General features: G+C 38.3%; 2 protein-coding genes across 9 annotated transcripts; both read right to left on the bottom strand.

Annotated features, from left to right (window-relative positions):
* Positions 1 to 654: 654 nt before the first annotated feature.
* On the bottom strand, positions 655 to 22916 carry GTF2B (general transcription factor IIB). 3 transcript variants are annotated; one of them, XM_005520999.3, is made up of 7 exons: positions 22798 to 22916; positions 20255 to 20361; positions 9994 to 10127; positions 3623 to 3769; positions 3357 to 3486; positions 2494 to 2775; positions 655 to 892 (listed from the first exon to the last, which is right to left on the bottom strand). In XM_005520999.3, the coding sequence occupies exons 1-7, from the start codon at positions 22812 to 22814 to the stop codon at positions 759 to 761; spliced, it is 951 nt and encodes a 316-aa protein (XP_005521056.1). In that variant the 5' UTR covers positions 22815 to 22916; the 3' UTR covers positions 655 to 758. The 3 variants fall into 3 exon arrangements, with proteins under 3 accessions (XP_005521056.1, XP_014106288.1, XP_014106289.1); XM_014250813.2 differs by lacking the exon at positions 22798 to 22916 and adding an exon at positions 21906 to 22504; XM_014250814.2 differs by lacking the exon at positions 22798 to 22916 and adding an exon at positions 21768 to 21873.
* Positions 22917 to 25689: 2773 nt separating this feature from the next.
* Positions 25690 to 50975, bottom strand: KYAT3 (kynurenine aminotransferase 3). 6 transcript variants are annotated; one of them, XM_014250808.2, is made up of 15 exons: positions 50859 to 50901; positions 48444 to 48488; positions 46390 to 46490; positions 42845 to 42903; positions 41518 to 41662; positions 38513 to 38662; positions 37217 to 37303; positions 35739 to 35861; positions 35527 to 35647; positions 31748 to 31824; positions 30873 to 30962; positions 30090 to 30276; positions 29021 to 29094; positions 28502 to 28588; positions 25690 to 27192 (listed from the first exon to the last, which is right to left on the bottom strand). In XM_014250808.2, exons 3-15 carry the CDS (start codon positions 46486 to 46488, stop codon positions 27130 to 27132), a joined length of 1362 nt encoding a protein of 453 aa, XP_014106283.2. In that variant the 5' UTR covers positions 46489 to 46490; positions 48444 to 48488; positions 50859 to 50901; the 3' UTR covers positions 25690 to 27129. The 6 variants fall into 6 exon arrangements, with proteins under 6 accessions (XP_014106283.2, XP_014106284.2, XP_014106286.2 ...); XM_014250809.2 differs by lacking the exon at positions 48444 to 48488 and having other exon boundaries at positions 50859 to 50975; XM_014250811.2 differs by lacking the exons at positions 46390 to 46490; positions 48444 to 48488 and having other exon boundaries at positions 50859 to 50942.
* Positions 50976 to 61248: the final 10273 nt, after the last annotated feature.

Genomic DNA, 61248 nt, shown 5'->3' with positions numbered 1-61248 from the left:
AGTGAGTCCTCATGCTTCTCAGTAGCTGCTTTGTCATTATGTCATATTCACAGAAAGGAAGCAGAGACATCACTAAGAATCAGGGAGACTGTGCCAAGGATAGAATTAATCCTTTTACAACCAGTTTGGAAATATTCTGCAGTAGTTGTGCAAAACTTGGAATGGCTTTTCAGCAACTGCTTACATTCTGGGTGCAAGCTCCCACACTACAGCTCCCTACAACTACTAGAGCACTCCAGAGACCAGAAATTGCCCAGAAAGTGAGCATTTCAGCAGCCTTGTGACCAAACCCACAAGGATGAAGCTCACTCCACCATTTCACAGACTGCATTCCAGTTCTCAGCATGTACAACAGTACATGCATGTCACATTGCAGTCATACCCACAAGATGTGTTTTTGGAAAACAGTTTATTTGGGAATTACACAATATTTTAAATTCTCCAAAATACATCTTACTAGATCCCTACAAAAGAAATCTAAGTAGGTACAACAATATCAAATTAAATTTGTTGCAACAGTTATTAAATACTTCCACTAATATATACATACAAAATGCCACACAATGAGCTTGTTTACCCTTGGAATGTGTGCTGCTTTCCAGCAGTTATGCTCCATCTCCATATCCTCCAGTTCCACAACACGAAGACCCAATATTAACACTTTGTACATCCTTTATTATAGGCAAAAATAAAGAGTTTGTTTTTGTTGGGGTTTTTTCAGGGGGGAGGCGGTTAACAGAAATTAACCCTCTGCAATCTCACAGCTGTGGTAGTTTGTCTACTGGGGTATCAAACTTGAAGTCTGCTGGGAAAAGATCTGGAGCTCGAGGATAGATCAGCCTGTATGACTGTCTAATTGTAACATCAGCCACACCAGCAATATCACCAATTTCTACAACAAAAGAGCAGAGAAGTGATTAGTTTTTACTTTTGCCATTTGTGTTCAAGAAACCAGCAAGCATAATTTATCAAGAGTCTGGACACCTGCTTCACTTGCAACTCTCCCAAAAGCCCAGTAGAAATAGTTTTAACTGTGGTGACTAGTATTTTGGATACCTAAGTCTGTCTTCTTACATTTCACAGTTCAACTCAACCTATAAATTGTGGAATAACAAATTTCAAATTGGCAGAGGGCTAAGAGTGTAAAAGTGATTGGAAACATCTACTGGATGTCATCTACTGCAATGACCAGCAGTATTTTAACAAACCATCATCCACTTCTGGATCTTCATTTTTATGCTTCGATTAAATATAAGAAAAAACAAGCAAAAAACTGAGTCACAGACAAAACAAATACCTTCAGTTAGACATGAAATACATTTACCTTAAAATGCATCAAGAAATAAGGCAGAGGCACAGAACACTGTCTAACAAGCTGAGGGAACACTTGTTTGAGATGCACAGAAATTTAAATTTATTCAAGAGTTAGTCAAGTTAGGAGTTTAAACCTTGAATTGTATGAAAGCCTCCAGCATTGTCCAAAAACACCGGAGCAGTGTGGAGCCATAGTGCCCATGGCACGCAGCTGTATTTTTACATTCACTCTTAAGAGATGCAATCCAGCAGCTCACAACCAGCAAGGATGAAAGTACTGACCTTCCTAGGCTTCAGATCACTTACAGGCCCAGGAAAGTGCCAACAGGATGGAAGATCCATCATAAGCAGTTACATATGCAGGACATAAGCATATACAGTTACATATGCAGAACAAAACACCACAACCTGACAGGTAAAAGCTATTCTTTATCCAAAGGGAACACTCCATTAAGAAATTGCTACATTTTCAACATTTCTGATCCGGACTGGACAACTCGGTGGAGCACTTGGATCCATTTCTCACATCAGGTTCTACCCCCTGCAGAATTAGCAAACTTCCTTTCTGCAGGCACTGTTGCCCTGTAGGCCTCATTCCCTTGAGCCCCAGAGACTGATCTATGCTGCTCTGTGGCTCAAGAGCCCTGAACTCCTTACTGCCTCCCCATGGGCTACCCTACCACCAGGGAACCTGCCCCAGCTGATCCACAACAAACCTTGCCATCCCAAACTTTCCATCTTTACCACAGGCTCACAGTAAGTCAAGGACTATGTACTAATGCAGGTGGATTCCCTGGCTGCAGAAATTATTCAAGATTCAATGTAATCCAAAGCCCAAGTTCTCCCTGCAACTAGCCCCAAGTTTGTGTTTGGAGAAAATATTAGCATAGGTGAACTTTAATAATTATGCTCATTTGAATGTGCTGGTCCATTGCATTCAAGAATCCAACTCCTAATACCAGAAGAAAATGAATTCAGTTTACACTGAGTGTAGTCAATTACTCCATGTTCATTCTGGGGACTGGGAGATCCATCCTGATTTGGTCCTTGCTTTATGCAGCTAGAATGGAGCTTATCACTGTTTGCAGACCTCATCCGCGTTTTACAGTAACACTGAATTTTCTTTCAAAACTAAAGAAATGGCAAACTAAAAACAAACCAAAAAAAGTCAAGTTTTACCTTTTTGTGTCCTTTTCTCTGAAGAAGCCTGTGATGCCATGTAAATAGCTGCAGCTGCTACAGAGATAGGGCTTCTCCCAGGAACCAAATCTAATTCCACAGCCTTACGAGCAATATGTGTTGCTGCCATTTGTACTTGTTTGGGAAGACCCAAATTAGAACAGAATCGTGACATGAAGTCTCCAGTTGTAATCAAATCAACACTGGTTTCCAGAGCTTTCAAAATCAGTTTAAAACACCGGCCTATTTCTTTCTTTGAAATCCTGGACACCGCACATATTTCTGAAAAAAAGAGTATAAATTAAATCTTGGGCTTCACACCATTTGCTCCCCACAAAATAATCAAACTTGATTCTCAGGATATTAAGACCCACAAAGAAGACCAATGTCCTGAAGGCCACCATAACTAAATAAGCTCTGACCACATGTGAAACTTCAGTCAGTGCACATTTATCATAAGGCACTAATTAATACAGCTCACTTAGTAAGGGGAATTTGGTACTCAATGCTAGAGAGCTGCATCTCTATTAGGGAAAAGTTGCACAAATTTACTACAGAACTGCTGGTTCAAATTCAGTTAAACTCAATTACAACAGTCTCCACCATCCTCTGATCAAAGCAATGCCTTTTAAGTTTCACCAACATTCAAAACAACTTTAAAATGCTAAAACCCCCATGCCCAAAAGCCTACTCCTCAAATACAACGAATTCCCACAGACCCTTCTACCCTCCCTTCAAGGGTGAGCTACAGCTGAGAACAACCGATTTGATAAAGTCCAGGAGTAAGAAAACCAGCCTCCTACAGTGACAGTAACTAACCTTTCCTTCATAGCAAAATTGAATCTGTATCACTGAAAACTTACCTTTAAATGTTCTTGGAACACCCTCTTGCCTACAGGCTATGTAGAGACAAGCAGAAGCAATAGCATCATTACTTCTCCCCTTCAGGCTCTTTTGCTCATACACTTGCTTGAATAAATTATTTGTTCGATCCTTCAACGCAAGAAGATGAAATTTAATTAACTCCAGGCCATTTAATTAGCAGCAATATCAAAAATTCATGTGCTCATTATATTATGCTAACTAAGTCAATGCCAGAACAATTTAAGGAAGGGAGACATGAACTTACAACTATATTTCTAGGGAGGTTGATTCTGTCTGCCATGTTCGTAATTTCTTTAAAAGCATTCATCATCGCACGATCAGAGCTGCTCATAGTTCTGCGATTTTGGTACTTTGAATTCCCAAATTCATCAAAACTTGCCGCACCTGTGCCCTGGAAAGAAAAATCTGTGTTGTCCATAATACAAGCAACTTCCTGCTCACTTCAAGAGCAAACATCTTTCAGCTTTATACATTCTAATTCAAGGCATCAGCTCCAACAGTTGTGCAAATAAACATCACTGAAAGTAACTCATTCAATCAAGCATTGTTCCACACAACAGGTTCTACACTTTGCATCAGTCTCAAATTGTGAATTCCTACCCAGAGACCACAGATTACACAGGGCTTTTTCTTCCCTCATGTAACAATAGTTACAGAGTCAAAAAGAGAAAGATAACATATAGCCAATGTGTAGATCTCAATAGTCCTGTCACCAGTGCTGAAGTCCAGGATGATATTCTATGCAACTCTTGTGTATCCTTTGGGCTACATCTGTGAGAGACAGGTGAGTCAGAAAAACAACTTTATGGTCAGCTGGAGACCAGTCGTTACAATGATAACCATCATGATAAAGGCATGGGCAAAGAGAACACACAAACCAATGAGCCAGTCAAACCCAACTCGATACCATGCCTGTTAGAGGCTGCCAGACTTAATCAGAAAATGGAAATATCCATGTACTTTGACTTTATGGGAAAATCATAGGCCTCTTAAAAGAAAAACTTCAGTTCTTTGGAGAATTAAGAGCCTCAAACTCAACCTGGCAACTTCAAAACAAGCTTCCAAGGTACAATTTTGTTTGTACCTTACAAATAGTGCAAATTGCGTATTTCTATTAAATATGCAGATTTGCCCAACCAACAGGGTCTAAAATGTTTAAAGTTTCCAATTTGTCAGCAGTCCAAAACAAGTCTTAACCAAATAATACCATGTCAGATTAGTGACAGCCAATGACAACAATGTGTCCTGTAAATTCAGAAGAGCAATGTCTGTAATTTATGTTGTCTATATATGTGTTCAGTGTCACAGTATGCAAGGGGCTCCAATTTCTTTCAAGTGGAAGCACTTCTTCACAATTCCATCATGTGTAGGAATCTGGGTTTCCTGAATCTGTAAGCATTTATTCCTTGCTGGTACCTTCAAACAATTTACATGGGATGGGGCATCCAACTTCAACTATAGACAGATGTGGTCATTTAAACAAGCCACTGCAGACAGCAACTACCACACTGTCATTTTGCCAAAACCAGTAAAAATAAAGCAGGTCTTGATCTGTGACTGGCTGATAACCTGGCCAAACACTTACACACAGAGTTCTCAAGCTGAATATCCAGCAATGGATTGAGATGTCCAGGTTGTACAAAATGGGGTAAAAACACAGTGAACAAAGGATAGGACATGCCCTGAAATCACCTTTTTCTTCTGAGCTGCACAGTTTCTTTGTTCCTGACCCATGTTCTTGGGAACTGCCCTTCTATTTTAACACAGGCTCTATAATCTCTCTGAGGTGCATTTCTGCATTTAATACATGTTCTCTGACTCACAGTAGTAACACTCGCTCTCTTGGCCATTCACTTACACCGTTCCCATGCCCAAGGCCTCAACGACACCCCACTTCCAGCAGCTCCAGTGAGTGGATCGCTCCCTGCTGAGACACCATCTGTGGTGCTCACACACCACAGTTGATTCACAGTGGCAATCGAGGACTTCAGCACAGAACCCTCCTCAGAAGTCTCCTTTCCTCCTTCAACAGGTCTCTATAACAGATTCCAGAACCATTCCTGGTTTTTTCCTACTTCAAACATCCTTTAATACAAAATAAGCACCCTGACATGATTCTGGCACCAACACAGCAGAGGGCTGCTCCAAAGAGAATCCTACCTCCTTGGCCAGATCAACACCTCCAACTATTCAAAGGTTCCCAGTAAGATGAAAAGGTAAACAAAGATCAAGAATAAAGCACAACAAACTTCAGGCCACAAAGAGCAATACTAGGATTCCATTCAAAAATTATGCCATAACTTCCCTTGGCCCAAAGTATACAGGAGTCTCAGGTCAAAAGGCTCCTTGCTGGCCATCAGTCGTACCTCTGCTCCCTGCAGTGCATTAATTTATACTTTTTTATGTGTTTATCATGGCCTCCTAGACCAGTGCTATGCACAAATGCTTACAGGAACTGCATGAGCTCAAACTCTTAACAAGACACCAGAAGTGTAAGCACAAACAGGAAGTCCCCAGGTCTTTTTCTAGTCAGGCTTTATATCAGAGACTATTCTACCAGGAAATATTGCTCTGTCCTGGAGCCAGCAAGAATTCCCCTTCACCACATGGATTTTCCCTGGTCCACTGGTTAAGGAGAACCAAAAAAATAAATAAATAAAAAATCCCACATCTATTAGGTGCTGTGGAGTAAAACTAGACAAGGATTTTATCCTGCTAATGTGAGCCCTCTTCAAGAGCCATGCCCAATATACAACTCACAACTATAAAAGGGGTGGAAAACACTCTTCCACCTCAACTGCTTACATAAACCACAGAAATTCTCCCTGTATTTGTTATTTAAATGCACCATCCACTTTCCTTCTGGAGCTTTGAGGGACAATGCTTTGTTGATTTCAGCCCTTGACAACCATATTAGGAGTCCCTTTCCCTTAATGGAAAAAGACAGAAGCCACACAGTTTTAACTTAAATGAAATCGACTTTATGAATTATGTGGTTTACTGTTGTGGTCTTTGAGTCAGGAGTTCTACCTGTCTGGCTTTCAAACAGAACAGAAACCTCATGGGTAGCTCCTGGAAACAGCCTTCAAGGTAGCTAAAGCGAAAAAATGCAGTCAAGTAAACAGTGACAGTCTCTGTAGGAGCTCAGTGGAGGTCAGATTTACAGTGCTGGCATTCAACAGCTTTGAACCCCAGAATTTCCCCACAGTAGCAGAAATTATAAGTATGACCAGTATCATCCACATCACTAATTTGTGGTTAACCACAGCACCAAGGCATGCCCCCAGATCCAGCAGTCTTCTTGCCCAGAACAACCAGCTCATATGGATCAGTCTGATGGATCTTTTCTCCTTTTTTCAATCATCAGCCCCTGACAGCTTCTCATTGCTTATCAATATAGCACTTCCAGATTTAGGCCATGAAGTTTAACAACAGCCAGCTTCCTTTCAAAGCCATCTGATCAAAGGATAGGAGTTCTATGCCAAGAGATTGCATTAGATCTTTGTTCAACCAATATAAATTCTCCTGGAGTTATAGTTACTACAAAAAAAGGAACTAGCAAAGGTGGCAAGACATTTTCCACAAGACAGGAAACAGATCTTACAGTTTGCTTTTAAACTCATATAAAAGAGTCCCCCGTATCAAAGCAAAACCAGAAAGCTGCTTGTTCAGTTATTTTTCTTTATTTTAAGTTGGAATTTTAGAAATAACTATAACAGTCTGGCTATCAAGTCACAATTAACATGACACTTCACCATGCCTCCAACTGATCTGTACTGTAATCAGATCAACTGCAGCACACGGTACCTAATTTCAGAGTTACAGTTCTGTTCCAGTATCCTGAAGATCTGCCTGTGGAATTCAAACCACTTACACCACTGCCAACTATGCTATTCACCCTCCTCTTCACAGGCAAATTAATCTCTTTTCCAATGCAGGCTGCTGCTGCTGCCTCAGACAGATGGGATCCTTAAGGATTAAAACCAATTAGGAATTAATCCCTTTGCACGGGCAGAGCAGCCTCTGCTGCTAACACACACAGACCACACACCCCCACAGGAAGGGGCCCCAGAGCAGCACCTCCTGCCTCCCCAGGGGAAAGAGAGACAAACCACTCTGTGAAGCAGAACTGACCCTCTTCCTCTACTGTTACAAAGCAATACTGTTGTAACTGTTTGAGACTCCATTTCCACCTACGTTTCCAGGAGTTTACAACAGATCTAACATGATGTGCCATGGGAATTATCAATGTCCTTCTCTTCTGGATTTCCCAAAACACAGGTTGTGTTTTAGGAGTTTTTCTGGTGGAGGTGTTTTTGGGAGGGTGGAGCAGGTCAGCTGTAAAGATTTTATTATCTGCAGTCCTACCTCAAGCAGAAAGAAATAGCTGTTAACTGGGAAAATAATAATCTTACCTTGCTTCATTCTCTGGAATTCACAAAGGCTGTTCTCTACTCTGTCAGATACTACTTACACTCTTCAGGACTACACCAATTTCACCTTTGCTCAACCACTGTGTGTATCTAGGTCAATCCACATCCCAGCCTTCTGCCAGCAGGGACTTCAGATGACTGCTTGAAAAATGTACTCCTTCCTTGAGTTAGTTATTTTTGCTGCAAAATTCATGCCCTTTCTGCACTGTCAGGAGACTTCTTCAGCATCTTCTGATAAAAGCCATTCACTTCCTTCCAAACAACTGAAAAAAAAGCAGCCCCTGATACAGAGCTCACATCAATGAATGGCATCCCAGAGCTCCTGCTTACTAGCAAGACAAACACAGGAACTCTTGTGCAGAAAACATCCTGGTTTGTCAAAGGGACTCCCAATTTCCCATAGAAAATAATGCACCTCTTCTGCAATTCCTCCCTGTGCAAATAAAGTATTCACAATTGGACTGACTGCACCCTCTACATTCCCCAACACAATCCTGGCAGTTCCAGTACTTTTTACTCAGTTCTCATAGATTAAATCATGTCACACAAACAGTCCCATATCTTGTCTTTGTGGAACAGCACTCTTTGCCACAGCAAGTTCAGTCATGCCTATTCTGGGATGTTCTGGTTCACAGCAAAACATTCATCAGTTGAATGTCCATCTCTGAAAGTTTTTAGTTTTCATGGTCAAACAAACTTTTCATAGAAGTTTCTGTGTCTTTAATTCTCTCACTAAGGCTGCTATCACTCTTTATTATAAATTAGGATAGGATCCAAACCTCCAAAGGGAAGGGGGTTAACAGCACAAGTCACTGATCACCTGGACACAAAATCTAACTTTAGCTGAAATGTCTTCTGTCTTTTCCAACACTCAAGTTCTAAAGGAGCTCAGATTGTTTTACTGACTGAATCAAACTGAGCTCCCAGAAACAAACCTTGTATTTACACAGCCCAGAGTGAGAAACAATGTGAACCTGGAGCAAACAGTCCATTTCTCCATCTGTCTATAAAGGTATACATCTTTATCACAGCTGACCAAATCAGCAACAGAAGTTCAAGCCCTCTGAACTACAATCTTTCTGATCCTATATAGGTGGCATTAGAATTCCAGTGACTTCTACAACACTGCTTCACAGAGCCACTTAGCAATGCCAGTGTTTTAATGGAGCAGTGCAGAAATTTGTTTGCCTGAATGTACTCCAAAAGCCACTTAAAATCCCAAAATGTGACAGGCAGAAATGTTTGGAGTTGTCCAAAACAACCATCTAACTGGACAGTTCTTCAAAGAGAAGGTTTCTTTCTCACTAATGGTGAAAATTAGCTGCCCATCAGTATTCACATGTCAGCTTCCTCGACTGGAAGAATTCTTGGATGAAAAGCATTCTGCATACTTCCCTATACATACATATTTAGGCACTTTATCCTAGCAACATCACTGGGACAAAAACATCTGAGAAAACACAAAGCAGCAAGATGTTTTTAATCAGCAACTTAAATGTTCATGAAACATTCAGGAAATGCACAAAAATTAATTTGGATCTTGCAGTAAAAAATAAAGAAAGTACAATTAAAACTTACCTGGGTCATTACTTCATTAAAGGGAAAGCATTTAATGCATTTGTGTGACTAGTCCTGCTTGCTTTCAGGAGAAACAGCAGGATATGATTGTGCCACAAAATTTCAATCCAAGTATAGACTGAATACTTTCCTTTGGGGCATTCACAACATGAAAGCATTCTTCATTTAGTGCTTTAACATTAAGTGGAAGAACATGTACATGAGATCTCCAGGTCTCCAATATGAATCTGATACAGATTTCACAAAAAAAAAAAATGGCAGCACTAGCTATTGAGATATCAACATTAATTTCGGAACCACCTCAAATACACTTGCTAAGTCAAAGTAAACTTCTTTTAAAATTGCAACATCAGCTTTCCTATTTATAGCAACATATCAAAGGGTAGCAAGTAACCCCATAGCGCTGCAAAGTTTTTGGTTTTTTTGCAATGTCGGCCCTTTCCTTCTATCCCCAGGAAAGGGCCACATTGTATACAGTGTTGAAACATGCAAGTTCAGGCAAAAATCTCTTTAAAAATACATATGTCGTATAGTTTCTCTATGGATGTATAATCTGGTACTTGACATAAAAACACTCAGTAAAATTCAGTATTTGCAGTGTTACCTTGCCAATCATTGTACTCAAGTCACCATCACTCAGCAAAGGATTCTGAGTATCCCCAACTCGAGATGGGTCTTTGGTTGCTTTGTCATTGCTGAACGTTCTCCACTCTGACCCCACGTCTATGACCCGGTCACCTGAGAACACAAAGCAACACAAAATCTGCATTAGCACAGTGCTTTAAAATATTGCATGAAACATCAAGCCAGGCATCTGAGCTCTGCACTGTAAGGAGGCTGCCTGCTGGCATTCCCAAACACAATAGAAACTGGCAGGACAATGAACCAGAATGTTCAGGATCTACTAGTTAAAGCAATGGAAAAAAAAAATGCAACTAGAGTTGCACAGAAAACATAACTAAAGAAATGCATCCAGAACACAGGAGCTGTCACCTGGATTACAGCTACCCATGAAGAACGTCACGGCATTTCCAATACACAAAAGGGATCAAGATCTCAATTTCAAGCTGAAGTCAGGACTGCCACCGGATTGTTTTTAATGAGTCAGTTGTTGTAACTTAACAAGTTCTATCACATGTGTACATAATGCACATATGAATTATCTATCATGCACAATTCCATTAAGCTATAATAAATGACTTCTCTTGCATCATTTCCAGGTCTTTTGTACTCTCAATTTTGTATCTTATAACCCACCATAATGACATTTTGCAGTTTGGTTTTAGTTCTTGAAGACAGTTCTGACCCTGCCCAATTTCAGGATGCTTGACAGTATCAGCATAAAATATATATATTTAACTACTTCTTACACAACCAGCCCTTTTATAACTGGAAGATTTTCAGTATAGATTCAGAATAAACAGGAAAAGCACCACATTTTCTGAATGAAACAACTTTCCTTGCAGTCCTCGCAATCTCACATTCACCTAAACCTTTCCTACAGCAACTTACCAGTTTGAGAAATAATTCTCACCAACATTTGATGCAGGTAAAAGCCCTACAGTAAACACAATAGAAACTTAGGGGGGGAAGGAAAAAAGAAACACAAAAGAAAACACAAACACCAGCCCCAAAGCCAGTGCAGCTCATTGTATTCACAGATCTGATAAAAGCTGCATCTCAAAGGTGCTGCCTCCAGAGCAATACTACAGAACTTTTAAGAACACATGTACAAAAGAACACAAGGATCACAAGTACAAAAGGATCACTTTTCTTAGTGTTCTGTAGTAAAGCAGAATACAGCTCTGTGTAGGATGCCAGAAGAAACTTCAGAATAATTGGTACCCTTCTTAGCTAAACCTAAGGAAAAATTCATCATCTTTATCAATGTTTAAGTTTGTTGTGAGAGAAATGTCTGCAAAAAAAAGTAGCATTGACTGCATAATTATCGGTATGGAAGTCTTAGAATGAAATCCCAGAGGCTGGTCTAACCTGGTGAAAACATAGGCAGAAAAAAGCACTCTGCAAACAATATAGCAATACAAGATCCGAAGCTGGAGAAAAATGCAGAAGGTGTGAACAGAGTAATGCAACTGCAGAATTCCCTGGGGGATACAAGGGGAATCTATCATGACAGAATAACTCTATTTTTAACATAAAATTATACAAGGAAAATGCTTGAAATTGAAAGTTGTGAATGAACTAAAAGAAACTGCTACAACAAAAAAGAATAACTTCAGGTTAAAGGTGTTCTCATCAATATCTGTCAGACCTGCTCAACTATGGCTCCACCTTTATTCACTGCTCTAATAAAAACCGAGGGGGAAGAAGAAAAAAAAAAACAACCATGAAAAGCTACAGGGTTATGCACAGAATTGATCTGTGCTGCCTTTTACTCTTTCTGCTACAAAGGTCAACCCCCACACCCTGGCAAGCTTAAATTTGCAGACAGTGTGCTCCTCTGACTCCCGGACTCTGTAAATATTTGATTCAGTAATGCTCCTTCTATGGCCTAGCAGCCACTTTACTTTTAGACAAACCCCCAATACTGTTTACAGCATCTAAAAAAAGCAAAATGTACTTAAAATTCTGGCATGGTATAAATAGAACACTGAGTACAGAGCAATGATGTAATATTTTTCCACATAAGTGGGAATGACCTAAATGACTCACTCAGGGATCTGCCTCTTGTGAGTTATGAACCATTCCCACTCTAACAAAAAAGTTCTATATCACTGCCTGCTTTGACAAACACATCACAAACAGAAGATCGAGACTACTATTTCAGAGTGAGAAAAGATTAAGTAGAACAAATCACTGAATAGAAAGCATTTGTGTAATTAAGATGCAGTATGCAAATATCTTCATTTTGCCAAGAAATCTGCTACTGAAGAAAAGAAGTTTCTCTATACTTTCAGTGTCATTGAAAATATACAGAAGTCCTAGGCAGCACATTCCATCTTTCAAAAGGCTTCTATAAAAGTGTGACACAAGCTGGAAGTACCAATGAAAATGGAACAAATAAGCCCACAGGTTTCCACAGATGGAAAATGTATTCAGTTACAAGCATGGCTAGTTGGATTATCTCATTCAACAAGAAACAAAAACCAAATGTGGCATTTATTATCTTTAATTCTTCAGTACATAAAAACCACTTTGGAACTGTGATATTAGCACTGATGCAATTAAGCCCCACCCTAAGTGGTTAAAGCAAAACTTTAAAATACTAAACTTAGTCTTACAAAAAGCAGTGTAAGAAAGCCTTGAAAATCAGTCACGAGTTAAGATTTCAAGCTCTAAATTTGCTAGGTCATACCCTACAGACTGGCTCTCCTAAACAAGATGGAATATGGGTCCAACAGCCAAACATGAGAGTAAAAAAGCTCCCAATAAGTACAGTTGTCTCTGCTTTCTCATATTATTATATTGGTTTGGCAACCCTATAAAACTGCAACAAGAATGGGAGTGGCCATGTATTCCTTGGCTACTTCCTTTTGATGCTGTCCTTTGGAAAAAAAGGGCTTCACTAGATAGTTACATGAGATACTCCTTTATTTAATTTTCCTCTAACAGATGAGTTCATCTCCTCAGCTTCCTCCTCTGAAGTACATACAAAAACAACAGTTTTCAGGACCAAATCCTTGTGAAAAATATCTCCAGGTTGATATCCCAAAGCATCTTTCTGAACAGATCAATTATTTTCCATTGCTCAGATTCTTTTCATTAACTACTCTTCCAGTATTCAGGTTCTCTTTAAAATACAGTCTAACAGACTAACTCACAGGCTCCAGTGCAAACACAGTGCCAACTTCCCTGATTGAGGTAACTCATCGTCTGAAAAGCTCATTCAGTAAAATGCAGAAGTGCTGCTCAGAAAGAATAACCTCAGGCCAAGGTTACTTTTCTTCACAATTAACACATGCAAAGAACATGTGCTACAGAAATGCAGGAGCAAACTCTGACCAGACTCAAAAATTAAAATGGAATTTTTAAGTTTTTACAACTTTGTTTGAAACATCTATACATCAAAATTTATGTATGTTTATTCCTCCCCTAAAAATAGTGATTTCTCAGACAAAAATATTTTCAAACAAGTCCTGAGCTTTCAGTTACATATTTGCAGAGAAATAATACCAGCTATTTCAATGTTGCACTTCACTTGCAGTAACTCATAAAACATATGTCTTTTCTTCTCCTTCTGCATTTTGCATTATCTCTTATAAGACAAGACAACTTAAAACTTTGGAGATGTCCAATCAAAACAAGAAATATGATGATATTAATGAGCAATGTAATCTTCCATATCCAGTCTCGAAACAGTTCTGAGAAGGCATGTTCATAAATTCTTTTCAGAGAAGCTCTAATGTTACCTGTATATTGCATTAAGTTCTACATATTACTAATATTTTAACATAAATACAGTATTAAAAGCTCATTTGCACTCTGAAGTCACAAAATACCTACTGATAGAGAATGTTTCATTCTCACAGTTAGTTAAGGAATCTGCTGCCATCTAGTGAGCACATATATTATACTTTTAATTAAAAGCATTTTACAATGCCAAATTTAAATATATATATATATTTGTAGAGATACATATATATAGGATTACACAACTTTCAGTCAGCTCCTTATTAAGCAGAGTAATGAGGTGCTGTGACAAACTACAGTGAAAAAACTAAGAAGCAGATTACAAGCTGCGAAGAATCATGAAGCTATGAAACTGCACAGAACCTGCAGGCTGAACTGAGTCAGATTAAGCTCCAGCTCTCAGCCTCGCCTAACCCCTAAATCACTTTTGCAACCTTCTGCTGGACTTGCTCCAGCAAGTCTCTCTCTTCTCAGTATGAAAAAGCCCAGAGCTAGACAGAGTACTCCAGGTAACTACTCCACATTCTATTTATTAGCTTACATACTGTCCCATAGAGTAGCACACAACTTTTTTTCCAATTTTTCAGCTCTAGAACTTCTATTAAGTTGTATTAAATGTTACCAAAGAATAAACTCATGGGGTGGGGAAAAAAGAAATTAACAATTTTACAGTCACCACTTTTTCTACAAAATTTCCAGTCTTTATTAAGACATTAGTACTCTTTGTAAAAGTTATCTTGTTTTCAATGAATTGTCACCACCACAATATATCAGCAGCAACACCAGTCTATTCACAAGACAGTTAAAATAACTGAAGCAGGCTTTCAGATGCTAAACAAAATATAAAAACTCCAGAAGCAAACGAACAAAAAAGCCACAGATTATTTTAACTAGTTGCCAGACATCAACAGCATCACACCAGTACCAAAGAGCAACTATGGATTGAAACAGACAGTACAGCACTGCAGGCAAATGACTGCTACAAGAACAAAGGCTTAGCAGCTCCTGCATATCAAAATGATGACAAATCTAAAAGGACTTACAGGCTTCCTAAGCCATCAGCTTGCATAATAATGTTGGAGGAAGCAAATGAGAGTAGAAATGTTAAATGATCAGGTGGACAAGTCTGGTCAGCTGAAGTTACACCTCCCAGGACTTGAGGCCTGTTAAAAGATTAACAGCTCAAATACTCGTGAAGGATGCTCCAAACTACAGAATCTCAATTTAAAATGTTGTGCCTGATCTACCCTACATCACAAAATTTGAGACTCTTTTTCCAGAACAGGAATTCAGATTGTTTCTAGCCCTTATCTGCCTAATCACCTTGTCAGCCTGGTAAGGAAGAAAGTTAAGAACCACTCCCTAAATAGGATGATTCAAAATATTACTGTTACTTACTAGAAAATATGGTACTTCCACCTAATGGAAGCATTAGTCGCCCTCAAATGCTTAGGTCACCAGCCAAAAACCCACTAACTAGAAAGCCTCCTCCACCCTCCAGGAAATTTGATGCCAAGAGCAGTGCTTATTACAAAGCATGACAAAAGATGCTAACTTAACATTTAAAATCTGTTTCCACTCTCACAAGCATTATTGCCAAACACTTAGAAACAGCGCCCTTTGCTCTTAAAGCTGAAAAGGTTTAGAATTAAAACAGACTATTTGAAATGCTGGCTGAGAAAGTATATGGCCTTTCTTTGTATTACAAATTTCCTGTATAAAGTATCCATGAATGTTTATGCAAGACTCAATTATACAGAATGTCTTTAAGCATCAGTACCTTTTATAATTAGCTTTCCTCTGAATGCAAGAAGTCCTTTTGCAAGGACCAACTTCTGTCAGACACTTTTTAGTAGTCTAGACACCAAGCATGTAAAGGCTGCTAAGACACATCCATGTCTGAAGATTTTTTGCCTATTTTTAAGCAATACTTTGAATTAAGAATTCATATTTTAAAGATTGGTGATACTTGCAAAAATGAGTAAACTTGAACATACATCCAAATATTAGAAGATTTTTCCCTATGGATGTAACTGCCCTCTACTGGATCCAAGTCAGAAGTACTTAAGCACCTTCCCCACTTACTGGGTACTACAAGCACCTAAAAAAAATGGTTTCTTTGGTTTTCACGAAAAACAAGCAGCTATACAAAAGCAAGGAACTTATCCTTAATGACAGACACCCTGAGTAAAGTACTGGCCAGTTGAGAGGCAATTGTGAAACTCCTTCCTAGTTGTTTATTATACTGCCAAGAAAAAAAACAAAACTGTAGTCTAGTAAAATCTTACCTATTCTTCATGGACCACACTTGAATTTACAATGCACCATTTCAATATCAAACTTGTCAGAAGCATCAGCCAAACAAATCCTCAAAAAAGACAAATTTTTCTAACAGCCTTAGTGCTGACCACAGGCTGTTGCATATTTTTCCCTAAAATTCTTCAACTTAACACCCAGGTATAGAGAGAACAGGACCTAAATGTCTGAATGTTGGTCATAATCTGATTCAAAGCTTTAGCAAGTTGATACATGTCCAACAATCCTCATCAGCTGGAGACAGACTTCTGCTTTTTTATCAAAGAAGGCTGCCCAAAACAGATCCATACAAAAGCACTCTTCCTCTCAGCCACACCTGCCTACTGAAGTAGACAGAGCTAACCAGTTAGAGAAAATCACTTACTACACACTGAAAATAAATTCCTCACTGCTTAACTCCTGCACACTAAAGTAACATTTAACAAAGCTATCTATACAGAAGTTTGAGGAATGTCTTAGAAAGGTATTCCTAACCTGAGATATTCCTTATACCTGAGATACTACACAGCAGTACATGCCACTGAACTTATTCTCCTCTGAAATTCACATCACCACAATGCTACATCAAGAAAATTGAGTGCTTTGTCTTCCACTTTCAGTCTGATTTCTTCAACTCCTTCTGGCACATCAGTTGATTACCAGCCTTTTTTACTTCCTATAAGGTAGTAAGCAAAATATTTGCCTGTCAAGAAAGAAGATTTACTAACCTTCTGTTCTTGAACAACATGCTTTTCCCCCCCACCAACTCTGTCTGGAGTATGAGATATGGTGAATGTTTTAAATGACCACAGAACTAAGCCCTAAGAACTCTGTCCATGAACTCTTCCACCAGCCCATGAGCCCTGACTGTAGCACATAGCTCAGAATGACTGGAGAAAGGTAGGGATAACAAAATCATTCTTGTTACAGTAAATAAACCTGGACAGAGTTGTAAAGTCTCAAATGCATGTCAATCCAGACTAATATCAAAATTCCATGGATAATTGTAATTTAGGTCTCGAAGTGCCTTTCAAGCAAAAAGCAATTGGCAAAAGGAAAAGTTAAGAAGTTGGAAATAATTACCATGAAACAACAGAACCCAAACTAATCCACAAAAGGTAACAATGAAAAGGCAGATGAGATTTAGTAGAATGAAGCAGTATTTTGAAACAATAATACCCTCAACATCAGCTTCAGTAATAACGACATTACAAAATTATTTTAATACTGGACAGCAAAACACCTGTTTATTTAGAACATGTGGAAACTATTGGGGAAAAAAAAAACCCAGCATACTAGATTTTACTTAAATTTCAATCTTATTGAGACTAAGAATAAAACCTATACATAGAAAACAGCTCTGATTAAAAAAAAAAATCTCAAAAATCCCTTTAAAAAGTAGTACTCACAACAAACAGCTCTGCCTAAAATATGGAAGTCATGTGATAAAGAGATCAGTTCGTCCTCATCCTGGCATCCTACTGCCAAAAAATTTTCTGTTGCTTTACCCTTTCAACTGCAGGCCTGATAAATGCAAGATCATTAATAAGAATACTAATTTAATCTCCTACTCCCAGAAAATTGTTTACAAACCTGAAAACTATCTATGCAGCAGCTATTTTATCCTACAACACAGTTCTACATATAATATTCTTACTCTCTTTCCATAAATAAGCAACTTCAGTACTTCACCATAGAAAGCAAGAAAAACATCAAATGCAAATACTTAGTTAAGTCAAAGACTGTTAGCTCTGTCTACAGCTAAATTGCACTCACACACTAAAAAAATAAAATCAAAATATATCAGTGAAGTCACACCAGTATGTACTTTACAGCAGTAAAGTAAGAGCACAAATTCAGCATTTACCATGTATACCAGCAGTGCTCTGCAGACACTAAAAATCAATATTTTTAAATAAACATGTAGCACTTCTTTTGCTACACAGTACATTGATTTTTGCATGGCTGGGTTTAACTATTATGAATGATTCCCTTCACTGAAGGATCTCGGTAACTTTTAGTCCATTCCAAAATGCTATTTTCAGTGGACTCTGCTCAAGTGTGATCATGACACATGCAAGCCCTGAAACAAAACTTTTCTATGTAAAAACAGGAAATGAAATTGTTACTCTCTTCAGGGGAATGTGTCCCACAGAATCTGCAACAAATACACAACAGCTGCATTTGGAACACATGAAAACTACATTTTGTCTTCATGCCCTTAAAACATCCCTACTTCACAAGCATCTCCACAAAACAGGCATCAAGGTTTGGATCTGGTTTACACTTTCTCTAAATTTTTTATCAGTTCAGGTGAGAAACTATTTAGTGCTCACACTTCCCTTTGGTCATCTGCACTTCTGTCACTTATCCTATTTAATTGATTTTCCAAATTACCTGCTGGATACCCTAGCTAAGGAACTGGACACAGAGGTAAGCTAAATAGCTGCAGGAATGCAACACAGAATGAGAACAATCAGCACAACAATCATAAAGCCTTTTAGTGACAAATCCATAGAAATGCTTACCTAAAAAACATTTTTTATCCTACCAGTAATATTGGTGGTAAACTGTACTAAGACAATTACAAACACATATTAAACTCTATTCAGAAACAGTTTTTAATAGTATTCTAATGATCCTGCTCACTGAAAATGCTAACATTTTGAACTAAAGAATTCAGATAAAACAGAGGATAAACTCTTCAGGAAAGAATTCCTTGTGACTAGAAGGTACACAAAATGAGACTTCTGACAAATTCCAAGTTCCAAAAAAATATATTTATGAAGAAAAAAATTTTCCTCTTCTCCCAATACCATTTTAAAAGTTATGAACCAATCAAGATGGGCTTTTCTAAACTTTTTTCCAATCTCTGACAGCCATGCAAAGAGCTGAACATGCACCAAACTATTTTTAAGCAGTAACTTAGAAGGTTACTATCATATTTCAGTAGGAAATACTGCTGTGGATATTTGAATTTTTAACCAGCAACTTTATTCTGATTCATTGACCTTTATCAAAATTTATGCAATTTAAACCAGCCCATCTTTTTAACAAAGCTTTTAGAACACCTCCTTTAGAGGCTTTAAACAGTTTCATAATTTTAAAGGAAACTGGTACTCAAGTTTCAGTATTTTAACCATTTATGTAGAAGCTTTCCTTTACATAAAAAGATATATTTTAGTTTCTTGGCTAAATTAGTACTACCTTCACCACAAATTCCTTAGCTTTCAGCTTTTTATGAAAATTTTTAAATTCAACAAGGCAAAACAAAACCACTGCTGTCTGGGAAAGAGGAATATAAACTATTTGAAATATTTAGCACCACTGAATGAATCATCCAAACATACACCCTCAAGGAGGATTTTTTATTTGCATAAAGGCTGAAAAAAATTAACAGAAATCAATGAAGTTTAAAGTATTATCATAATAAAAGCATAGAAAGTTTCCCATGATAAAAAGAAGGTGCATGTAAGATGCTCATCCTAAAAAAGATACATAAAAATGTATATGCAGCAGGTTCTATGACAATTTCCTCCTTCTTATTCAAACAAAAGACAATGCCTAACAGGCCTTTCATTTTAAATATTCCATTATGCTTAGAAATAGTCTGTGGAAGTTGCTGCTACACAAACCAAGTAAAAGAGCCCCAAAAAATCCAGTGGGAAAACTTAGGAAAGTCTTAAAAGCCTTAGGAGAAGTGATTAACAAGCACATGCTGTGAAGCATATAAAGATAAACCCTTCAGGGAAAAAGGTAACCCCTAGCTACTGGGAAACTGAGGTTGGTTGGGGCTTAGTTTTGCGTTGTTTTTTTTCTTGTAAGCAAGTTATTTCACAGAGACCTTTTATAACATCTCATATTTTCCTCAATGAAAGAAGAGTCATGATTAAAGACAATACTGGACTGGACAGCATGATACTCTAATTCATATTGCAGCACATTTTAAATTTTCAGTATTTAAAGAGAGTTTGAGTCTTTTTATAGTGCAAGAAGTTACCAGAAGACAGGCTATTCAAAACAGTAAGCTTTTAGCAAACGGACAATCTCAAAAAAACAAGCCCCACACAAAAAACCAAAAGCAAACAAACAAACACCCCATCAAATCCACCACCCACACTTGGGCATCAAGAGAGTGCAAACCTTCACATGCCATTTAGGTTACATGGTAATTTATAAAAACATGAGTAACTACTTACCTACTACTAGCCCACACTCAGAACAAATCATATCACCAGCTCTGTAATCCTCCACTAAAATGGAATCTGGATGATTTGGGCAAGTCACTCTTGGAAGTACATCCAAACTAAGAAACAAATGAGAAGTCTTCATTACTATTAAACAAGCAGGCTGCATATCAAAATCAAAAGAGTTCCTTGCTGATAAGAACATTTCTATAATACAGCATTCAGTGATTTAAATTCTAGAATATTAACTTGACTACCTGAGCTGCGCTTTTTATTTAAATGTTGTAACACTACATTTGACAGTCAAGACTTCAGATCACCTTAAATTCCAATTTTCTTGTAATGTATCTTGTACCAAAATCACTTCAAATCAAAACATCAAAAATCTACAGACTTGATTAAATGCAGTGGAACTCACAAACTACTGCTAAATGATGTTTCCCAATAAGTTAGTGGCAATTTCTTCATTCCAAATAAGAATTTTCACTCCTACTCAGAACAGTATTATTTACCAGCTCCTTAAGTCAGGAAGTAGTACACATACAACATGTATGTTTAGAAAATTCCCAATTCAAACACTGGTTTATTTTAAAGTATTTGAAGAAGAAATTAAATTTTAAATTAAGCAATTAATAGTGAGATCTTAACAAAAAATAATCAGCTCATAAGGCAATTACATGACAAGAAGTTCTAGTAACAAATCTTTTTCACACCCATGGACCTTCAAGAATTACAACTTTCCATAAAGTATTAGCATTATTTAATACAACAGCTTTTAGTTACTGACCAAAGTAACTAAAAGTTACTTTGTTAGAAAAGTAACTAGTAATAGAAAAAAAAAAAGTAACTAGTAGTAGAAACACCAATCCTTTCTAACTAAACGTTTAAAAAGTAATACTTCTTATTAACTGTTAGGTAATTCTACTATAGACAATTATTTCAAAATCGGAGTAAAAAGTGTTTACAACTGGGATCCATGTATTCCACAAAGCCGTTTTGCTCAAGCTTAAAAGCACAAGAGTACAGAAGTGGATTCCAAAAAATTTATCATGACTATTAACCTCCATCTGATTAAACCAAAAAACAGTTTTCCTTTCCATTGTAAAAAATTTTCAAAAAGAATTACTCTGACTGGCCCCATTTTCCACTATTATGTCTGCCATTACTTCAGCCTAACCTATACTTCTCATCTTAATTTTCATTTTTTAGATATTTCTGACGAGTCTACAATACAAACAACCCAAACATTTTAATCCACTAACTGTTCACAAAAATGTAACTTGAAACCAAAACTGAAAATTAATACTAAAACCTCCAGAAAGCACATGTCACCACAACATCTTCAGATGTAAATTATGTTCAAAACACTACATTCATGCTTTTCAAACTACTTTCCTTCTGTTCCCAGACAGAAATTTCATACGACAACACTGTTGACAAAGCATTCACAATCATCTGACGTTTGGCATTACACAAAAGGCAGTGACACACCAACCAAAAGGAAAAAAAAATAGATTCCAGACACCTCAAGGAATATCGTGTTTTGTTTCAGACTTGATCTTCATAAAACATTGCAAAAAATTTGTCTTCCCATCCCAATTTAACTCGGTTTATCTACACATATATACTCCTTGCAATGGGTTCAATTTACTAAGCCACCTACGCCGAAGGAAAACGCAGGCCACATGTGTAAAGGCCCATCTCAGCAAACAGCTCCCGAGTTGCAGCAAGACTACTCGGAAGCACTTCCTAGATCCTAGGACAGGTTTAGCAGGAGTTAGAGTCACTCCAGTCTGCTCCGTGGGCGTTTCTGTCTAGAAAGAGAAACTCGGTTCGTCTCCAGGAGAATTCAGAGCCCGAAACCCGTCTGGTCACTGACCGGTGCCGGCAGAGATTTAGGGTGGGAGCCTAAAAGCACTTTCCAGGCCCCGATAAGGTGGAGCCAGGCCAGGGACCTCGGCTCAAGGCGGGGCTGAGCGGGAAGGACACGGGGGCCGCGCCAGGCAGTGCCCGGCCAAGGGACACGACGGGGCGAGCTCGGTACCACTTCAGGCCCTCAGTGTACAGCCAGGCCAGGCCACAACCGCGCTCGGGGGACGAACCGGGCCGGGTCGCCGTTCGCACTGAGCTGTCGCTGACGAGGAGCCCCGCACTCTGGTCATAAATCCCCCAAAAACCTCGCCGTCTCTTCGGAGCGCTGCCCAGCAATAGCGACACGAAGACGCGCAGGCGGCGAGCTCGGCCCCTTAGAGGCCGCTCAGCCAGGGGCCGCCCGGCCCGGCCCGCACAAACAGGCGCGGGCGCCCTGAGGCCCGGTCGCCCGCCGCCCCAGGAACGGCCCCGACAGACAGGCCACCGGAGAGGGGCCGGTGCGCCGTGCTACCGCGCTAGAACGACGGTACCGGGGCCGGGCAAGAGCGGCGATGGCCGCCGGTCAGTCCCCAGGCGGCAGCGGAGGCGACGCGGCCATCTTCTGTCCGTGCGGAGGACGGGAGCGATGTCGGAGCCACTCCCGCTCCTCCCGCGGGCCCCCCGCGCCCAGGCCGCCCCCGTACCGGCTGGTGGACGCCATCTCGGCGGTGCCGCGGCAGTGCCGGAGACAGAGCGGCCGAACGGCCCCTGCTGTTAAATCCCGAGAGCGGCGGGCGGGGCCGCCGGGCGCTCCTACGGCGGCCGCGAGGGGGCGGGCTCATGGCCGGGTCGGCCCTCGCTGGTGCCGCTGCGGGCCATGGGCCGGAACTGTGCTCTCGGCTCGGGCAGCAGCCCGCAGAGCACCTGCGCAAAGCCCATCGGCATGACTCCGGTTCAGCTGCTTTGCTCTTGCTCAAGACAAGCATGAGCAAAACTGCCCCAAGTCTGCACAGAAGTACACGGGGTACAACGCGTTCCTGGCTCTGAAACTAAGCAGAGACCAACTCCCGGAAGAGAAGTGTAGTTCCTCTTCCTGCCGTTGCCCGCTACAGCTGCTGTGGCTTGGCACCGTGCTGTCGGAAAGACGAGAAGAACCTGGCGCTGCTCTGGGCGGGCCCCGCAGGAGTCGGGCCGGCTGTGACTCGGAGGCTCTCGGCAAACAGGCCGTGCTCGGATGCTTGGGCTGACTGAAGCAAACTCAAAGCCCGCTGGTTTGTGTGGGCTTCCCTTGTTAAGCGGTATACCCGCATGGTGCGATTAGCTCCCCTTCTGTCTCTCCCCCTTGCATACACCTTGGTAGAGAGCAGCAGGCCAAAGAGGAGGAGAAACCGCAAAAAAATGCTCTTCGCAAGACCAAAGCCCTTCAGCAGTGGACTCGAGTCCTGGCTTTCACTACCCAACAGTTTATCAGTATGCAAAATTAGTTTGTAGAACGAGCAGCAACAGCTAGCTGGTTTTCAAGCTCAAGCAATAAAACAGTGGAAAAAAAAATTATTCCCTCGCTGAAAGAGAAGGATGAATGGGACAGGGGGGTCTTAGAGATTTTGGAAAGTACCATTTTTTCAATGCTTCAAGGTGATCAGTACTGAAGTCTTCCAACAGTTATAAACTTGCTATCTATTTATTAATCAGGTACATAGAACTTTTCACACCAATTAAGCCCATGTCTTCACTAAATCACAAGAATATTTTTCAATTTACTAGTTAAAAGGAAGAAATTCCCTGTGGTTGAAAAGTTCTCTAACACTTGCTAAGATTGAGTCAACCTAATTATCACACAACCTCCAAACACTTCTCCACCAACTGCAGTACTGTTTGCTGGTTGAAAATGGGAAAGTTTAAACTTGACAGCAAATTCCTCAGGATTAAAAAAAAAATAAAAATAGAAATCTTTTGGAATATAAGAAAGCTGAACTATTAGAAAATAGAGATGCTGACATAAAAATTTAAAACTTTTTTTCCACTTGCAATGATCTTTTTCAGAAATGCTCAATAAACCCAAAAGCTGAAAGAGTAACAAAAAACAAATCACTGTAACTGTCAGTGTGACTACAGCACATGATACCAAGTTCCTCCATAACCTCTGAAGTAGGTATGGAGCAATGACTGCAACAGATGTGCCTCATCACCACAATGAGGCCCTTCAAGCTTTCCAGTTTTGTCTTGGTTTCTCCTGCATTCTGTTCTACAAAAAAGATGTTCTGCTTGTAATCACTGTCAACCCTCCTAACCATATTCTTGTTAACTTGGAATTGAAGGAATTTCATTTTCACCACAGAAGGACAGTAATTTTCAGAAATGTTGCAAAAATACAATAGATGATATATCATGAATACTTTGTTCCTTGTCTGCAGCAATTTTTCAAGCAGACAAAAAGTTGACATGGCAAATGGACGTATCACTATTAACACTCTCTGTCAACAGATTGTTTTAATAATACCAAAGTTTACCTTGCTGTCTCCAGCTATTCTGTCCCATCACTGTAGTCACAATACTCCTATTTTAAAGCTTGCTTCATTGGTCATTCTGGAGTTTCTTAAAATTTAACACCAAGTTTCTCATGCTGGTTACTGTCAGTAATAAAAGTCTGTAATTAAACTGCAATTCTTGCATTGCTAATATTACCAGCATCATTTCAACAGTAGTGCAATGGGATATTCAGATTCCTTTGCAAACACAATGAACAGTACATTACTGAAAACAAATCACTGGTTCTTATTTGTATGTCTAAAGGACCTTTGTAATGGTTTGTTGATTTATCATGCAGTTCAATAGCCTGATGCAATCTCTTAGTTCCTGCAACATCACAGCTCCCCAGTGCAGCTTGCATAAATAGATTTTAAACTCCTTGTAAAATAAAGTGTAGGTTTCACAGAAATTTAGTGTCTAAAAAAATAGTTTATCCTGGAATTTAATGTAGGAATTTTCAAATTAAATTAATTCTGAAAATTCAGCTAAGTGAGTCTAATTGCTGAATTGATTTTTCTATACAAAGACTACACACCCCTTTCAAAATACCACCCAGTGATCTTCTGGTGAGATTTGGGGAATGGCTATGCAAGACAGCTACAAAGACTATGGAAGTCCCAGCTACTGGATTCCCAAAAGCCCAAGACCAATACATATTAATGAAAAAAATCTAGCAGTTCTTCTCCCAGTCCAGTTCCTATACCTTTTTTTAGGTCCTTGCCATTGTCACAGTGTAATGGAATTCAGTTAAGAGTCCAGCTATGCGATCACAGAATGAGTAAAGCATTGGCAAAACAAGTCACTGATTTTGTTCAGGCTTTGCACCATAAGAGCTGTGTCTGTGTGTGTTGTCTAAGCCCAGCTAGCAACAAGCACGCCACAGCTGCTCACTCACCCACCACCCCAGACTGGCAGAATGGAGAGAAGACTCAAAAGTAAAACCTGTGGGTTGAGATAGAAACAGTTTAATAATTGAAACAAAGTTGAAAAAAAATAGTAAATAATAATAATAAAGATAACAAAAAGAATTAACAAAAATAAAAAGAAGTAATGCACAATACAGTTGCTTAGCACTCACTGACTGATGCCAGACCCCATTCCTGAAGCCTGATCAGCTCCCCCTTCCCACTAACTCCCCAGCTGATGTACTGGGCATGACATTTGATGGTGTGAATATCCCTTTGGCCAGTTCAGGTCACTTGTCCAGCTATGTTCCCTCAGAGCTTTTTTTAATTTTTTGCTCCTTCTCACTGGCAGAACAGGAGACACAAAAAAGTCCTTGATTTAGGATAAATGCAACTTAGAAACAACCAAAATATCAGTGTGCTATCAACATAATTCCCATACTGAATCCAAAACTTAGCAGGGTACCAGGTACTGAGAATAAAATTAACTCTATCCCATCTGAAACCAGGACAACCCATGAGAAGAACATAGAAAGATCATGAAGAACAAAGCACACAGCCTTAAAAAGTCACCTACTGGATCGCTCCTGCTATTGGGAAACCCATCCACTGATTAAAAGATTGCAGAAAAAAGTGAAAAAGGAGACAGCTAGAAAGGAATTCTCCATACTGACTTCTTTTAAAAGAAGTCCTTTATCTACTGTGCTTGAATCCAAGCTGATTGAGCTCCACAGAACAGCATTAGGCCCACCTCCACAGCCCCTCTAGATCAAAAGAGTTTGAAGTAAGTTTGGTGTGACATTGCCAATGTTGTAACATGGAAAGAAAAAGAATGACACAAATAATTATGCCATTGTATATCTGATTGTAAAGGAGCCTCTGAAGCAAAGACTTCTATACTTTGCTTCATAGATTCATCCATGTAATAAATACAAGGTAGACATAAGCAAATAGAATTCCTATTCTAGATGCCACTTCTATAATTGTATTGGGGATTGAATACTTTCAGAACACCACAGATGACTATTGTGGGAAATAAAATAGGAATTACGTTACTTAGCATTTTTCATTTTATTTAAACTGGTGCAATTTCTGTAGACAGAGTAGGTAGGCAGGTATGGAGAGTCACTGCAATTATCCATGATAATCATGATTACCCATGAGCCACAGGTCTTAATCTTCCTCTACTGCAGGTTATTTGGTTTCACAAACTAAGATGTTTCTAAATCTCTCTCTCGATCCCATACTATCTCAAACCAAAAACACCTCCCCCTTCTTACTTGTAAGATTTAAAATACTTATATTATTTATTTATTTTACAGAGTCCTATAAATCTTTTCTTTCAGTAAAAGAAATTAATTCCATTGGAATTTCTTTAAGAGAAAAGCAATTTATTTTTAAAAGACTGAAAATAACCTCTGAGTTACATTACACATATTTCAGAAAATCATTGTTTTAACTCCTCAGCAGGTAGCAGCAAAAAGTTATTTACAATGTCATATTCATCCTCTACTGTATTAAGTAATTTTTTCTTAAATTTCCAATTAAAAAAAAACCCTAGTATTAGATAGTTTTACCATATGGAAGAGTTAATAAGAAAAATCAGCCTGTCTGTTTATTCCAGTTCTTCAGGATCACTTCAGCTGCATCTAGTGTGCTGTCTTTCTGCAAAATAAGGAACAACACTATTAATGGAAGAATGGAGTTCCTGAAAAAGAGTCAGTCATGATTATATAATTTCAAATCAGTATTTGGTTGCTTCAGTTGCATCCTGTAAATATATTTTCAGCCATTTTTTCATTGACAGTTACTTGGTACAAATCTGGACTATACAAAGAATTCAATGATGATTCCTTGAAAATATTTATTAGATATATTTAAAAGAAATAATCTCTGCATTCATTTTATCCCATTTAATGAAAGCAATACTTACATAAATTCATGGCATTAATGCAGTGATGTAACTTAGCAGCTCTGGTTTGGAGACATGCTAGCACACTTTCCTCATCCCTGTGAGTACACTTGGGATTTTTCAATCTCCTTGAAACTATGTTATGCTGTGAAATACTTAAACATAATCCCTCCAAACTGTGTATCTTGGCTCCAGCCTGGTGAGTCATACAGGTAGTCTAACTTGAAACAATTAGTGCTGTTTATCAGCCACAGGTACAACCAGTAACTGCATCCTGGTTGTTACTGGCTCAGTTTATACCATAGACTTTACACCTCATCGAAAGAAGTAACAGAAGGAGAAACTCCCCTTCATTACTGTTTCAGGCTAAGGCTCTGATCTTTACACAGTTCAGGATTTGCACATGTTCCATTATGCTGACTCTGTAACAGAACAATTGGGAAACATCTTAGGGCTTTGGGCTTACCAAAGTTTACTTAGGTGTCCCCAAAGTCTTTCAGCCTTTCAAGAACAGACTCAACAGGGGGTAGAATATGTGCAAAGAGGGTCCTCACAAAATGGCAAAAATCAGCCAATTCACAAAAAAACACATTTTCATTTGTAATTTAAAACTCGTGAAACTATATTTTCAGGCAAGTGAGCTAAATTTGAAGGTGACCTCTTCACTGTTTTTGCTGTTGGACACTGAATGGCTATGGGGCCCACACTGCTATGCAGCTATTCTCTGCTCTGGATTATGGGTATCACATTAATTGACAGCTTACCTGTCTCAATAATTTTCACTGTCTCCACTGGTCAAGAATGTTTTAAAAATCAATACAATAAGCTTAAATGGGCTACCCATCCAGTTGTTTTCTGCCAGTTTCCCTTAGCTGTGCCACCCACACTGATGGCATAAAGTCCCTCAGAAAAAATGACAATTGAAGATACTTTGTGCTGACTTTTACACCAAACTAATTTTATGTTCCTAAAAGCTTTCAATACAAGAGATCCTGGGAAAAATGCAACAGTCAGTGTCTTGCAGATTCCTTTACTGAATTGATTTTCAGGACACAAGTTTACCTTAATGAAGCAAAAACGTATGTATTTTTCAAACTGTTTCTTTGTCTCAGGACCACAGAATGCTGAAAGAGGAATTGCAGACAGCTTCTGAAACATAAAAGAGAAATAGCATTTTCTTATTTGAATGTGTATAAAAAATCTGGTTTAAGTATGATGATTTTATTATTCTGTTTCTATAACTCTCCCTCCCAACACATGAGGGAAAGACAAGGTTCAGCTTTTTATGCACTAGCTTGGCTTTGCTAAATTCAAATTACTTTCCTTAGGTAAATACTTAAAAGGTACTTTTGTACAATTAACACTTAAGCATGCTGAAAGAAAAGTTCTGGGATGTAGCAGAAACCTACAGTGTACATTTTCAACATACTTACCAATATTTTAGTTACACCATTATCGACAACACCAAATATTATTTTGAATGGAACATCTCTACTACATTATTTAATAACTATAGTTGCACTGCTCTTGCTTTCAATAGAAAAGCATTTCTAAAACTAGAGTATGACTAAGACATCTTACCTTAGATGATATCATCCATTTGACAAATTTATAATCATAAGGTTGTTTCTCATCTACATCAGAGAGATCCACATCTAAATGTAAAACAAATATATTGTAAGATTTCCTAGACTCCAGTGGGAAGGCATTCATTAACAGCATTTTATTACAGTTAATACTTAAGAATGAAGATATATGTTTTAATACATAATTTTAAAATTGTACTATAAGAAGTAAAATAGGCCAACAGATTGAACCTTTCCCTTCTGATCTGAGCACTTGCTTTCCATCCAAAGCAAATTCAGACATGCAGCTCAGAAGAAAGCCATGTAATACTCCAAGAAGTCCTGAAGTCTAGGCTATTGGAGGATCAGGGCTATGGAGGGTACTGAAGAGTGCATTTCCTGCATGGCCAGCAATAATCCCTGAAAATTCAGTTTTGTTATCTGTGAAACTGGGCTATGTAAAACTTTCTGACACATGATTAAACTGTGTTATCCTTCTGCGTTTTAACATTCCAGTCTGAATAACAAATGCCATTTAGACCAGTTAGTGAAAAAATGTGTAACTAAAAAAACTTTCCCCTATGGGAATTCTTCCTCTGAAGCTGCCATAACCTGAATTTTCAAAAGGTTTGTAAATTTACAGTGTTTAGAGATCAGAATGCTTCAAAGAGCCTTTAGGGTGTGACTTCAGATTAGGAAAAACAAAGAAACAAACGAAAAAAAGACCAGAAAGAGGAAAATACAAATGGTATGAACTCAGAATATTATCCAGGTGCTTGGCTCTCAAACATTTTCATAATCATAGACATTTTGAAAATACGAATACTCCTTTATCCTCTTTAACAATTTATCAAAGCTTTGCAAAACATGGACAAGTTAGGATCACAAATGCTTTGCTGAAGCTCATAAAATCTACCTTACCAGCTAAGGTGAAACTTAAAATTTCAATCCCAGTTAGTACTCCTGACAACATAAAGCACACATATGTATGCATATGAGATGAGAATATAGTGTAAAATGAAAGCTGCATTTTCTGATTAACCAAATTTATTTTCTACACACTCTTTAATGAACTTTATACTGACTTAACATGGAAACATCAACAATCATAAAGTATCCTCCATCTGGAACGACAGGCTTTAGCCCAGCCTCTTTCAGTAGCTGGGCCATCCGATCACGCTTGCTTTCCAGCTCTCGAGACAGGGAGTGAAAATAGCAGTCTGGGTCATCCATGCGCTTATAGTCTATCCAAAATGCCTGTGCCAAAGCCTCCTGGAAACATAAGGTCCAAAGTACTCATTAACACTTGGTAAACTCACAGACACTTGCATTTCCTGCTGAAATCACATGGATTTTTGTTCAATCCTGGTCCTTGTTAACCAAATCACCACACAAATTACACAAACTACATCTGTAATCTGTTGGTTACTTTGTGCTGTGGCAACACCCAAAACACCCAATCTTTTGCTAGGCGCTAATCATATACAGTAGTCAGAGTCCTTGACACAAGGGTTTACCATCTGACTTACCATCTTTATGAATTGAAGTTAAATTTAATTGTTTGATAATAATATACCATAGAATACTAGACACTAGTAGACAGAACTTTCATTTATATTCTCTAGGAAACCATTAAGATTGTAATTTTTTATGCAAGAAGTAATTTGTAGGTGAAAGATGAAAGAATCTGCAAGACTGATTTTTGTTTTAAATGTCTGGTGAGCTGATCAAATTTGTTTCCTCTTCTTACACCCTAGAATATGCATTTTGACCACTAAAAATTCATTGTTGTGATTATTGTTTAATTACATGAGGCCAACAGCTTTCTTAGAGCATAAAAAATTCTCCTTTGTCCCATCTGTACCTACCTGTAATGGAGTTGGGCAAGTATATAGTGTATTTTGGTGAACAACTTGCAAATGCTTAATCAGGTACTCAGGACCAATGGACCAACCAAGCTGAGGGAGGAAAGCATGCATATATTATACATACGGGCAGTGGTCTTACTAAAAGATAACAAATACCAAAAATTAGCCAATGTCTTGAGTTTTTCTATTTTAAGAATTTGTTTTGATAAATTATTAAGAAAAAAGCTGGTTTGCACAAAGTTTGGTGTATGACACCTTTAAAAAATGGTAGATTTGAGACAACAGTTATAATTTCCCTTAACCCTATCTCTCATAGGATACTAAGCAAACTTTTAACTCTTCATATGACAAGGGTTAGAAATCAAACTGAACATTTATTATTTATCTAATTGGTTTAGAACCTTTCCATCTCTTAAGCTCCTGTGTCAAAGCCGGTTTGAATATAAAAAGCTCACTACTGAATCATATATGCTGTGGTTCAGTTTGAACACAGATGATGAAGAATTTAGTTGCCAATTTATTTTTTTTTCACTTTCTAATACATATTTAAAAGACAAGATGGGAAAACGGGGAAGTTAAAATATCATAATATCCATGTCTTCTCCAAGAATCTTTACTGATGTTGAACAAATATTATTGTGGTGGCTTTTTAGTAATTTATGTTCACAAGAGTTTATTAATTAAGAGACAGAAAGATAATTAAGACATGGGTGTTAAAGATAGGTAATTGCTCCAACTGAATGGTATTGTCTCATTTTGGAGACATGAAGATTTGCCAGAAACTTTCAGAACACAGGTTATAAAAACAGAGGAGTTTTTAGAATAATAAATGAATTCTGTTATTTATATAACTCATTTATATTGATTCTTCTTACCTTCCAACCAGTTACACTGTATGTTTTCCCAGCACTTCCTATAGTTACTGTTCTTTCCCACATACCTGGCAACGTAGCTGTACATAAAATAAAATTAATTTGGTACAGGTGCACTCACATATTCCATGTAGTTTGAAGAACTGCACTGCCCCTAGCTCAGAGCTGTATGTTCATTGCAGCATCTTAAGCAAACAATGAGAATATTCTAAAATTATAGCAATTGTAACAAATGAGAAAGGATGGGCCAGTGCTTTTTAGCATGAAAAGAAAGTAAGGATTAATGAAAGGAGAAAGAAGAGACAGAAAATAAGAGGTACAGTTTGAAAACTAAATGTTAGTTATCCTCAGAAAAAATGCACAATTATCCATAAGAAAAATATGATCTAAGGCTACCCATTCAGATTATTTCTGATGCCTGGTAATAGTACTATATACAACATTAACTCAGGCACTGCAACCCAGTTTACTAGAATTGTCCAGTTCAGTGTCACTGGCCATCTCAGACATCAGAAAAATAAAATAATTGCTAAGACGTCTAACCCAGAACCAAACAACAGAACACCACAAAAACTAGCAGAGTGAGTAAATAAATTATGCTGTATTGTACAATTTGAATAGGCCTGAGACTGGCTGACAATAGCAGTTAGCTAAAATGTCTGCAAGGATTAAGGGATTCACAGAGGCCTGTCTCTGTCTTTGTAGTTGTATCTGATAGGAGACCAAAATTCTTTGTTTCCTTTCCAAGGAGATGACAGAGCAAAGGTCTCTTCCTGTAGTTTGCAATATTTTTTTTCCTCTATACAGCTGCTGCAAAGCTCTACTTGGACTCTAACTTAATTAATTTCAAAGATTTTCCAAATTAAACCCCTGCACTTCACAATGAAGTTTTTGTGGCAATTATCTGTATTAGACATGATATAAATCTTTCAGTTATTTCAAAACATGTATTGCAATTTTTTGAGCAAACTTACCAAGAAGAGAAACTAAACGGCATGAAAGAAACAGATTTCCCATGAGCCTACCCATACTCAACTACCCTGTGACCTTGAAAAGAAAAGGTTTGAACATATCTACCCTATCTTCTACTGAGCTAGGCTAAGTGTATAGATCACTTCCTAGAGGCATCCAAACTAGCTCCCACAGACTGCAAAAAGAATTGGCTTTCAAAGCTAATGGCCTCTAGCAAGACTGTTTTGCCACATAGTCACAGGAATTCGAGCAATAGCAGCTGCACAAGGGCACAGAGAAAGAAGCAGCTCCATTGCTTCAGAAACAAGTTTTAAACAGAGAGGGAAATTACCCCATGCCACTTGGCAGCCATATATGACATCATACAACACCATAACCAAGTCTCACTACAATTTAAAAACTAATGAAGTGCAAACTAGCATATAATAAGCCTGTTACCTGGGCTGGTACTCAGCTTGTTGAGTGGCTTGTTCAGAATCCTCAGTTATGAGGTGCAATCTCTAAATCTGTCAGTGTAACCCTAATCATTATGCAGAGGAAGTCCATGTTTTTCCAGAAGTCAGATGATGTGAAACATGATGAAGTGCTCTACACTACAGAAAACTGCTTTAGTGACAGTACAAAGACTGTACTAATTTTATGATCTGTGGCTAGCCATCCCTGCTAAATTGTATCAAGGAACAACTATCAGATCCTGCAAATTGATGCAATATCCATTTTGTATCTCCCACAAAAAAAACACCTCACTGCATTGGATAGAATATTAGGGGTATTTATGGAGGTAGAGGTTATTATGGAAACACAAGTGTTTATAAATAGGGAAATAACACATTCATATTTATTGCATTATTTTTGTAGACTTAAAATTAATAAGGAATATCAGAAACTTAAGTAAAAAAAGAGCAGAGCCTGCTTCTTTCACTCATGTAATGTTATTGTTTACAGCGTTACCCTGAAAGTTCTAGAGTACTTTTAACACTAAAGTTAAAGATGGTATCATGGGATCTGTTAGAGAATCTGTACCTAAATGTAGTCAACTAACTTTCTGGGCTTTAAATTGCGTTTTCTTTATATAGTAATTTTACATTTAGTACTAAATTACAGAATGCCTTTTGTTCAACTGGAAATGTTTTGGTTTGAAGCATTAAGATGCTGATGACAATGGAGTTACTGCATCTTAAGAATTCACCACCTGTCCATAAGATGAAGTGTAGCTGACAATGTGTTTGGACCTGCTGCTGTTGAAAAGGAAAAGGGATTACCTTACACCACACACAAAGATTTTGATTCTGAAGATAGCCTTGCTTGAAATGCTAAGGCCATGAAACACCTGCTAAGCCCATGTAGAAATCTTTAATCTAACTTTCACTTTGCAACAGGGACACATGATCAGTTACTGTCAAGTAACCTGTTAGGAAGCAGTGACTCAGATTACTATCACATTAATTTACCCAAAATGTTCTCCTTCTTCTGCGTCTGAATGTCTTTGAAACAGTATCACTATCAAGGTAACCACAACAGCCATGGAATTAGGTCACCCTCAAAATAGACTCACAGACTATGCATGGCCAATACAATCAGTGTACTGCAGCTGGATGATCAGCAGCTGTGCAGCTGAGCTAACAAGTATTGCAAGATCATTTAGATACAATTCTCTATTACTCATAAGATTCAATTTTCATAGTGAGGTGGCCCTCACCAATGGATTTTATTGTCACTCTACAAATATGGAATTGAAGCAAAGTTATTCAGCATTCAACCAGTGGCAGAGCCAGGAAAAAAGGTAAGTCTTTTCATGTGTAATTTCTACTTAAGTGTCTTGATTTCATTGTTTAACCTTAATTATGTGCCTCTATTCCACATGACTGAAATGTGCCTTCAATAAGTACATCAGAACAGGTAGCTCATCATCAGAAACAAAGTATCTGTACATATGAGAAGGAAGTTCTGGACTTTTCAAATAAACCAGCAGAGCCAACCCAAGGTGACCTGACAAGAAGCTTTCACAGAAATGCATAGCTGTAGCATTATAGAGCTGGCAAAGGAGTTCAGTAACTTGCACTAGGTTAAATTGTTCTGAGGCAGTGGGAGTGATTCTACTAACTTCAGTGAACCTTGGATCAAGTGAAACAAGAGGATCAGGAACCTGGCATCATTATTTATTCATTTGTTTGTTCTTGCAATGACGCTTTACCCCTGTAGCAACACTACCTGAAGATTTAACAGGCTTTCATACTACACTTACAGGATTTAATTCACTGAATTCAATGTTCAGTATATAACCCTGTCTCCATCCTTTGGAGGTTCAGCACTCATGCACTATCTCCACAATGACCTTTATACTATTTTTCAGTTTTTATTATTAGGGGAGCAAAAATAATTGTGTACCTCATTGTCCATCTCCCTCGCTGATTATCTCTACAAAGCTTTGAGAAGGAAGTTCTAATTCCTGTTCCTTCTATTAGCTCTTCAGCAAAGCACTGTCTAATACACATACAGTAACAGCAGCTACATTTGTATGGTCAACGAAGTAACTGAATAAGGACAGCAAATTCATATGATCATAACTGACAAGCATCAGTCCCACTGGTTTCTATGGATAGCTGCTCCAGAGTCACTTAAGAGCTTTGGAAATTCTATTTGGAAATTATTATTTAAAATATTTTTTAGAAAAGAGAGGGGCTCTCCTCCTTAGAGCCTAAACATTGAAAAATTTCAAAGCTTGAAGTCTGAGCTTCTTCCAGCAAGCATTATCCTTGGTCTCAGAATCATTCCACAACCACTTCTAAGATGCCACAAAAAATCAATACCTATTTTAATGTGTTTCTTCCCTTTATACACTAGCCATTCATACACCTCATCACTGATGCACAGGGTGTCGTGCTTAATACAGAGATCAGCTATTACTTGGAGCTCTTCTTGGGTAAAAACCTGGGATACAGAAAAAGTAAAGGAAAATACATTAATCACAGTATTTAAGGCATTCTTTGAAATTAAAGTGGTGTTAATGTAGGACTCTTACCTTGCCTATCGGGTTGTGTGGAGTATTCAGAATAATTGCTTTTGTTTTGGAATTGAATTTATTTGCAAGTTCAGCAGGATCTAAGACCCAATCAGCACTAGATGCAGAGTTTCCATCATTTTTCTAAAGAAAACCAATAAAACACAAAACCACAATAAATTCATGCACAGCTTTAATACATGTTGCAGCCTAAAGAAACCTCAACTTATCACCCTCAAACACTTTCATAACCATATGTGACAACCTATCCAATCTTGCTTACCTGAGAGAACGTAATTCTAGGAACAGGTAAACTATTATGATAGTGGCTGTCCTCTCCTGGCCACTGTCTGTCTTAATGCCCCTGCAGGAATTAGTTTCCAGGATCTTACTGCACATATGCTGATCATTACAGTGTGTAATGCAGAAAGCGCAGTCACGTGGCAGGAGAGCTTACAGCCTTGCCAGACAGTAGAGCAAGTGTGTGCTTGCTTGACTGAAAAGACTGATTACCACTGGGGATTCAAGGTCTTTTTCTTCTCCTTAAACTAATGAAAATCGTCTAAGAGTTAAAAATCTGCACTACTGAGTCTCTGGAGTTTATATACTACATGATACAAGTATCCCTGAGGTATTACACATGGTTAAGAAGTTTGGGCCTGTTGTTACAGAGAACATAGAGCTACCCTTCTACTACCCTTCTGACACCTGCAATGACTGGGAGAGGGCCACACTGAAAACAAGGGTGTGAAACAGAAAATACTTGTAGGTTCCCCGTCATTTGAAACATCCCTAGAAGGTGGGCATCCAGAGGGACAGCTTCACCTAGTACCACTGCAGTCCTGGAGGTTTTGTCACTCTGTGTTGTTCTGATTTCATGGTGGTTCTGCAACAGTCCTGCCCAAAGAGCCCTTCAGCCCTTCCCATGCAAGGCTGCCAGTTGCACAAGGCACAGTTGGCATACAGAGCAATCCTCGCAAGCTGTGGGCATAATGCCAGCAGTACCAATTTGACAATTAACCCATAGCCTATTTAACAATAAAGGAAATAGTAATTCTTGTATGCACAGCAAATACAACTACTACATGATCAGTCCTTATTTAGCAAGCATATTTTGGAAAAGAAACTGTATTCTGTCATTGTAGGAATTGCTGCAGGGATCAGGCAGCAAATCTCTTGAAAACCAACTGACAGAAATCACACTGATACGTGGATCCCCCTTCCATAATTTGCACTGAAAACTGAAGAAAGCAGTTTTAATCAGCTTTCAAAATGCACAAATTAAAGCAAATAAGAAACCTTCTCCAACACTAATAAAATATTCTAGCTCTTTTGGATTATCATTGTCTCAGACTTGCACTGTAGCAATCTATCTCATTTTTACATAATTTAATATTATGAAAAACAATACAGGAAAGCATCATATAGGTGTTCATCAAACTGTACTGAATATGAATGAAAATCTTTATATAATTAGTAATTTTTAAAAAGTTACTTACACATCTGAGTGGGATAAAAACAGGCTTTGCACCCGCCATCTTTACCATTGGCTCATAACAGTCATAAAATGGCTCTATTATTATTACCTGAAATTACAATCATCAGTATCAGAAACAAAGAGTTTAGTGTGCATGATACCATCATATTTCTACATTTACCTTGGTGCCATAACTTGATAATGTTTCTGGCACTCCAGGTTTAAGGTTATAACATTGCAGAATATTCCTCCTTTTAAGAGTACAACACAATAATGCCCTCAGGCTAAGTATGATAAGCACTACTCATTTTTGACAACACAAACAGGCTGTTTTTCTATAGTTACACATTACAACTATTGAGTTATAATAAGAATGTTTGGGTCCTACACACAGATTTGAAGGTGCAAGGCAAAGATGGGAAATAGCAATAGCAAATTACTGAACCACAGCAGAGCTGCTCTAATTATGCCCATGAAATTCCAAGATTTACAAGTATCTAGAGATCTCAGAAGAAGTTAAGTCCTCAAATTGTATCAGACAAAAATTCTCAGGTAAAGAATGAGGACAAACTCCAGAAAAACTGCACAGAGACTAGAAAATAGGAAAACAAAACAAACAGAAAACCCCACTAAAAGCAAAGGCTAATAGAACTATTCCAAGCAAAAGAGAAGTGACTATCAGAGCAACAGAAAAGCAAGATGAGAATACAATATACAAGTGAAACAAAACACTGAAAGCAAAATACATGATAACACAAAAAAGGTTTTGTGCTGCTATGGATGGAAATATTCCCCTAAAATGACTTTTAATATCATTGTCAAAAAGGCATATGTTAGTAATAGTGAAGAGTCAAGTTATCACAGCTAGTACAGTAAACTAACAAGCTTTCCTGCTATCTACACTGCCACTGTGCAATGGCCCAAAACAGAACCTGATACACAATGGTTACCCAAACTCCCAATAATTCTTTGTGCCACCCTTAGCTGTCTGTTGCAGACAACAGCCCACATGTTTTCTCAGATAAGAAATCAGTGTGTATTGTGTCACCTAACAGTAACAGTGATAGAGAAACTGCCACAGATACCCTAAGTGTGAAAAAAGGTATTTGTAGGTTGATGAGTGACAGGAAGACCCCAAGGATAGTCTCCTAATCACAGCTTCTGAAACTGTAAGTCAGATGTACAACTGTAAAAAATCAAACCAATAGGGACAGAAAGAAGCCCCAACATTAACTTATATTTAGAAGTAAACAAATAAGAAAAAGAGAAAGATTCTCATGTCTGCAAGTACACATGAATATTTCCAATAAAAACTTACTTCATCTCCCTCTTCAATTAGTGCCTGTATTGTACTAAAGAGAGATCCATAAGCTCCCACAGTCACCAGGATATCTGTGAGAGGGTCAATCTTTCTTCCACAAACTTTCTCATAGACTTGAGACAAGGCTTTCACCAGTGATGGATGTCCCTGTTCAAAATAAAAAAAAAAGTAACCAATTAGAGTGTTCCTGACAATGTATAAAACCCGTGTTTGGGCTTTTTTCCACTTGTGTCAAACTATTACATTTTGAAATAGAAAAACGCAACATTAGCCCTCAGTGTTAATGGCTGTTAGCAGGGTTTAAACAATTTACACACTAGGAAAGAAAATTATTTTCAATTTATTTGTATCTACTAGGAAATTCTATTTCTATCTGGTGCTTTTTAATTTCTTTCATATTATCACATCTCAGAGTAGGTCCAGATAGCCTATAGCAAAGCTAGGACAAGAGACAGAAGGAGAGAAGGGAGTAGTCTGACACCAATCCACCCTCACCTTCTTTTGAGTCTTTCAGCTCTTTCTGTTTCCTTCCTTATCTTTCAACTAAAAGTATTTGGTACAAGGAAAATATTTCTATTGTATTTATATATTGCTGATAAATAGCACTTGTGACCAAAATATTTATATAGTATAATATATGTATACAGTATAAAATATTTATATATATATGTTTATATATGACTATATATATATATATATATATATATATATAGTCACATGCCAAATCTCAGAGTACTATTCGCCATTTGTGTCCTCTCCAGGGACATGACAGTTAACACACTCTTCTCAAAATGTGCAAATAAAAAGAAAGGAAACATCCAATCAAGTTCATATACAACATGGAAATAAGAAGGCACAATTCTATTTATTCAGGAAAACTGCAGGATTCCTACTTTAAAAATATTTTTTTCTTTTGAGATACCTGGTAGAAATAGAAAACAGCTCCTTGAGAAAATGCGACTATGTAACAAAAATTCTCTCATATATTGAACATTATATCTCAACACACAAGGCATTAAATCATGAACCATTCTGTAAACAAAAACATTACCATAAATTAAGACTTACAAATCATTGCTGATTCAAATGACAGCCATTTCTTGCCACAAACCAGGCAGCAAGATAGGAATGCTGCAGCACCCAAGCCACATAAGGCCACTCTCTGGTCCTACAGTCATTGAGAGTTCTGAGTTTAGCTGAGACAATTGTCTCAATTATCAGATGCATGGGCATCATTCATTCTCGCCACCTGTGCTACCACAAATAGTTCTGCTCAAAACCTTAGAAGTGCAGAAGTTTATAAATTAAATACAAAGGTTGAATATGGGAATATTAGTAAAAAATCCTCTTTAATTACTATCAGCAGTTTATCTGTCATTATCCATAATTATCATGGGAATTCTCAAACCATTTGGATATAAAGAACAAAGTGACAGAAATAAATACTGAATAATTGCATGCATTAGGAAAACTATATTTATGCTTGATTTGCAAATAGTTTTACAGAATCAGTCTGCAAATATTTGTCAGAAGGTAGACTTGGCATGGTTTCAGCTTGAGACAGAGTTAATGTTCTTAGTATCTGGTAAAGTGTGTTACAGTGCAGCAGCCACACAAGACTGCAGCCCATGTTCTCTACAACCTTGTCCATTGTGCCCAGGCTTCTCCAAAACCTTGTCTTGTTGGTGAACAAAGACTTTTCAGATACCTTATTGTGGGTAAGGAACATACTAATGCTTAGGCCAGAAGTTCACTTAATTCAGGATATCATGTGCATGTATCTGACATAAAATAATTGCTTTATTCTTTCAAGTCCACATAGAATTTTTTGTTACATTGTGTGTATCTTTATATGTATGTATGTATGTATGTATTTTGTATTTGCAGAGACTCTTTGTACATAGCTAAAGGTCCCTGTTGATTTTGTGGCTTGTCCTTAGACCTGCTGTGTCACCTAGAGCTGCCCAGTGATGACTGGGTTGTGGCTGATTATGGTGAGCTTTGCTGAGCCTGACTTGTGGACTGACTTCCTGGCTTGATCTCAGGTGAGCTGAGCTGACTCAGCCAGTATCTCTGGGCATGCCTTGCTCCACAGGACACAATTGCCCAGACCTCCACTCTGCTCACTGTGAGAGCTTGTCCCTAGGGAAGTGCTGGCCACTGCTGCTCCCCATCATTTCTAATCCATGTGGCCTCTCAGAGAACAGGCAGAAAATTATGTAGGAATATGCACACTGTGATGCTACAACTACCAACAGAGTTTCTGGCCTACTGGTCTATACATTGCTCTTCTGCCCCTGTTGCATAACATAGTCAGCTTGAAAAATACTTGATAGACTCCTTAGGGTCTTGTAGCAGTCCTGGCACATGATTCTTATTTGGGCAATACAGTTTATCACAAAACAGAAGACAGACAAACCAAACAAGGAAGTGGTCATACTAAAACAGTAGCTGTCCCCTGGAATACCCTGCCTTGGACAATGATAAATGCCACATACTCACATCCAGATCAAGACAGAAACTCTACAAGCCAGTTTACAGAATGGGTAATGAATGTATTCCAGAGGCAAAAACTTCTTGTTTCCATCCTCTCCTAGTCTACACTGAAACTTGCTAAGTTCTGTGGGTGAATTTCTTCTTGATCCTAGAGGTGGTGTCTCAAGTGGTATCAAGTATTTCTCATTCTCCCATTGTACTGTCTGATTCATGTTCCCACTGACCAAAGTCAGAGGTAAATGTATAACCTACACTCTTTAAACAGGATCAACTCCTCAGAGACAGTCTATCCCAGACCTGCTCTACCATTTTGCTCTTGCTGAAGGATTCTGCCTCAAAGAAGCCTATACAGAGGAAGTTCATTAGTAACAGTTAAGGCTACTAGATCTACTTAATTTGGGATATAAGACTATGATCTATAGATAAAACTAATTTAAAGTCAATTTTTTTTTTCCTTGTGGTACATTTTCCTCTGAATCTGGGTCCTGGAGTTCCACATTACTTACAAAGCCTCGGGTGTACTGGTTCAGTCTGTCCATTGCTGCCACCTTTGCCAGCTCTTCTTTAACATAGCTGGGAGGGGATATATCAGGAAGGCCTTGACCAAGATTAACAATTGAGGGATCTGCTGCCACTTTTGTAAATTCAACCCTGGAGGGAAAAACAACTTAAAGTTAACATACAAGATAAAATTATATTTTTATTCATTAGCATTAGAAGGCAAAGCAAAAGTATTTCAGTTTGCCAAATTTGCAGCAGTGGGAACAGGTTTAAGTAGAATGCTCACATGGAGAGCTGAGGGCTGAAGTAATGTCAGTGACCACAGAAGTCAGAGGACACCCAAGAAAAGGCTGATATTCTCCATCCACAGAATAACTTTTCTACCAGAAGTATACTCAGATGTGCAAATAAAGAAATACACACTTACTCTGGACATAGGCAAAAATTGAATTCCAGGCACATTAAATGTCTTATAGGTTAAATTCAGTCAATTGACTACCCAGTCACTTCAGAGTGCTACAATTTTTTAAAATCATTTTAGGCAACAGACTGTTTCAGGCTGCCTATTAACTGTTCCTAGTAGCCTGCAGGATCCTTGAACAATTTTTCTTTCCTCCCTTCACAGATCAGCTTTACATTTTACTCTTTCCTCCACACTGAAATGTTAACAAGATTTATGAAACAAAACAACCCTCCTCCCATCTTTACCCTCCCCACATAGCATCACAGTTCTGTCAAAAATAAATACAAATTGCTAAAAATTACCTTGAGGCTGAATATTAAAATACCTTGTGTATATGTACACACAACTAATGCAACACATACATACAACTAAGGTAAGCTCAAAATAGTCTTTTCACCAACTAAGAAAATTCCATATTTATCATTGGTGGCAATATTGTTTTAAGACCAATTTAATACTTAGAAAAAGATGTATTAAAAATAATGAGCTGAACTATAAAACAAGTATAATGGCTTTAAAAAAATCTGTCTTCTTTGGTAAACACAAATAAGGTGTAATTGAAATACATTACTCAACAGAATTAACATTTATATTTGAAAATCAGCTATACTACCAAGCCCATAAGTTATACTTGTCTTACATGGCTTAACAGATGAAGAGCTCAAGTCTAATATTTAAAGCTCAAAAATAACAATTAATCAAACCTTTAATTGAATTTAATTCACTGCTTCTAAACAGGTGCCAAATATATTCCAGCAGAGATAGCAACTGCCATGTATCTTATTATTGGCAGTAATTATCTTTTTGGAAAGAAAATACATCAGCCAAAGACATTTTCTGAAATTTGCAGATATTTTCTTCTTACTTACCACACATTGCTATCAAGGCCTTCAATTCGTCTTGTATTTTTGTGTCTGAAGGGCATTGTCTGCAAGATCAAAATACACAGACAGAAGGGTTTTGTTGAAAAAGACAAAGTATGATATTCTTGGATTCAGCATGAAAACCCTCATTCAGGCTTTCTCAAAGATACCATTGCCAGCTGAATTCGGTAGTTACACAAAATTATAGACATGCTCTTTCATTAAAGCTTCCATAATAGCTTGACTTCAGACTAACAAGAAAATAAGCAAAAATGTCCTAAATTCTCATTTGTCCTTGTCTAAATCCACTAAACTTTCAGCAAGGATGGAGGAAGGGCATAATTTAGCTCAATAGCTTTAAAAGAAAAAAAATAGTGTACATACTTTCTTTTTCTTTTCTACTATATACTAACAGCTTAAAGACTATGCTATTTCTAGTCCAATTCCTGCTCAATCCAGCTTGGAAAGTATGTATTTGGAATGGAATTTTATTTGTTAAATTGATGGGTAAGAAGAAAATAGCAAAGACATTTTTTATTTTCATTCAGATTTTTTAAACTTTAAAATATTTATAATATAATATTTAGAGCACAGAAAAACCACATCAGAATATTTATTTTCTGTATATTCATACCTCAAACTGGAAAACTTTAAAATAGGTTTGTGATGACTACTCTATATGAAGGCAGAGGAAAACCTACTGATAATTGTGATATTTGTAAGCCAAAAATGAAAAGGAAGTTAGGAAAAAGAAACTCAAATTTATTTCTATGTGCAAACAAAAAAGGTGCAAGCTCATATATATCTTTGCAAACTAGCTTGATACCAGAAAAAAAATTACATGGAAATTACATAGTTCCTCAACACTCCAGACACTCCTGTTTCTCTGAGTCAAGCTACAGATTTTTAGTTACTTTTACAACTGCCAGCTATTGTTATTACCAGAAAGATTTAAAAACCATATTCTAGGCAGCAGATTCTGAGATGAAAATGTCTGCATTACCATGACACTCAAGTTTCAATTTTGAATCCATAGAAATTACTCCCAGTAGACACAGTATGCTGCAGGTCTGTGCTTGCACTCAACCTGCTTAGAGTAATGAAGCCATCTCATACATTGTGATATGAACAATGGGAAGCTATAAAATTAAACAGAATCTTCTCTGCTCCTATGTCTTCTCAACACATCTGATTCTGACCTCATCTTTGTGACACGAACACCAGAGGAATCAAACACAGAACACTTTTAGTTGTCCTCAGGAATAAAACCTTTAAGATAACTAGACGGGTCAAGCCAGATTTCTTAGCACAGAACAGGAGGGAGTTAAGGGAGAGTCCTGACTAGGTAATCTGTATTGCATTTATTTAAAAACATACATATTGTTTATAAGATTAATCCAATTTTACAGTGTATGTTTTGGTAAATATGATTAATGTTTGGCTGTACTTTAAAAATACAAACAACACAGGTAATACTTACACTAAGACACACACACACGTGTCTTTTCTTTTACATGCTAGACTATTTCTTGTAGAGGAAGGACTAAGACTCACCTCAAATCTTGCTAATTAACAATGAGAATTCTGTATGCTGCCATGAGTAAATTCGTTCCATGCACTGCCTCTCCTTAAATTGTTTCAATTTGCTAAAAGGTAAACGCTTATCAACTGCAGGACTTTTATAATTAACTATAATGTAAATTTTAACTGCATTGAGTAACCTTCCTAGCTAAAAATGTAGTGATAATAAAATAAGCCTTCACCTTACTGTTCCACACTATATAAGTTTCAGTATTTAACAATTCAAGTCTTTCTACATATTTCTTTCTTACGTCTTGGAACTAGTTTTAAAACAATAGTAGGACTTGCATTAGTTTTACAGATTCAGATTACAGCTGGGTTCAGGTCAACCTTGCTCCTTCGGGGAAGCCAACTAATTAGCTGAGATTTCAAAATGAAACCTTCATTGGCATTCTTTTTTCCAGAAGTTCACGACAAATCTTAAGACACTTTTTTCTTTCAGCCCAGTTATGTCATCACCCGATAATCTCCAATCCATTTCTAGGTGCAAGGCTAGGATTTCCAGGAGTCAAAGATGGGTGTTAAGCAGGAGAGCCAGGTCTTCATCAAGCTCTAGATGACCTCTTACTTTCCCTAACACTTTCTAACAAGGGAAGTATAGGAAATTGAGAGATGGGGGACATCCGAGTTGAGATCGGAAGCAAATTTTATTGAGTATACAAGGCGTTTATATAGGATTTTACTTGTATGGAACTTATACAGGATTCTATTTTTGGTAACAATTGCCCATTTGGGTACACATTCTTCATGACCTCAATTACGTGGTAATCATTAGAAAGCTTCACAACATATCTCTTGGTCACTTCTACCCCAGGGAGTAGTTATCTGTGTCTGTTTCTCTCATGGCTTCTGTTTGATTAGGCCTAAGATACTAGGCTTCTTTATCAGTCCATTGTGGTCTCTGTTTTATTTCCTTTAGGAAGCACCTGATAGAAAGCCAGGTGCTGCTTGTACTTATCTTTTTTCTTAATTCAGAGAGACTTGTAATGAAATTGAATGTCACTAAGCTTAATAATGTTGGAAGCAAACACTCTGACACAGTACACATACAAACTCTAGAATACACTGTCAGGAGCTACAACTTAAGCCAAGATCTTAAGAAAATTAAAATTAAAAACCAAAACAAACAACCAATATTAAATTTGAGGACATTTAATGTGAATATTCAGCTCACTTAAACAGAATATAAATACATACAGCACATGAAAAACTGACTTGGGCAAAAGCTGACCTACAAAGTGGCTTGCACACTAAAAGAAACTTATCACACAGGCAAAATATGCTACAACTTTCCAGCATAATGCTTCAAGCATCTGTTTTGAAGGATCTGTGCCTTAGTTGACCCAGTTTGTTGACTAGATGAACTGGGAACACAATTTACATTCCGGTGCTCTGTACAGAATGCAGAGTGTCACCTCCAGCTGCCTGTCATGTTGCAAAGCTGTTTTCTCTCAACATAACTGGAAGACTTAAAATGAAGTTACACAATCTTATAAGCAGTTAAGCTGGGAAATTGAGAAGATTCTATATAAAATTAAGTTTAAGGTACTTGTAGACCCCTCGTTATTGCAGCATCAAGAAGTAACATTACTCTCATACCATTAAAGGAAAACTGAGATAAAAAGAAATAAATTGTCTTACCAAAAGCCTGTGATAAAGCTGAGATTGAACCTGTCTCCTGTATTTCAAGCTTCTCTCTAAAAGCTAGGCAATCTTTCTGGTGTGATATGTGCTAGATGTGACTTTAAAGACTGAAAAGGATACACAAAGCAATAATCACCAAATTCTCCTATGATAGTGTGGTTAATTTTTGATGGATTCAGATACCTTATTCTTGATAGCAAATGTTTTTATCTATAACAAGAAATAAAACACAGCTAAAGCATACATATTTGCAACATTGCAAAATTAGTGCACTTCTAAAACATAGCATGAAATAGTTTTCTCTATGGAGCTGAAGGAATACTTACTGCAGAGGTGGAATATTTGATGGATCTGGAAAGCAAATCTGTTCTTAGCTGGCATGTTCTAATGCCATGGCAACAGAAGTTTCGGGAAGCAAGAAACATGCCTGCATAATAAATAAGTGACCTGAAAAACCTTACAGATTCTAGGAAGGAGTTCCTACACATCACTAAGAAATTTTAAAGTAAGATCCTCTCCTCTTCCCCACAGTGATTTCGTTTCAATTAAGTAAGTGCTACTAAATTATTACCTTGTCACAGTTGTAAGCATAGAGGATGAAACTCTCTAATTGACTGAAAAATGTTTCTGAGCGTCATCTAAAAGGAAAGTTTCCTTTATTTGACAACACTAATCTTCTTTTCTTTGAATAACAGCTAAGACTAATGTAATTCAAGCTTCAAAGTCTCTGTTAGAATTCTTGTGAAAATGTGTTTGTGCAATAAAAATTGCTGTTAAAATTGCTAATGTAGAATAGAAGAAGAGCCAATTTTTTAAAAAGTTATACATCTTTAAAACTGGTCTCCATTTCCAAGTGTTTCAAATCAGGTATGCTGAAATCAGGATAATTAAGATAATCAGTCACACTGGAGAAGGAGGCCTATGAACTTTATGTAACTACACAAAGTTTTGTCACAGTCACTTGGCAAACATTAAATATCGCCCATGGCTGAAAGCAGCTAGAAAAGACACTTTGTGTAGAGTAACAGATCATTCACAGTCTGGAGAAAATGTGTCCTGTAAATTAATAACTACCAAAAAGGAAGTAGGAACTGGTACTTCAGACAACTATTTCCGGAAGATACTTTAAAACATATATATTAGATCACATTGCCACAATGGCTGAAATGTGTTAGAAACATGTAACCCACAAATCTAATTTCAGAAACATAGTAGCCACAGCAGTAGAATTATTAACTCTGTTTTCCATAGTTTTCTCATTAATGGGTATGTAACTTCCGTTTTCCCCCTGACTTTGCTACCTGAGAAGGGGAAGAGAACAAAAAAAGGAAAAATGATACTATTTGTATTAGAAACAAAGGAACGCCATTGCCTCTTAAAACAATACCATGCAAGCTTCGTGAACAGAAAGAAAAAAGGTAAATCAATAACACAGTAAAATATGATGTTTTCATTAAGAAGAATGTTTTTAGTCCAGCAAGAAAGAGTCCTTTGCACTTACTAACTAATAGAAAAGGCCAATCAAAGGTGCCTCAATGCATAGGTTTTAAAAGTGTGTTGATTTTGCATTTCTCTTACTCCGGTGCTACAAACTCATTTTCACTTCTGAAATTAGGGTCTTTCTCACATAGTTCTGTGTTGTGGATAATTCAATTAGACCTTCAAAGTACCCCCATAATCCCATTTCATTTAGCAATCTGCAAATTTGTATTAAATCTGTAAAAAATTAATTTGTATTAAATCTGTAAGATTTAATGTATCTGTAAATGTTCATTTACAAGAAGAAACTCTGCTAATCTGAGGTCGAACAAAAGTAAACAGCAAGTAAATCTTTGACACTAGCCATCAGATAATCTGAAAGACACAAAAGAAATACATGTGTTTAAAAAATACCTGAAAATCCATTTTAAGTGATTTCTAATAATACCACTTAGCATATTCAAGGTTATCGTTGAGAATAACTATGTTAAATCAAAAAGATCATGAAGGTCTCTATTTCTCCCTTTGTTTAAGGTCACAAAAGCTACTTGTGTAATGTACTGATGCTGTCTTAAAATGTGACCATGACATCGGTGATATTCCCTCAGGGTCAGACCAAAGACAGCATAATTCTTGCAGCCCACTGTGAACACTTGCAGTAGTTAGCTAGCACAGAGAGACAAACATGCATATCTTTGCCTGTTTCATTTTGTATTGAGAAACAGAAAAATTAAACAAAAAATGTGCAAGCTTTACATGCAGAACTAACTTAAAAGTAAGAAAAATTACTGACAGTTGTAAATATTTCCAGCATTAGTGCCATGGTGCACTGAAAAACAGAACCGTTATTTGACATGAGGCAATCACACAAAATCACCACACTGCATGAGCAGCAGCAGACCTGTATAACTGTGGCGTGGTCAGTCTCTGTGAGTGCCTAAAATACCTGTAGAAAACATTATATCCACCTTTAATACCACAGAACTGTAGAAACTGAAAAAACTTTATGAGGAACATAATGGAAATTACTTTTCTGAACAGCCTCAATAAGAATGGGCAGTGGCATGTAACACTTCCCCCACTGTTTCTCTTTGTGACACTTTTCCTGTGAAAACTGAACAGCATTTATTCAGACTCAAGAGACAAAACTACTGGCCATCATATGAAAAAGTCTTCTATAAAGTACTTTTATGACTTCTTTTATTCTCATCCTTGAGTGGATGAGAAAAGAGGCATTTTTAGAAATAAAAGAACATTGAACCTAAGTGGAGTGAGTACCTCTGCTTAGGCTGCTCTGGGATGTAAAGGGAAGGGCCTCCTCAGTATAACCGGATACTCTCCCACACACTGATCTCCAAAAAAAGACAAGACCTACTCTTTTTTTCCAAACACACACATTCCCATTATAATTTTATATGTCATGTTAAGACATACCACAGGCTCAAGAGAATTATTTCCTGTTACTTCTATGATGAATGCATTCTCAATCATTACCCTGTATTTGTTTTAGCAAAACCAAGTATGTGTAAGGCACATCAATGAGATGTTTATATTATCCTAAGTTAAGTTATTATCATTGGGATACAAAGTTTCTTCCAGATCAGGCAAGTTACACAATGCCAGGCAACTAGAGAAGTACTGCAAGCCCCATTTCAACTCTCTTCAGGATTTATAAGGTCCTTAAAACACAGAAAATGCACTGATCTTTGCAGGAGAATTAAAAGGTAGTATTAATTTCTTTCTTAGTTTTATTAATAGTTTTTTTTCAATCTTGGAGTCAGCCATCAGCATTTTGGCCAAGAGTCATGTCTGCTAAACCCAGAAATTAAATTAGGAATTATTTTCATCCCATTCTAATTTTCAGTGCTCTGAAGCACTCATGTCCTCCTGGAATTCAGGCTTGCATGAGAGAAATCAGGAAAATTAGCATGTTAGAGGAAAAGGGATAACAAAGGGCTACTTCTACAGCTTTCTGTATTTTTAGGGGAGTGAGAAGCAAGCAAGGCTACCAGAAAGGTCAGTGCATACATGTTTTTTAGTGGGTAGGAAGACACATTCTGGTTGCTAATTGTGTGGAAACTCAGGTTTGGTACTTCAACTAGACTGGAAGATACAGGTGGACTTGATCATGGGAAATAGATGAATACATCTGTGTACTAACAATCATTTAGTTCATGCTGCGCTTTTTAATTGTTCCAGCATAGATACAACCTCTGAATTGTAGGCTCTTCTGCTCCCTTCACAGCTGCCCAACCTCCTGGTCATACAGGACATCCCTGACACTGGGATGCTGCTGAACCTCTGGGGCATTTTATAAAAAGTTACAATTTTGTAATGAATTGACTTTTTCCCATTTTAAACAAAAGGCCAAATGCTGCTGTTCCTTCATTTTTGAGCTTCAGTTATTCCATCTCTAGAAAAACCATGTCACAGAGCTTGAACAACACTTGATCAGACCCCTTAAGCTGCTGCATTTTTTCAGGTAACAAATAGTCTCATTTTACTGTGGAGCCTCAGTAACAAACATTACTAGAAACACTAAATGCCTGTCTGCCACCACAGTAATGTCATGAGGTAAATATAATGCCTGTTATATTTGTGTTTGGCTTAATATTTTTTGGATACCCAAACCTGGAAAATGTTACACCTCACATAAATGCTGTCAAGTCTTTGAAGGACTGTCTTCCTATTGTCTAGAGGATGAAAGCCTTGGAGAAAGAAAAGGTGCCATTTTACCAGTGGAGGGCTCTCCAGGACTTTTTTCCCTGCTTAGATGGCTTATTGACCCAAGAAAACTGTTGCCAAAATCACTGTACTCAGGGAAGCTGGGCAAGGGACTGAACTTAAAAACTGCTGTATGAGAAAGATTTATCATAGTAGTCAACATTTTGTCATTACTTATTCCATAATCTACAAGGAATTGAGCAAATTGTGTGCGAACAAATAAATTTTACCATACGGATTGAGGAGCAGTATGAGGTTGTGGGTTTTTTTTCTTACTTTTTTTTTGTTCCCCTCGTAGAGCAGCTCTACCATGTAGCCACTCCGTGTTGCGCTTACGCTCCCACCCACACGTATCTCCAACCTGGAGCACGGGGTTGGGGAGGCCGGAACCTGCTGGGCACCAACACCGCCCACTCTCACCCACAGGCCCCTCGGTCAGAGCCGGGGCTCCCCGGGCCCGGCCCAGCCGCTCTGCGGGACAACAAACACGGCCATCCCGAGCTCGGGCTGGGAGCCGCTTCTCCCGCAGGGGCTCGGCAGAGAGAGGCCCCGAGAGCAGCGCCTCCGCCCCGGCCGGCGCCGCCACACTCACCGGCCTGACACCGCCTCCGCCGCCCGCCGCGATCCCTGCCGATGGGGAGGGGCCGCCCTCTGAGGGGCGGAGAGCGGCCATCCCTCCCGTTCCTCCAGTCCGAGGGCCGGAGAGCGCCCGTCCCTCCCGTCTCGCCGCTCTGAGGGGCGGAGAGCGGCCATCCCTGCTGTCCCTGCAGGCCGAGGGCCGGAGAGCGCCCGTCCCGCCCGTCCCGCCGTGCGGGTGAGGAGCTGCTGAGGGCGAGAGGACTGCGCGCAGTGCTACGTAGCGAGGGGGCCGAAGCCGAACCAAGGCCTCTCCCCCAAGTTATGGTTGATTTTATTTATTTGTTTATTTATTTATTTATTTATTTAGTCAGAATTTTAATTACGGGGTTTTCTTTCTCATCTCTTCGTGCTCGACTACATCTTGTTATGGAGCTACACACGCATGTACGTAGCATCTCCCAGGCATCATACAACTTAGCGCTCTGTTGGGAAAACTAGGCTAACTGGTTGCCTTTCTTGGGCTTTGGCTTTTCTGGAGTGAATAAAGTGTCAAAATCGTAGAAAAATTATCTCTTGCCTAAGATAACCACTTCTAGGGGAAAGAATGAGATTTTCCAGATTTCTTAAGGTATTCCATAAACTCACCGAATCTGCGTTTTTAAGGTTCCCCTTCACAATCAGGACAGAGGCTTGCTCAAATTTGTAAATGAAAATGCTCCCTTTAATCAACCCCTCATCACCACCAAATTTGATTATTCAGTTAGAAATATGTATATATATATATATATATATATATGAAATGTCTTTGCAGCCTACTTTTCCTGCTCTTATAAATCTTTACAAAACTGGTTTGCCTTAATATCAACACCATTGTACTGGTCATTTACATCATTGTACATCATTGTTTAGGAGAAAGACCATACAACTCCACTTAATTTTTTATGCTAAGTCCAATTGTGATTCTGCAGAGTTGAAAGAACCCACAAATCAGATTTGACAAGGGCCTGGCATGACATTGTGTCAAATACATTTCTTGTTCAAAAATGTTCAATAATACAGAAAAATATTTTTGAAAGAACCATACAAGCCAGCGAGAAAAACTTTCTACAGCAAGTATTCAGTGTTTCCTTTTAATGTGGATACTAGAAAGATCTCTGATGTGTCAGAAAGAATCACAAAGATAAGGATTACGGGCAGAATGTGGATATGAAATGGGATAGATACACTATTTGCATACCATTACCATATGTATTGTGTTCTGTCTATAATCACTGTGTGTGTTCATAGAAAATGAAAGACTAAGAGCTCATTGAAGAGAACCAATTTCATAGAACAAACTAGAACACTCTACTCAGATGTAGAAATACTCTGACGAGACCAGAACAAAACAGCAAAGTTAAGAAAAAAGTCCCAGCAATTATTTTAGATCCTAAATAACACACTCAAAAAATTTATCACTTTTTCTATTTTTTTGGTAATGTTTCTTGAGAATTCTCCTAGTCTCAAAATGCAGTCCTCTGGCAGAGAGGACATCTGCAAGCATGCACTGGAGGGCAGCAGATCCCAACCTCTGCTGTATCATGACGAGCTTCAAAAACGGAAAAAAAAGAAACTTTAGCCTACCATTGGCCTTTTGTTCCACTGATACACGTATTTTTCAGAGGCTTGTAGTGGGTTAATCCATAAACTATGATATTTCCCAGGCTTCTGCATCATCCTGTCTAGTCTAGGCCCACCATACAGACAGCTGAAAGGATGTTGGTAAGATTCTCCTGATTCATCCTCAGATGATGAAACAAACACTGTTTGAGTTCTTACCCTGAGTGATGCTCAGTGTTTACCAGATCAGCAGAGATAGTCAAGAATAGAGGCGGTTTTGAATCTTGTCTGCTTCAGCTGGCACTGACATTTCCTCTCTTGCAAGACTGTGACTCCTGTTGGTGAAATAGAATCTTTAGAGCATTTCAGTTAATAAGATCCACTGCAGTTTAACTAAGATGGCAAAGACAGTAGTGTCTGTTCTTTTAGTAACAATTCTGTAGCCTCTGGTGCAACACTTTTGGTTTAAATTTCAACTGAAGGAATATGAAAAACATATAAGAAGTCCAACTTCTGCAACAATCAAACTCTGCTGTAGTAGTGGACGACTTAAAATTGTGGTTGCTACCTATGTGTAATAGAAATTTTTCGAATTCTTACCCCTAAAATGACAATTTTTTTTTTAAATGTAATGGCACTTTGTGCTTTAAGCAGGAATTCTTCACTTTGCATATCAGTCAGATGGTCTTGAAGGAGGCCTGTCTCATCAGTGTTAGAGAAACAGTAAGCAGTCCAGCCTTCCTACACTTAGAGCAGTGTGAAGGTCCAAAACTCCTCTTTCAAAGATCACTAACTTAAAAGAATTTTACCAGTACTGGCATAGCAGGGTAAACAGGAACATGGAGCCTAATGATTAAATACATTGTCTGATGAATGCAGCATTCAACAGTTTTAATAAAATTAAATCAGTCCTGAAACCCAGGGCTCAGCTAAAGTAATGCATTTAGGTGTAGTGAGGCATTTACTTTTTTAGATTTATCTTTCATACATAAAAATAATATTTATTTCTATATTTTAAAATTAACTGTGCTGTCATCCAAATTTAGCTTTTCTGTCCTTTTTTAAGCACCCCAAGTATCTTGTACTGAGGTGCAGTTTAGAAACATCTTGATCATTTTGTGAGTGCTTAATTATGCCTCCTCAATTTTTAATAAAAGTCTACCATGGCAGCTTAACGCATTCTCATTCATTAGAACTAAGAATTAGTGCATTTTTAGTCTAATTTCCTTTCATAATATCCAGCTCTATCTTTTTAGTTTTCTTTTAATAAGAAAGGAGGTCAGGAGTTTCTACACTTCAAAACTGATTAGTGAGGCAGTTCCATTGAAGAGGACAAAATTACTTGGCAGAATTTGGGTGCCCAAGCACACTATTAACAGTCCATAAAAAATCAGATGACTTCAGCTGTGTTTTGTCTGTCAGAGTTTTCTACCCTAGCTGCAGTAGATAAGACTCTAATAAACCTGTACCTTGGTCAAATCAAAGTAGAGATGAAAACCATAAAATTTAAATCAGCTTTCCCTTGGCATATAGCCAATACTTTCCAAAGTGGTATTATACAAGTCATAAAAATAAAACCTTTTATGTGGCAGATCCAAAAGGAAGGTATGTGTTGCAATTTCCTTTTTGTATGAGTTTAAGGCCCTAAAGATTTTTTTCATGAACACGAAAAAATATTTAATTACTGATGGGACATACAAGTCTTTGTCACAGACTTGTTTACTAACAAGAAATGGGCAAAAGCCTATTTTTCTCATTACAAAATCAACTGGACAGCAGATGAGAGAATCCTTTGCTCATAATTCCTCTTCCTAGTATCTTCCTCTATTCATTTGCTCCCTCAGAATTGCACAGCTGTGCTTTTCAAGTCCTGCTTTTCAAGCAAAAGCACAGGAAGGCATGCTGGTGGCTGCAGCAGCTGGGTGTCCTGTACTCATGCCTGTGCAATAGGGTAGGCAGGACACCCACACATCTCTCAGCCATGGATAATTTGGAGTCTAACGGGAGGGATCATCCTTACCCCCAGCTCACGGCCCTGCTACCACTTCACAGTCTGCCATGTTGAGGCTGTAAGCCCTGCTAAAGAAAGAGTATGAATCTTATCTTTTGCAAATCCTTATTGAAGAGATGTTCTGAGGAATTAGTGTGCCATCTTGAAAAGAATGAATGAAAATACAGATGAAGAAGTACAGCCCAAATATCTCTCAAGCCCAGATTTTTTCCTAAAGGCTGAGTCCTGCCAGCGTCTGGATTGGAGAAGAGGATGTGACTCTCTGCTCCCACACTGTGTGACTAATGCTGGATTGCATAAGGGAGGTCTAGGAAGCTGGAAATGCTTCAGTAAAAATTTCCCATATTACTCAGGGTATAGAGTATTAAACAAATGCATAGGACTTTTCAGTCACTTGGGGTGAGCTGTATGACTCGTGTCTGACTACATTGTTTTGTGATTAAACATTCCAAATATGTGCCAAGGAACTCCCCATAACAGGTTGTGCTGTAAGCATTTATTTTGATTCTCATTAAAAAATAATGAGTTTTTCTTTTCTTTCCTGGTAGGCTACACTGTTACAATTTGCTTATCAGATAGTTACTGTATAATCTTGGCACTGTTTTAAAAAAGGCATCATGGCCAATTAATGTGATCCTGGAAATCAGATTATACTTGCTTTATTGCCTCTAAAGATGTAATCTTAGAAGGTGCTGAGAGGACTCCAATTTTAAATAACCTCATACATTTTTAATGAATGTATGAGAAAAAAAATTGAATGCAACCTCAGAGTGAAGCGGGTGTTGGAAAGCTCTGGCATATCTTAGCAGTATCCACAAACAATTAATTTATTTGAATATTTTTCATTCCACCAATGCTGATCTTATATTGTGTTGATGTATCTTTGACTTCTTCCTAAAATTAAATATTTTTTATGTTGTGAGGATTTGTGGACAAAATTAGCTTTTTTCACCCTGTAGAATCATGCCATTAATAATAATGAAAGAGGGTATGACCATGGAAGTATGTTCTGACAAATTCCAGAGGTACCTTCCTTGTATTTGAATTGAGGTAAAGATACTTTGCTTCTTGTCTTGTTTTTCCCATACTCTCTAGAAGACATAAAGTTTCTGTTGAGATGTAGCAGAGACATTTTTTTCTTATGGGCTCCTCAAGTTAGCAGAAAGTGATTCTGTGATATTTTTTCTGGCTTCAAACAGTAAATAACTGATGAGTACACTCTCTGGAGGGGTATTTGGAATAATTTTTTCAGATAAATCACTGACCATTCAGAAAGAAGACTGAAGAGAATGGGGAGAAGATCCAGATTGAATGTGCGCTGAAAGACAAATAATTTGCCTTTGGTCTTTTGATCTAACAGCTTCCCTGAGGATCCGAGACTGCGAGGGGAGGAACAGATACTGGTTTTCCTAAGGGCAAGTTAAATGGGAAAGAGCCTAAAGAGCCTGTATTGGCTGTTTGTTGCCCAAATTGAGTGTTTCAAAATGATGCAAAGTGAAACTTTGTAACCAAAAGTGTTTAACTGATCCACTTAGTTTGGGTAACCCCAAAGTGGGGAGCTACACCACACCCAAACCAGGCTGCAGATCTCAGGCAGCAGCAACTTCTGATTAAAAATTAGCTGGGGACTATAATCAGCAACAAGAGAAAATTTGGAGTCCTCAGACATGCAGCCCTCTTGGGCTGTCCCAGTTGAAATCAGGGCTGCATGTCTGAGGCCTAACAAGTAAAGGAACAGCGATGACATGAAACAACACAGGCATGAGTTCCCTACTGGAGGACTTCTGATTTCTAGCAAGCATACAATTGGCCCCAGACAAGTGCTGAATTCAAGAAATTCAAGACTTTGAAAGAGTGCTGAGCAAACTGAAGCAGGGATTAATGAAGTATTTACTAGATATAAATTTCTCACCACTATGCAAGGTGAGTGAAATGTAAAAAATAAGACAGCATAAATGAAAGAGGCCTAGGACAGTTGAGAGAAACTAGGATCTGCATAAGAATACACTAAAGTGTATTTCTGCAGAAAATCACGTGTTGTAGTGTTCCAAATGCTATATTCCTAATTGTCTTTTTTATGACTTGTACTTGCAATACTAGAATTGCGCAGTGGAGTCAAAGCATTTGTGAGCAATAGGAGTGAATGGTTCTTGAATCCCAAAGAACCAATTTTTTTTTATTATGTGTTAGTAGCATTCTAGCAGACACAGCAATTATTAGTAATGCAGTATTAAGTGTCAAATGTGAGCTGATAATGCCTGTAGGGCTACTAGAGCCAACAAACATTTATTTTGTGTAGAAAAGTCTTGGAAGACAAATACTCATCTTACGCTGTCAACTTGGAGTCCACCTCAGAAGTTCCTTGGAAAGTCTCAGAGACTTTACAATTAATCAACAAGATGCAAGGATCACCAGGAGGCAAGAATGCAGTACCATTGACATGACACAGAGAATCCCATTCTTCAGCATAAAAAAGCAAGGCATGGGCTGGAAAACAACCTGCTTAGGAAAACATTGCTTGTGCTGTCTTATGCTGTTGAGTTTGCTTTTTATTTCCTTTCCCCTAATCCTGACATTCTGGTTTCTTTTTTCAAGCCCTATATTTCCTCTCCAAACTCTTTGAAAACATTTTTTTTTCATGTGAAATACTTCTCATATTATATTTTCCAGCTACATCTTCTGTGTGCTTAGCACAGGCTTTGTTTTGAACACAGCCCAAGAACCACCTAGCCATTTTCTGTTTTATAATGGTGGCTTATTCCAATTAACCTCAGTATGGCTTTCAGCACTCTTACCTGTTTTACCTTTCAACACTGAGTACCACCTTGATCCCATCTCTTGACATTTCTTCTGTGGAACAGAAAAAGTTTCTATCTCTCTGTCTGCCTTTTCAAAGTAAATTTCCCTAACGGGGAATTTTGTTTTAGAATTATATCTGTATTTTCTCCTCTTCTCTATCTTCAGCTTATTCATCTTCTTCCTATGTTTTGAAGTCCACTAAAAGCCTTCATTCAGCGGAGTATGTGAACAGAATCTTTGTTCAGTAAAATGCTTAATTGTGTTTTTCAGCGGTGTTCTTACAAATGAGTTAGCAGCACATGTAGTACTGCACTGGGATCAGTCCTTGTCCTTGTGGAGGGCAAGAATTAAGCACAGTCTTACTCATGTATCTCTGCAGTTCTCTCTCCCCTTCCTTCTAACACTCACTCTCAGCTGAGGACAATATTCCAAACACTGAATGACTTGAAGGCAAGGCAGTTGTATCTGAATATATAGCTTCCATCAACCCCCCTGTAAAATGTCATACTCTGGTTATTGCAAGCAGTTTGGAACAGATGGCCAGGTAGGAAGTGTGGCACTCAATTAAAATTCACTGTAGCACCATCTAAGTTTTCACAGAGTCACAAGAGGAGCAGGCAATTCTTCTTAACTGTTTGTTTTGGTTTGGTTTGGTTTTTTTGGTGGGATTTTTTGTTTGTTTTTTTTTTCTTTTCTTTTTTTCTGTAGGGCCCTACATACTTATGCACTTTAAAGAAAGAAATGCTGATGATTTGGGTAAAAGGTGTTTTTAAATGCTCTTCTAATTTCATCTTGCACAAAGTTGTCAGGGTTTTGGAAGGAATATGAAATGTCAGACCCCAAGACTCCCGGTTTTTACATTATCTATGGTTTGAGATACTTCTGTCCTGAAAAGAAAGTATATTGATATTTCTGTCCAGTTGATACTGGATGAAATGTTTATGATAGTCCTATTAATGTGATGAATTATTTTGAGATTTGCTAGTTTCGTGCTGTCCCGTGCAGTCTGGGAGGAGCAGAGGTCCCTCCAGCAGGCAGAGCTGTGACCGCCCACAGATCCGGCAGAGGGAAGTGTTATTCTAAAATACCCACCCCTGCAGGAGAGCCCTTGCTGGTCACTGCGAGCCACGTTATTGCACCAGGAATCAATGATCTGGAGCGTATGGAACATGTGATTTATACATTGTCAGTACAAAATGCCAGAAAGAGCAAATGAGATAATAATCAGGATGTGCCAGGGAATGATATTAAATGGTATTAATAACTATGAAGTTTACATGTTGTTTTTTTTCTAGGAAGGAGAATAAATGGTAGTATGGAGTTTTTGGAGTTAAAGAGTTGTAATCCGCTTGTTCATGCTTCACCTAAATATGCAGCTGTAGCCTTTCATATCAAAAGACAGGATCTTGAGAATCAGTCAGAAAGGCACTTGGTGATCACAAGGCAAGTTGTCATAGGGTGCTTTATTTACAGAACTGGCTCAGTTTAAGATACTGCTGCCAGCATGATCACCCATCAAGATGCTGCTGCTCCTGCAACTCCAAGCATTGCTGGAGGGTTAAAAGACAAGAGTAATATCATCTCTGTAATATTAAAAAAAGAATTTTCAATACAAAATATTTCAAAGTGGAATTTTGACTGTATTACCCTTTTAAATATACAGCATTTTACTACATGACTTTCTTACCACAGGAGATTTCCCAGAATTGTACAAGTGAAGGGATTGAAGCAGATGACCCAATGGTCACACTGAGCATAACATTTGAAATCATTATATATATATATATATATACATATATATATATATGTTCAAAGTTGTGTTTGTGACATCTAAATAGCAAGTTAAAAAAGATCAGGGGATGACACAATGTGTGAAAGGAAGCTCAACTTTCACGGTATTGTCAAGCTGTTGTTTTTCAATATCTTATAAATGGCTGTCAGACACAAATAGAAAGGGCATTGGAGCTTGAAGAACATTTTCCAGATAATGTTGCTTGAAAAAGACTGAAAGAAATTCATCCTGAAATAATTGTCACTTAACTAACCTTAAAGATGACCTTGATCTGCTAGGTATACAGAGAGTAGCTGCACTGCTAAAACAGTGTTGTTTTTGACTAAGATGCTAATAAAATATTTCCTTTGCTCAGAGATTGTTGAGGTGTGACTGATGGGTTGAGTCCTTCCCTTGTGCATCCCCAGGAGCTACTCAGTATCAGAGTAAAGAACTAAACCTAGATAATTGTGCTGCAATCTTCTGCTCAAGCAATTATGACCCTTGTGAACATTAACTTCTGTGTTCTGAATGAATTCAATACCTTGATTCTTAGCACGAATAGTTCTTGGTTTTATAATTTAGTCAAACATTAACTTATCTTCCTAGCATATTGCTGACAAAAAGAAAATCTGGCAGATCCTGGAGACAGACTTTTAATTTTTGAGCTAGTAGAAAGCAAGATTATAAAATGAGATGTATTTTTATTTATTTTGCTCATGGACAGGGGAAATAGTCCCTGTAAAATGGATTAAATAATTCCTCAGGGAAGCCCTAATAGAGCACAAAATTTGTCTCAATGATACAACCAGCTAAGGAGGAGGCAGATCATGAGACAAAAGGGAATTGGTCTCCTGGGAACGGGCTGGCCTGCTCTCTGCTGTTTACCAAACCTCACCAACGACTCTTGGAGCGGTAATTGCAGACAATGCCACGATGTTGACATCTTTGTGGTGACAGTAGCTGTTTCTCTGAGGTTAGATTGCTATCAACGTACATCACCCTAAGTAGAAACTATCAGCCTAAAACGAATACATTCCCTGCTAGGCTACCACTGGGACTGCAAACTAGAAAAACATACAGTCTTTATTTTTCTTTTTTCAGCACACCTTTTCATTGGTATTTCTATATGTTTGGATTAAAAAGCGAGGTTCCCTTTAGTTTTAATTAGTTTCACTTTTGGCTTCTGTGCAATTCTTGTGCTTCCTCAAAAGTATGTATTTTAATGCCTCTTTTAAATTTAAACTAACACTACTAGCTAAATGTATACTGAATACACATTTGAAAACCGTGAATACAATTTGAAAATCGTTAACTTTGACAAAATTTAGTGTCTTTGCTATTTAAAATGAAGGCAGTTTTGTACAGCTGCAGAGAAAAAGATTTTTGTGTTTCAGGGAGGGAAAACAGTATTTTGAAAATAATCCCTTTTCCCACGAAATTGATGACTGAACAGAGAATAAACATTACCATAGTAAAGCCAGCGTAAGGAGTGTAATTATACTGTAAATAAGCCTAATCTAGGTCCTTGCAATGGCGTTACTAATAATGAAAATATGTCAGGACAATTACTTGAATAGAGTGAGCTGTTTGTACGACTAAGAGGAGGGAGACAGAGTCCATTTGTCCCAGTTAGTTTTTGTAGAAATCTAGGTAGGAATCCAAATTTTCCTTCAGGCTTTCATGCCTTTGCCCAGCAGAAACTGCCTTTTCAGACATCCAGAGACGGGAGCTGCGCTGCCCACTGGAGTAAGAGGAGGTGAAGTAGAAAGTCAAATGAATTATGACTTTTTTAAAAAGTTGTGTTTATTTGTGAACTTTATAATATGGGTATCAGGTTTTCAGTGGAACTAAGAGCCACAGAAGAGTCTGGCCGCACAGACTTTTGACTGTTCCTGTCAGAAAGGGTGGTGGGCGTTGGGTGTCCCTGGCCCCGGAGGGAGACCCCCGGTGCTGCAGGACATTGGCAGCGGCGGTGCCGCGGCGGGACGGGAGCTCATCCCGAACTCACCCGCGCCGTACCGCCGTACGGCATCCCCGGCACCCCCGGCACCCCCGGCACCCCCGGCACCCCCGGCGCCCCCAGCCCCGCTCCTTCTGCTCGCCCCCAGCGGGGGCCGGGGCCGCTCCGGGATCCGCACCCGTCCCAGCCGAAGCCTGCAGTGGGATTAAACTGCCTTTCGCAAGTGTCACCGTCTCTATTTTTATTTGCTAACGGCCGGC

This window comes from Pseudopodoces humilis, chromosome 10 (assembly GCF_049639895.1).
Source record: "Pseudopodoces humilis isolate 2021_Gansu_Grassland_sample_001 chromosome 10, ASM4963989v1, whole genome shotgun sequence".
In the NCBI taxonomy this organism is placed as follows: domain Eukaryota; kingdom Metazoa; phylum Chordata; class Aves; order Passeriformes; family Paridae; genus Pseudopodoces; species Pseudopodoces humilis.
Note: the sequence above shows the minus strand (reverse complement) of the source record. Positions and strands in the feature narration are given on the sequence as shown.

What these genes read in the sequence shown, in the direction of transcription:
- GTF2B (XM_014250813.2), bottom strand. Translation starts at nt 21,943, where the DNA reads ATGGGCCTTTACACATGTGGCCTGCGTTTTCCTTCGGC. An exon ending in GGCCTGCGTTTTCCTTCGGC is followed by an intron (nt 20,362 to 21,905) that starts GTAGGTGGCTTA and finishes TTTGTTTCTTAG; the next exon opens with TTTGGATGTACTTCCAAGAG. An exon ending in TGAGTACAATGATTGGCAAG is followed by an intron (nt 3,770 to 9,993) that starts GTAACACTGCAA and finishes TTTTCTTTCCAG; the next exon opens with GGCACAGGTGCGGCAAGTTT.
- KYAT3 (XM_014250807.2), bottom strand. Translation starts at nt 46,551, where the DNA reads ATGTGTAGGAACTCCTTCCTAGAATCTGTAAGGTTTTTCAGGTCACTT. An exon ending in TTTTTATCCCACTCAGATGT is followed by an intron (nt 35,862 to 37,216) that starts GTAAGTAACTTT and finishes GGTTTTCTTTAG; the next exon opens with AAAAATGATGGAAACTCTGC. An exon ending in TGTTGATGTTTCCATGTTAA is followed by an intron (nt 29,095 to 30,089) that starts GTCAGTATAAAG and finishes TTTTACATTTAG; the next exon opens with ATGTGGATCTCTCTGATGTA.